At 38.8% G+C, this 72,089-nt stretch overlaps 1 protein-coding gene and 1 pseudogene across 1 annotated transcript; one reads left to right on the top strand and one right to left on the bottom strand.

The window, feature by feature from the left end:
- Positions 1-11,991: 11,991 nt before the first annotated feature.
- On the top strand, positions 11,992-12,997 carry LOC143388830 (protein max pseudogene; annotated as a pseudogene).
- A 22,623-nt stretch (positions 12,998-35,620) lies between these two features.
- Positions 35,621-54,673, bottom strand: LOC143388841 (leucine-rich repeats and immunoglobulin-like domains protein 1). The gene is given in 11 exon segments (XM_077108328.1): positions 35,621-35,947; positions 36,039-36,141; positions 36,143-36,305; positions 36,929-37,085; positions 38,011-38,138; positions 38,748-39,167; positions 39,821-39,886; positions 39,889-40,101; positions 41,547-41,867; positions 50,016-50,179; positions 54,654-54,673. Coding segments are annotated over 11 exon segments (2,082 nt in total).
- Positions 54,674-72,089: the final 17,416 nt, after the last annotated feature.

Raw genomic sequence — 72,089 nt, forward strand, 5'->3', positions numbered from 1 at the left:
CTGAACTCAGGGGCACTCCACCAATGAACCACATCCCCAGTCTATTTTGCATTATATTTAGATACTGGGTCTCACTGAATTGCTTATTCCCTTGCTGTTGCTGAGGCTGCCTTTGAACTCACGATCCTCCTGCCCCAGCCTCCGGAGCCACTGGGATTACAAGCATGCACCACCACACTTGGCTTTAGCTTTTAATAATTTTTTTAAAAGTTTGAATATTTCATATTGCTGAATATAATTTGTTTGGTTAAATTATTAGAAAAATTTGAACAAGATAGTGGTCATTTATAATAAGGTACTGTCTCTAAATAGGAGAACAGGGCAGGAATTGTTCTAACACTTTGAGGAAAATGTAGGCTCATATGATATGGCCTTTAAAGAAAACTGTCTGTGATCCTTAAAAGAAAAGAAGAAGGGGGCTGGGAATATAGATCAGTTGGTAGAGTGCTTGTGAAGCCAATATGGAAAGCAGTATGGAGATTTCTTGGAAAATTGGGATTGTAACCACCATTTGACCCAGCTATCCCTCTCCTTGGTCTATGTCCAAAGGACTTAAAAACAACATATTACAGGGACACAGCCACATCAATGTTTATAGCAGCACAATTCACAATAACTAAACTAGAGAACCAACCTAGATGCCCTTCAATAGATAAATGGATAAAAAATGTGGCATATATTAACAAGGGAATATTACTCAGCAACAAAAGAAAATAAAATCATGGCATTTTCAGCTAAATTGATGGAAATGGAGAAGATAATACTAAGTGAAGTTAGTCAGTCCCCTTCCCCCACAAAATGCCAAATGTTTTCTCTGATATAAAGAGGCTGATTCCTAGTGGGGTAGGGAGAGGGAGCATTGGAGAAATAGATAGCTCTAGATAGGACAGAGGGGTGGGAGTGGAAGGGAGGGGACAGGGGATTAGCAATGAGGTGGAATGTGATGGATATCATTATCGAAAGTACATGTATGAAGACACAAATTGGTGTGAATATACATCGTATATAAGCAGAGATACAAAAAATTATGCTCTATATATGTACTAAGAATTGTAATGCATTCCACTGTCATATATAAATAAAAAATTAATTAAAAAAAGAGGAACTTAGAAGACAAACATCAAGAAGAAAAATCATTTGTTGAAATAAGTTCTAAATACAAGGAGCATGTCTAGGTGAGATATATATGATAAAAGACTAAATATTTAAACCATTGAATTCCTATGGTATAACTTTTTTTACAAGTAGTATACTTCTTCATGCACTAGCCAGATAAAGGGAGAAATTAGAATAAAATTATATAAATTTTAGTAACATATTTTTTCTGACTCTAATTCATTATCTAATAACTGAGAAACTATCCATGGTTTATTTTACCTAATCTTCACAAAACTCATTAAGTATTTTTATTACTCCCATTTTTCTGATGTCTGATATCTGCAGGAAGAAAGTTACTATCCTCAAGTCACAGATTAGAAGCAGTAATTAAATATGAAACAAGGGTTATGTATCTACAAATAAAGCTCATGCTCTTATTAATTTTAACACTCTGCTATTTAGTGTTTCTACAAAATTAATTTTGTAAGATAATTAATATTAATTTTGTTTTACTGTATTAATATTACTCTACATTAAAGTTCTAAAACACACAGTCCTTTCTAAATTTCAGTAATTAAAAAGTAAACATGACAGAACTTATAAGAAGAAAAACTGTTAAACCAGTAAACTCTTAGAAATTGTTGAAAAGATGAATTTTTAAAAAAATTGTTATATTTCCACAAGTTTTCATTCTAATACAAGAAAACTCATCCTAAATTAACACAAGGGTTTAAATACTCTTTTTGTCCCAAGAAACCAAAAAATTGAAAAACACATTAAAATTGTGAGAATTAATTTATCTCCACTAGAACATTGTCATCTCTTTCCTTTTGTACTCCTTAGTATTCTGCTATTTAAAAGACTTAGAGTGATTAAAAAAACCTGCATTAACTATTGCTAAGGATATTTCTCTCTGAAATAATAGAATATAAGACATTTGAAAACAAACTCATATTTTCACTCCAAAAGAAATTCACACATAACACCAGTTTAGACATTTGGAATTTTTAAAATGTGTTAATAAAATATATATTAAAAGATTTGAATTAGTTTATGACAAAAGCTACTGTTTCTCAGATGATGAAAATAACTGGCAAGTTTTGTGGCCACTCTTGCATATATAATGCATATTCAAGTATTCAACTTCAATAATTTTAACATTTCCATTCAGAGATGATGAGAAAGTTGTCAATGATACTGTCAGATATAAAATCTAAACAAATGCCTATAATCTATACAATCACTTTAAACAATTCAGTAAGATCCATATAATATCTTTAATAACTATTGAATTTGATGTTAATTTGCAAATAATTGCTGACCTAATTACACTTCCTTTGTACATTTTCAACCAGGAAAAAATTTAATAAAACTAGGACTTTGCACCATTTCAAATGTCTCTTCCATTAAAATTCAGATTTTTCTAAATTATATGAAAATCATAAACGTAGCTAAACAAATCATCTTGAAATACAACATCACCTTTTTACTAAATATGTAAAAAGGGAAAGTTTATTTCAAAAGAAACAAAACCCTAACAATATTTGACACTGCTTTTTTAATTTGGTTGATATTTGCTTATACAGTGTATTAATGTAGAACCATCATAATTGTGCTACTTCAAATATGTGCATATGTATCAATATAATTGGAAAGTGAATATCAATATATATTATAATATCAATATAATTTATCAATATAATTGGAAAACATATATCAATATATTATAATACCAATATAATTTTAAAGCTTAAATATTTTCAACATATTTATGAATTTATTTAAACAGAAGCATATAAACATAGAGTACAAATTTCTAATTTTTTTGTTTTTGTATCTCCTCCTCTTATTCCTTCCCCAACTTCTACTTTTTTCATATAGACACATGGATAGGCACAAAACATTTTTCTTTTCTCCTAGAAATTATACATTTATAAGAAGAAAATTAAAGACAGTAGAGTAATTTGCTCTGCACCAAAACCAAATCACATAAATGTCTACCTTTGTTTAAATATCCATGTTAAAAAATGAGATGGAGTACTTTGTACTTACTTATTAAATATTTTGGCAGGCAAATACATTTATAGCTTCACCTGCTTTCTCTCCAACTCTTTAACTATATCCTAAGAAACATAAATTTTTACTGTCAGTAGGCAATTGCACAAAGTTAAAGGAACTTTTTTGTTCTTCTGCTTGTATCTACCTGAAATGTAGGTGGATTAGGAAATATCAATTTATTTGAAAGAAAACATTTTTGCATAAAATCTAGCATCTTTTTTTTTCAATATTCCTGTTAGACATGAAAAAAAAGAAAAAAAAAGTAATAGCACTTTCTGGGAATATTCAACTTCCAATATTAATAACATTTCAGAGAATGCTATCAGTATAACATTTTTCATTTGGAGTATGAGAGTCATAAGTTGTTACTAGTGTATCAAAAGTAATTACTTGTAGCTTAGATGTTAAAACTAGCAGAGAAAGGAATAAGGCTGGACTTGGGTCTTAGAATTTTAGCCCACTGCTTTGACCACAGGCCACAAAGATCACATCACATGGTGGCCCAGCAGCTTTGTCAAAATACTCAATGAAAATTAGCATAAACATGATAAAGCACATTATCATTGCTATGAGTCAATATGTAACTTATTCAAATTGATAAACATATATTAAAATAAGCAACTCTACTAACTACAAATATATTACAAACAGCTATCTCACAAATAAAGAAATTTTCACCTTCTATACAGTTAAGATGAAGCGACATTGGCAAGAGTTTGTTTATGGGTTTAGGTTTTATTTGTAAATTATTGATTTAATTCTGAACATTAATCTACTTTTACCATTGGAAAACAAACTTACATGGAAAAAAAGCACAATATTTCTTATTAAACTTCATAAAAGTAAATCATGTAATACAATGAGCTATTATATTTATTTAAAGGGCAATCTCTACCTCCAAACATTAGTTATATTTGCAAATGTTCTGATTCTCTATTGACAAGAAACAGAATTAAAGAATGAATAGGATGGAACATGAAAACATTGCCAAGCAGAAATCCATCTACAAGGCTATGAGGAGGGAAGCTGAGTCACATGTAAGAAAAGCACAGTAAACATGCTAAGATTTTAATATGATCTGATGATAAAATCGAATCAGAAAGAAAAAAAAATTCTCAGGTTTATGCTAGAATCATTTATATCTTTTATAACTCCTCTACTACAAGCAAATGATCTTGTAAAAATATATCAGCAAGAGGGATAAAAATGTGATATAAACTGCATTATTGAAAGTTTGTTAGCAAGACTTCATTGTTTCCAGGACAGCTTTGGAAGAGCTTGGTTAGCTCAGAAACCTCTATTTTATGATCTTTTGTTAAAAAAATAGACTTTCTAATATCCTCCTCACTTCCAGTACATTATATCTAACAAAAATTTTCACTGAATATAAATACTAGGTTAGGGTTCCTGAATGCTCTACAGATCCCCTGCAATGGAATCTACAGAAAGGGAGGAGGACATTCCTGTAGAAAAAATGTAGATTGATGGGCTGTATCCAAATATAATGAACCAAAAAAAATGGGGGCAGGGAGCACTGGACAATGTACTTAAATGAGCTGCCCAGATGATTTGTAAGGAAACCAAATCTTAAAAATCACCTTCCTGGAGTCAAAACTTCCATGTTTGTTTAAATTTGAACTCCCATAAACATAATGATAGTTACTCTGGAGGTGAGAGTTAGACATTTAAGAAATTAATAAGTCTGTGAATGGATGAATGAGTGAGTGAATGAATGAATAGAACAATTGAGAGCTGTCAGAAAAGTACAACTTATTTGGGTCTCAATGGGAAAAACATCCCCACTCTTCACCCTCTTCTCAAACCCCAAAGAGGTCGTGGTTATTAGAAAATGTAAGATGCAGTATTACTAGTATTATATGTTAGTATGAACTAGTGCAATTTACTGAGAAGGTGCATGATACTTGCTGAATGAATGTGTTTGAATGGATTTTCTCAAATGTTATCATTGGATTATGGCAAGGCAAGCACGGGGCCATGTTCAGCTCCTCAAAGGCCACACTTCAACCTTCACTCACTTGGCATTTGTGCAGGCAGAGATGACACCAAAAACAGCTGAAATTAGGATTCAGAAACATAAGTGAAAACTCTGTAGTGAGGAACATTTCACAGGACTGCTACTGTAAAACACAGACTTACCAGGAGAAAACACTATTTAGCATGTGAAAGATATTTTCATACATCTTTATAAAGTCCTATTTTTTTTTCAAAAATGCAGATTGATTTAGAGAAAAGTAAAAAAATAAATAAATACATGTGTAGATTTTCAATAATCTGGTTAATTGTGATCATCAACAGTCACAATAATTACTGAAAATTTTTAGAATATCATATATTTCAAGGTGAGACCTACTCAGATTGAGGTAATTTGGAAGTTATTTTATCAGTATTCAAGATTTAGAGCACTAACTTCAGTGGTTCTTAAAAATTTGTTATATCTTAAAACAACACATGTTGGGCTATGTTATTCTCCAATATGTACTAATTCTATATTAAATCATTTTTGTATTGTATTGAATAACTTTATATGTAGTATTTTAAGCAGTCTTATGGACAATATTGAAGGATACACAGATTTAATTTTTCAAAATCTTCAGACTTTTGTCAAGAATCTTTTAATCCTCATTTTAAAGTGACAACTCTTTTTGTCATCCTGATAGTTCCATTCATCAATACTCAAAAGAAAAAAAAAATTGACAAAAGTGCATTTGTATGGTACTCTGTATTTCAGGCTGTTCTATATACCTTAAATTATAGACAGACATATAGATAGATAGATAGATAGATAGATAGATAGATAGATAGATAGATAGATAATTTTTAAGAAAATATTTAGGGTCCCCTCCCTTTTTGTATTTTGACATCATTGAGAAAAAACATTCATTTTTCACTAAGTGAAATGTGTGTTCTTAATTTGCAAAGATGGGGAGATTTTTGTTTTAAGGGGTCTTTGATTAAAAAAAAAAACAACAGTGAATATTCTTTACTAAAAGATTGATCAGGATGTAAAACAACTTGCCAAAAGAATGCCTTAAGGTAATGAGTCCCTCTAACAAATTAAGTTTTATTTTAAAAATTTTGGCATGATATTTAGGTTACAGAAATTCAATGACTACATGCAGCAAAATAATCAGTATAATTATAAACTGTTCATTATTACTCATTTTAAAAAAAGTGATATCTGTTTGTAATAACTTTATTTGGGTTAAAAATATAATTTTAATTTTATATAATTATGAGCTAAGGATGGAAAACATAAAGCATGACTAATGTTTTTATTTTTAAGCATCTATGGAATGTGACTTTTAGATATATGCCTCAGCATCAATTCTAAGAAAGCCTAAAAATTTTTACAAGTAATATTTCATACTAAAATCTGTAGAATGCTAGTTATATCTGTCAAATATAATTCTGATGATTTAAAAAATGAATACAAATCAGAATAAATCACATGGAAAAAATTCAAACACATAATAGCTATTTGAGTTTCAACTAGAATAAGATGATAAATTTGTTCAATGTAATAAAAATTGGCTCATATTTACAAACTGAAAAAATTTTTTAAACTAACAAAGCCCCTCAAAATTTTCTTTGAGAAGAATGGAATAAATATAATTTTTATAAATTACATTTTTTTCTATCATGACTCCTTGTCACCATATTAAAAAAAAACTGATTTCAATACATCTTTTTTAAAAAAATTTGGTACCAGGCATTGAATCCAGAGGCACTTAACCACTGAGCCACATCCCCAGCCCATTCTATTTTTTTTTTTATATTTTGAGATAAGGTCTCACTAAGTTGTTTAGGGTCTTTCTAAGTTGCTGAGGATGTCTTTGAACTTGTGATTGTCCTACCTCAGCCTCCTGAATCACTGGGATTATGGGCATGCACCACCATGCCTGTCTAGATTTTAATAATTTTTAAGAAAAATTCTTAGTAAAATATTTTATTCATTGTGGCCATTAATTTCCAACATAAATATTTAAAAATGATTTGCATTTGTGGTTGAGAACTACATGGTTTGAGGTTATATGGCAGATATATTATTCAATGTCTCATAATTACAGAATCAATTTCCAAGGTGTTTAAAACTGTTGTGTTTTAAAATTCTACAAATTTGGCTATTTTACCACCTGATAGGTAGCATTAATATTATATTAATCTACTTTTGTAATATGGATCTATAGACAGTATTTAAAACAATCTTACAGAGAACACTTATTCTATTTTAAAAATTATAGATGCCATGTATAATATTTTCATATACCTAAAACAGTTAAATAAGAAATTCACATATATATAATTAAACAACTGAGTAATTAACTATTAATCAATAATATATTAACAATGCTAGATATTTTCATGACTGAAACACGAATTACCAGTTTTGCTAATATCTACTAGTACAACTAAAAATGTTTCCCTTTATATCAACCAATTTTATTGAGAAATAATCATTGTTTATATTAATATTAGGTAATAATTATACCTTTGACTTATGCATTACCTCATAAGGTTTACAGAGTGCTTCCCATGCATGATAAATAAAATTTTAGCCAGTTATATCCTGATATATATAAGGATATAAACCCTTGAAAACACATAAGTTTTAGCATACTCATTCTACAACATATCATAGATTCAAAAAGATATTTGAAATACCAAATGTCTCTATTGCATCTTACAATAGTCCTATGTCCTAAAATTTGATATCACATAAATTTTCAAGCACTTAACATTTGTATTTTGCATGTTACTCTACAAACAGTTTCAAAACTAAGAAAATGTACATGGTACTATTTGAAGAATAGTCCAGTGGAGTTAGAACATTCCATGTTATCACAGGGAAACTTTATAACTTAGAAATGAACATTATTCTTCCACCAGTAACCTGTGCTGAGATGTGTGGGATTACAAAGAGAAAGTCCAAACTTAAATATTAAACTTGCTCAGTATACAGACTAAAATGTCTAAATGAAAAAAAAAAGAATTAACAAAGGACAATTATGAATTGCTTATCATTAAAACCCAATCCTCTAGTTGGAAAACAAGAAACATCATAACAGAGCAGCTGAGATGTAGGGGATACCAGCTCTGAGAAGAAACCTGTGTCTCCTTCAAGAATCCCTTTATCTCATACCCTTCACTGTTACTGACCAACACAGAGGACCAGTCACAGAAGAGCCCATATCTCTGTGAACATACCTTCAGGAGTAATGACAATACTACACCCATTAATCTTATTCCTACTTGTCCTTCAGGACTAACCAGGGGAATCAGCATGTCTAAGACACATTCTCTGATCACTGTCCCTCAATTCTGCATTAAATGTCACGTTTATATGCGATTATTGCAGGTAGAAAACACCACCAGAGTGATGTATTTACATTTTTATTTTGAGTACTTTGAGTGCAAAGTTCCTGCAAACAGACAATTATTATTTTACTTTTATATCCCCAGGAACAAGCCCAGACTAGCACATAAGTGCTCAATAAATGTTTATTGAATGTTGAATGGAAGTTAAATGCAGATACTGTGACTACATCTGGCACATGTACCATACTAATGATTTAGAGGTGAGGAGAAAGACTTAGTTGCTTTAAAAAATGCAAAAAAGACAGATTATTCATTGCAAATGTAGTAAAAATGCCACTGTACAATCTCCCTAATGGTGGAAAAATGCAGTTATTATACCAGGAACCATTTTGAACCTGCCATTATTGACTGTGTAAAAACACCTCTGAAGTCTAAATATGGAGACATGCATAATTTATTATAATGAAAGTACTTTACAACCAATGACACTTTAAATCAAGAAATGTGATTTAGAAAAGAATATTTTTAGAACATTTCTTTTTCCCCCTGGGCCTCCATATTTTATATGTAAAACTTATGTGAATCTTTCAAAGTATTACCTTATTTTTTCTCTTTCCAATCATATATAGTAGTATCTTGTCACAAAAAAATTCAGAAATTGTTTTAAATATTTATATGGACAAATTGATATCACTGAATTAAAAACACATTGTGTTACAGATGGCTAACTCTCTAAAATAAAATTTCATTTTCTTCTTTTGAAAAAATAATTTTCAAAAGTGAGGCTCATGTGTGGGGGAGTTAGGGGTGTATTTCAGTGGTACAGCATTTGCCTAGCATGCACAAGGCCCTGGATTCAATCCCTTGTGCCACAATAAATGAAAAAATAAGAGAAATGTGTACAGGAGCAAAACATACATATGCTTCACTAATACATATAAAAAGATATTCTATATATACAAGATTAATAGTTTTCATGAAAGTAATGACCCTGAAGAGACTTAAAAATCTTTGCAAATGTTCCTGTCATTTATGGAACACATAAAACACTAATTTACTAACCGCCTCTTTCAACTTTATTCTATTTTTTCTAAAGCATCCTTAAAATAACAGAGGGACATCTTGAGATGAGGACTGAAATGTGTACTTTGCATGTATATTAAGGATAATAGGTGTGATCAAGGGAATTATAATCAGAGAATAAAGCACACAGACTTGAATTGTTATCACAGTTGCACACACAACAAAGCTTGATTAAGAATCGGAAGGCAAAGTGCTGCATACACAAAGCACAAAAAACAGTCTAATAAATATTTCACATGCTTAGCTGATTTTAATTTGTTTCTTACATTTAACATTTGTTTCTTACATTTAGTCTAATCTAAAGTATATGTTTAAATGTTCTCTTTTTCCTAAGACAAAATGATTCAAAACTTTGTCAAAAACCACTTAACCACTGCATACTTTACCATACAAGATAAAAAAAGAAAGAGATAAATGATTAATTTTTAAAGTTACCCAGCAACTCCATTGCATCATTTTCATTGTCAATGCCTTCTTCTGTTACAGATAGAGTAGGGCTGTGGATGGACTCAAAGGAATCCTGAGAAAGCATGGCTGCCAGAAGTTTCTTATGCTGCTGTTGCTGTTGTTTTAATCCTTTAATCTTGGGCTCCATCTTCAAGCTGAAGAAATATTTAACATTGTTTGTGGTGAGTAAAGAGAATTTACAATTTTTTTCATTCATGTATTCTGTTATGCAAATCAATGGACAGATCAACTAATATTTTCCCCAAAGATAACAGAGTCATAGAATCTCTCTGAAACAACCTGTGGTAATTCACTAACAAATTTCCAAGTGAGTGTGGGAAACCTGAAAACTCCAACACTCACTTTAAAGAGGAGGCACTATGTTCTACACCTACCAACTGTTGCCATGTGAGAATTAATAGATTTTCTGATATTTTAAAAGAAATAGAAAGTGCAGGTAATTATTTGCTGATTTATAAAACACATATTGTCAAGCAAAATATAAGCCATGGGATAAGTATTTTAACCTGCTACACTAAGATTCAAAAATTAAAAATAACAGCTTTAATTTCTTTTGAGTGTGTGTATTCAGTTGTCCCAGCACCATTTATTTGAAAACACTACCCCCTCCTCCAATCATCTTGCAATAATTATAGTGATTTCAAGTCCACCTCTTTGCATAATTTCCTAGTTGACTGTTCTTTCTATTAATATATACATGTGTTTCCTCGAAGCCAGGAGACTGTTGTATAAGTATCAACATTTACCACTTTGAGTGAAGTGTGGACACCTTACTTCTGCTTCAATTCCTTTATCATTCTTACTTTTAAATATTATTATTTTGAGTGTCCAGTAGCAATATAATTTTTGTTTCAAAAACCACTATAAAAAATCCCTTGTATATACTCATATTTCTCCTTTTTATTCTTTCTTCCCAATTTCCAAGATTCTCTTGTTCATCATTTCCTGTTTGTAAAACTTCCTTCCTTCTCTCATATCCTGAACCTTCTTTCTCCACCACCCATTTCCACCTTGATGTTCTACTTTATCTAGGGCCAAGAACTTTGGAGTCAGCTAACAATGGACTGAACCTCTGAAACCATGAGACACAATAGTTTTTTCCTCCTCTAAGTTGTTCTTGTCAGATCTTTTGGTCATAGTGATGCAAAATCTCTTTAACATTTGTTGTACTTGGAATCAATCTCAGGACCTCATGAATGCTATAAAAGTGCCCTACCAATGAGTTGTAACTCTGATTACTTAACTAAAGTAGACACCACTTTAACCAATCAAACTGAGTGTCACCAATTATGGAGCAAGGTGACATTATATACCTCCTGATATGATACCATGAAGAAATATATAATAAAACTATATAATTGTTTGCAAAAATGTTTAATCAAGAAATAATTTGAGAAATATAGATATGGGAACTTTTTTCAAAATAACTAACATGTAGGTAGTCTTCAAAATCCCAATGTCACAAAGGAAAACAATGCCAGAGGACTGTTCTAGATTTCAGAAGACTAAAGAGACCTGACAATTAAATTCTATACACAATCTTTATCGAACACTAGCTGAAAAATAATAAATAAATATGCAAACAAAAGCCCATAAAAGATCTTACTGGGAAAATTTGAATATGTTATAAAATTATAATTAATATAAAAAACTTATGGCATCATTGTTAAATGTTTTGATATAATCATTATATTTTAGCTATACAAGAATATATCCTTATTCTTAGGAAGTGCATTCCAAAGACTTAGGGAATTGATTAGTGATAATATCTACAACTTGTTTTTAAATGCCTCAGAAAACAAAGATTGCAAAATGCTAATGAATATGAGTGGAATGTATGTGAATATTAATAATCACTACTATTAAGTTTTCTATGGTTAGAAATTTTTCAATGTAAAAAATTGAGGAGAGGCGGCGAGCTCGGTCACGTGGCGGGGGGCAGATCGGGCATGCGTGCCGCCGTTGATCCGGTGCTGCAGTGAGGAGGTGGTTCTCGCCCGTGTTGTGTGTGTGTGTGTGTGTGTGTGTGTGTGTGAGTGAGAGAGCGAGTGAGTGAGTGAGTGAGTGAGAGTGTGTGTGGGGGCATTCGGCTTGTTGTTGTCGGTGACTTCCCCCTCCCCTCCGCCCCTCCCCCTCCCCATCGCCGCTGCAGTGGCCGCTCCCTGGGCCGTAGGAAATGAGCGATAAGGATGACATCGAGGTGGAGAGCAACGCTGACAAACGGGCTCATCATAATGCACTGGAACGAAAACGCAGGGACCACATCAAAGACAGCTTTCACAGTTTGCGGGACTCAATCCCGTCACTCCAAGGAGAGAAGGCATCCCGGGCCCAAATCCTAGACAAAGCCACAGAGTATATCCAGTATATGCGAAGGAAAAACCACACGCACCAGCAAGATATCGATGACCTCAAGCGGCAGAATGCTCTTCTGGAGCAGCAAGTCCGTGCACTGGAGAAGGCGAGGTCGAGTGCCCAACTGCAGACCAACTACCCCTCCTCAGACAACAGCCTCTACACCAACGCCAAGGGCAGCACCATCTCTGCCTTCGATGGGGGCTCTGACTCCAGCTCAGAGTCAGAGCCTGAAGAGCCCCAAAGCAGGAAGAAACTCCGGATGGAGGCCAGCTAAGCCACACAGGGCAGGCCAGCAATAAAAACTGTCTGTCTCCTCCGTCGTCTCATCCTCCTCTCAGTTCATCATTAGAACCCTCAGAACCATTTAAAAGACTCTTTATTTTTCTTTTTTTTAATTTTTATTTTTACGTAGAAGCTCTTGGACAACAGCTCTCGTTCTCCTTCCCTATTTCCACTATTTTTTTTTTTAAATGTATTCCCTTCAGGGATTCCCTGTCCCCACTAGACGTTTTTAAACCAAAACACCCCAACTTGGCAGCTTTTTCTGTGGAGGACAGACGGCCGGCTGGACCTCTGAGCACATGGTGTCCTGCCCACCCCACCAGCTCCTCCAGCCCCTCGGGGCACATGCCTGGAGGACGCCTGCCCTGCCGGGCCTCTTCCCCGGGTCCCCCTCGCCTTTGTTTGATAGACTTTGTGAATCTGTGAACTGCTCTACTTTGAGAAGATGACCAGTTTGGAGTAATCAGAATTACCCCCTCTCCTTCGTAAGGATTTTTTTTTCCTAAAAAGCTATTTATCACTCGTTGAAAGACCAGACCTTGAAGAAGTTTGTGGTATAAAAGGAAAGTGGGGACAGATTTGCAGAGTTCTTGGCACGTTTCACTCCCGCTTCTCTCAGCCAGCTGTTTAAGCCTGCAGTGCCAGCCTTAAGGAGGGCCGAGTGACACTTGTGGTATGTATGGGAGATGGCAGCAGTGAAGCGGCAGCCACCAGAGAGTGGTAGGGGGTGGTTATTTGGGGGTGGGACAGGGAGGGATCATTGGGTGGGGTAGAGATTTTTGTATTGAGGGCCAGTGATGATGTTTTGATATTTATTTCCTGCTACTGAAATTTGAATCTGAGTGAATTGTCCCTATTTCTGATGATGTTGGTTATTGCAAAGCGACAGATTCATAAAGTAATGATCAACTCTTCCTTTCTTTTCGTGTGTATTTCTAAGAAATAGAGCCAACTGATTTTGTAATATAAATTCCAAGAGCAATTTACCTGGTACTAAACCCGCACCCCAGTGCGGCCCCTTCCCCACCCTCACCCCACTTCCTCCTGTTCCAGAACTTGTCTCCATTGTGTGATCCAGCCCTGGTTCTGGCTGTGGTCAACAGATCACAGTGAAGGGTTTTGTGTGTTTAGGCCTCATTTCTTTGTCTTTTTCCCACACTGTTCCTGGCATTTGCTGATCTCTGGTGTATACTCTGTAGTCTCAGTCTGTGTTTGATTCCATTCCATGGAAATAAAAAGTATGTTGTACATACTGCCGATGAATTGTCTTGCAAGTTAAGGCTTCCCCCTTTACTATAAGACTATAAATAAAAACTTATTTTATCCTTAAAAAAAATTGAGGAGAAAAATATATGAAAGCACACACATGAATATGTATTTCATATCTGTCTTCTATTCCAATTAGGTTCCCCAACAAATAAAGGATTATTGCTGAGATATAAAAATGTACCCCTTTTAAAATAATTTTTAAAATATATTAATTACTACCCATGTAACTTTAAATAATTAAAGAAAATTAGTTTTACTCAATAGTAGTATGGTTAAAACATAACTGTACATTTGTCAATTGATGGAAGAAGTTTCTTTAGTCCCAATTTATTGTCATGGCATGTCATTGTCATGCATCATTTCTGTATGTCTTTTAACTGAGAAGTAATGTAATGATTTGAAAGTCTACCATGACCAGGTTTATTCACTGAGAAGTAATACAAAAAAATATCACACAATTTTAGTTTTGATTTCACAGTTGATAGATCTAACATGCAAATTGTAATTTATATCTAAAATTATTTTAAATTAAATTATTTTAAAATAACAGTATTCGTGGGTTACTGTGGCACCATTAGCTTTGGATTAGGACAATGGACATACATATTATTTTGAACCAAATCTATTTTCAACATGAATAACATTGGACAAGTTATTTACCTTTTTTTTCTTGCTTTCATTGTCTGTAATGTAGATTATCGTATTGCCAATTATAAAGACAATGTGACAATTTAAAAGAGCTAATATTTGTAGCACTATGGAAAGTAGCTAGATTAATATGCCTGCTGAATAGAGCAATTGAAGTTCTCATTTAAGATTTTGCATTTTATACTGTAAACTTAAATGACAACAAAATATTTTATTGAATAATATCATATGCTTAACAAAATTACTTTGTTTTTATGCAAAAATACAATTATAGTTCTATAAAGATTTTCCCCTTTAGTAATAAATAATAATTCTCCAAGTATTACTATTTGAAGCAGGTGTTTTATGAAGATTCTGACAAGTTTATTTATTATTATCTGCCTAAATTATATACAATAACTAAAAATTACATGTTTCATGCAAAATTAAGATATATACTATCTTAAAGATGTTATTTGATATAAATAAACATAACACCAATGTTTATTTTCATTCCCATAAAATAACATTGTTTTGTAAAGCTAATATATGATCAAAACATGCCTAGTTACAAATAAGTTTATCTTCCTGAATTTAATCCTAGATTTCTACTCCAGGTCCATAACTGTTTTTCTAGATTCCTTGGGGCTGGATGTGCTCAGCTGCATAAACTGTATATTATGTAACACCTCCAAGGAGGGTCTGAAGCTTGACTTTGGTATTAATTACAGCAGTTTTCTATGTTGTTATGTAGCAGCATCACCACTGAGTAGGTTAAATAAAGAATCTACAGTGTTCAGATCTGGTTTTGCTGTCAGGAGTTACAAAACCATTTCAGTTTTCTGAGCAGCTTAAATTTCATAATTGCAGATAAGGACTGTGAGAATCACATCCGAACACACAATTGATAGTTTCCCAAAGGCTGCTGTTAGGTGAGGGCTGAGCCTTGATGATCCTTGATGAGCCTTGATGCTGGAATTTCAGAAGGCAGAAATTAAGTCATTGGAATGACAATGGGAGACATTAAAAGCCTTCTGGTTGACATTGATAAAGGTGGTTTCAACAGGTGAGGGAAAAAAAATTCTACTGGGAAAAGATTACAAGTGGAGGGGGATAGTGAACAGAAACTAATGGCAGTGAGGAGCCTGGCTGTAAGAACAATGAAAAACAGAGCATTGACAGCTGGGGCCAGGGAGGAGGCTTCCTTTTGTAGAGAGGCATCCCATAAAAGCTTTATGCTGATGGGAATGATCTAGCAGAGAGAATAGAGGCGGACACAGGGAATAAGCAGCTTGCACAATAGCTGAGACTAAGCATCTAGAACCAAGTGATGGGCTTGCTTTGGGTGGGAGTGTGAGCTGCACCCACTTGGGCACTGGTGAGCCAAGCCCACCCATGGTGCTAGGAGGGTGCTTGTGGAGGAAGAGTCTCTGAACCTATTTCCTCCATGAAACAGGAAGCAGCAGTATCAGTAGAGAAGAAGATGAGGAGAAGAGTTGGGGATTTGAGGAAAGAAGTGAAGACGTGAAATCATTCCTGAGGAAAGTGGATATGTGGATTGTTTAGCCACTGGCAGCAACTTCACCAGGCAGCTCCAGTGTGCACCTGCAGTTGGGAGGACATGAGTTCAGTGACACCAGCCAGTGGAGCCACAGGTTCTCCAGCCTTTGCTGGTTTTACCACAGAATGAAGAATTGGATGGTTAAAAGGAAACTAAGACAAAGGAAAAGAGAGTCGAGCAAGTTGAAGGTATCTTCAAGAGACTGACTACAATAGTGGGCCATGGACAAAAGCTGAATAAGGATAAAAACAAGGAACAAGGTGGTGGGTCAGGAGCAATGGAAATTTAACACAATCGAAAATTATCAGGATGGAAAGTTGGCACACCCAAAAGTTGTGTGCCAGAGGGAATGAACATGGACGAAGGCTGACAAAGGGTGAAAAGCCTAAAATTGACATTAGCAATGGCAGATAATGATAATGAGAGGGTCCAGGATATGACAGAGGGAATGAGTGGGTCAGGCAAGGTGGAATTCAAAACCAATAATGAAGAGCAGGTAAAGGAAAGGAGGGGCCAGATTTGGGGAAGAATCACTGATGTTTATATTGATTTCACCAGGAAGGTAAGGATTTAGGAAAAGTGCCTAAGTGGGAAAGGGGAAAGACCAGGGGATGGTCAAGCATGGCTTCAAGAACATGTGGATGATGATCAGGCTGAAAATATGGTAATCTGGAAGCCACAATTCTAGGGAGAATTTTTTTTTGGAGGGGGGGAGGGTGCAGCAGGTAAAGTGATAGAGCAAAATCTGTAAGCAGCAGAGAAGCAAAGACTGGTCCTGCCTCTTCTCTGGCCCCACAGACTGAGGATCAAAAAAGCAAAAATAGCACCATTAGGAGAAAATAGCCTCAAAATAAAAATCTTCTTCTTGGCAAAAGAAACGATCAATGTGTTGAAGAGGGAGCCTACATTTTGGGAGCAAATTTTTGCCACATGGAAGTCTGATAGAGCACTAATCTACAGGATCAGAACTCAAAAAAAGCAAGCAACCCAATCAATAAATGGGCTAAATAGCTGAACAGACACTTCTCAGAAGATGATGCATAATTGATCAATAAATATATAAAAAAAGTTCAACATCTCTAGCAACGAGAGAAATGCTAATTAAAACTACTCTTAAGATTTCATCTCGTGCCAGTCAGAATGGCAGTTGTCAAGAATACAAACAATAGTGTTGGTGAGGATGTGGAGAAAAAAGACACACTCATACATTGCTGGTGGGACTGCACATTGGTTCAACAAAACTGGAAAGCAGTTTGGAGATTCCTTAGAAAACTTGGAATGGAACCACCATTTCACCAGGTATCCCACTCTTGGTTTATACCTAAAGGACTTACAAACGGCATACTATGGTAATGTGGCCACATTAATGTTTACAGCAGCTCAATTCACAATAGCTGAACTATGTAACTAACCTAGATGCCCTTCAATAGATGGATGGATAAAGAAACTGTGGTATATATACACAACGGAATATTACTCAGAATTAATAAAATTATGGCATTTGCAGGTAAATGGATGGAGTTGGAGAGTATCATGCTAAGAAAAGTAAGCCAATCCCAAAAGACCAAAGGCTGAGTGTTCTCTCTGATAAGAGGATACTGATGCATAATGGGGGGGAGAGCATGGGAAAAATGGAGAAACTTTGGACAAAGGGGAAGGTGGGGTAGGGTGGGGGTATGGGGGAAGGAAAGATGGTGGAATGAGATGGACATCACTACCCTAAGTGCATGTATGACTGCATATAAGGTGCAATGCTATATTGCATACAACCAGAGAAATGAAAAGTTGTGATGCAATTATATACAATGAATCAAAATGTGTTCTGCTATCATATATACCTAATTAAGCTTGAATTAAGTAATTAATAATTTAGAGGGAGAGAGACAGAGAACAATGTTGTGGGCAGCCAGAATGCAGAGAGCAATGCTGAGTGAAATAAAAGGAAGAGAGGACTGGTGTCTTTCTAAGAGCATCTAAGGGTTCTCCAAGCCTTCATCTGGCCCTCCCTTTTCCAGGTCTCAATCCTGGAACTCTTGTGCAGAGACAGGCTGTAAATCATTTAAGGGCACAGAAATTGGAGCAAGAGAGTCCGGTAACCAACCTTGGAATAGAGAAACAAACACTCTGGGACTTGGTTTCCTCATTGCTGCAATAAGGATAATAATAATGCTTTCATAAAGATAAAGCAAATCTTAGATTTCATCTCACTCCAGTCAGAATGACAGCTATTATGAAGACAAACAACAATAAGTGCTGGTGAGGATGTGGGAAAAATGATACACTCATACACTGCTGGTGGGACTGTAAACTAGTGCAGCCAATATGGAAATTAGTATGGAGATTTCTTGCAAAATTGGGAATGGAACCACAATTTGACCCAGCTATCCCCCTCCTCAGTCTATTCACAAAGGACTTAAAAACAGCATACTAAAGGGACACAGCCACATCAATGTTACAGCCACATAATTCACAATAGCTAAACTGTGGAACCAAATTAAATACCCTTCAGTAGATGAATGGATTAAAAAAATGTGGCATACATACACAATGGAATATTACTCAGCAATAAAAGATAATAAAATTATGGCATTTTCAGGTAAATGGATGGAGTTAGAGAAGATTATGCTAAGTGAAGTTAGCCAATCCCAAGAAACCAAATGTTGAATGTTTTCTCTGATATAAGGAGGCTGATCATAGTGGGATAGGGAGAGAAAGCATGGGAGAAATAGATGAATTCTAGGTAGGGCAGAGGGGTGGGAGGGGAAGGGAGGCAGTAGGAAGTTAGAAACAATGGTGGAATGTGATGGATGTTATTATGCAAAGTACATGTATGAAGACACAAATTGCTGTGAATACGTTTTGTATACAAACCGAGAAATGAAAAACTGTGCTCTATATGTGTAATAAGAATTGTAATGCATTCCGCTGTCATATATAAATTTAAAAAATTGATTATAAAAAAAGATAAAGCGAAACAAGATAGAAAACACAGAGCAGTCTCTAAGTGGTAATTTAATGGATCATGTGTTCAAAGAACACCAGGTGGCATCCTGAAGATTTGCATGGCTTCCAACGTAACAAGAAAGGGAATATTTTGGGAAGCCTTATGAAAAAAAGCAGCAGTCAATATTTCTGTTCGGTGTTAATATATTCAAAGAATAATTTTGCTTTGGTTTAGAAGGGTAAATGGAAACATAAAAGTTTAAATTTAGTGGCCAAACTCCCCTACCTTAGCCCCCATGGGCCTATCTGTCCTGGTGAAACCCCTCCCAGCCCCCCACCCATCCCACCTCCTGTCTCCAGTCTCCCCCGTGTTTCCCACCTTGCTCCACTCTGCTTCATGCTCTGTCCCTGAGCACAGAATGGTAAAATTTGTTTGATCTGGCCCAGTGTCTCTGGGTGGTAGAAAACTGGATAATGTCTCTCAAGAACTAGATCCTGAGCTTGTAGAGTGCACCTTCATGGCATTTTAGAAACAATCTATCTCTTTTCTTAACTCCAAATAGAAATTAAGTGGTTCCCTTCATATTAAAGCCCAGGGAGTTGAAGAGATCATAAAGTTTCATGCTTGGCTGTTGTACTTAGGTTTTTATGTAGAAGAGCTTAAACAAAGCTAAATACAATGTTTTATAATCAATTTAGTGAATTTTCACTTATTAAATGCTTATTATGTGCCTAGCAGTGTGGGAGCTGAATTGCAGAAGCAAGACTCTTCTTTTTCTTTACCTTCCTTTTTTCACCTCTTTCTTTCTCATTTCCTGAATGACATTTTGAATACAGTATTCAAATAAGAATGAATATTTTGAATACAGTAATTTTTTCTTTTACATTACTCTTACCCAGTATCTAGCACATTCTGCTATTAATGTTCAATAAATATTCAGCAAGTTGACTTTTTTTCTTTTTGAACTACTTTTTTTCTCTCTTATGTCTTCAACATGAAAGATAAGAAAATCCAGGTAAATAGGAAGATTGATAGTAAAAAGAAGAAAAAAAAGATGAAGAATAAAAGTTAGATTATAAATGCATAACTTCTATGCATCAGCCTGCAATGATCAAGATGATTTCAGGAGGGTTGAAGCAAGTATATTTTTAATCTCATTAAAACACAGGGTTTTGACATTAATATGGCACAGGTCTGGAAGAACTAGATATGGAGTAAGCCTCAAATGTTGCTTAACACACATGAGGTCTATGGATAACTAGTACTGTGTTTTACAAAATAATTATTAGAACTGAGACATGTTTTTCTACACAAATAAATTAATGTATTTCTAAACACCTTAAAATAAATTTTAAGCCCTATAAAAATAACTTCATTGATATTCTGGAGTAAGTGTGTGCTTTATATTTCTAGTTTTAAAAGAAATTTGTTAGTCATGAGGTACAAATTTTGTATATTTTGGATATTAAGGCTTCTCTATTGGATTTCTTTGGCAGATTTACCACTATTAATCAATATTTTATACACTTAAAATTTTCATGTTAGAGTATTTCTAAATTACTTAAGTTTGACTTTTCTTTGTCATATTTTACATTTTTTTGTATTATGTCCACAATAATAAAAATATGACAATATTAGGGCAATTTCTTTGCTCTTGGTCTTTGCATGTAAAGGAGTACCCTTTCTTTGATCTGCTTTGTTCTTCTTATCCTGCTTCATTTCCTATCATATGACCTAATACCTCTTAAATTTATGTCACACATTTGTAATTTGCCTGGTCTGTTTCTCTGGAAAGGAAGCATTTCCTAGCTTTATTCACTGGCATATCAGAAGTCATTTTGAACTTTAAAGAAAGGGAAACTTCTTAACAGGAAGTAAATTTAGTTTCAATAGGGACATTTAACCTACATTTTTAAATAATAAGTTTTCTATTAATTATATGGCATGTTTAAAATCAAATAGCAGTGCTAAGTTACAAAGCCAGTTCACCAGATCTATAATATTTATGGATATTATTCTTGTTTTAATAAGGTGGTTCAGCTTCAAAGGAGCCTCAAAAGGTTTTCAAGAATGATGAGCCTATTTGCAAACTCACATTAAGATTTAACAAGTCATTTTAGGAAATTCATTACATGGCTATTGCAATGTCTAATTAAGATTGTTTAAAATAAGATTACATAGGATTATAAAAAATTTTGTTTATGTTTATTTTGTAAACATGTGATCATTTTTTATAACTCTTCATGTGCAGTAGGTATATATGCTTTCCCACTAACTGGCCAGACAACCTACAGCTTGTCTGTAATAGGTGGTATCTGACAAACACAGGAAGTCTTGAAGCATTCCCCAACACATCCCCCTCACTTTTATAAACACCCTTTCTTCTCTTGTTCAGGTGTTTTAATTTCTTTTTTTAAAGCTCTCTCAATTATTAATTTGATTGTCAAAGAAAGATTAAGTGGAAAAATGTCCATCAACACAAAATACAACATTTTCCATGGAATTTAAGAGATTCACAGAGCTCTTGAGTCCCATCCAGAGAATGGCTAGGGGTCATGGATGTCATATTAGTTTCTCCTGTTCTTTTCTGTTAGTTTCTCCATAGTACCCTTGCAACTGCCTTCACTTTAACTAGCACTGAACCATTAGAGGTGTCAGTTACACGTTCCAAAATTGTTGAACCTTTTTGTACAATGCCATACTTGGAGGAGGGAGGATAAGGAAAAAAGTTTAATTGACATACATTATTTTAAAAATATTCTCTAAGAAAATATTTCAGGTAAGTTTCTACCCATAAGACTCACAAGGTTTAGTATAACATCTATTTAATTATCTATAAGAGTAACAATTCAGCCCGTCATGTTTCATCATTCTGCATGAAAGGGAAATTTGGCTACTTGCCAAAGATGGAGTATTGTAATAACAATAATTCAGAGAAAAATATGAACAATAGATGGCAGGAAAAAATGTGTAAGGGATGCGGGCAACAACTAAAGATAGAAAATAAGTTAATAAGCTGGTGAATAAGCTTTACCTTGCAGATGTCTAGTAACAGTCCTTACCTCCATCACTCCTTTAACAGATGCCTATTGACAACAACCATATGCCCCAGTGGGAGAAAGAAAAATGGAAGAAGTCAGGCTTGAAAATCAAATTTTCTTTGAGGAGTCTAGAATATCATTCAGCCTGCTAATGTTTAAAACTGCTCAATTATTGTACATGTTCAGTACTATTTAAGGGGAAAGACCAATATTATAGGTACAGACTCTACAGCCATTAAAAATTTATCTACAACACTTTCTTATTCATCCAATTCAAGCCGAATTCTGTGTGAGCTATTAGCAAAAACACAGGAATCCTGTCTTGAATTAGAAAAGGGAGAAATGTAGTTTCTAACAGAATTTACCACTGTTCTGTACATGTAATTCAGATGTGCACATATTTTTTTTTTCTGCTCTAATGGAACATCAAGGTAAAACTTCACCACTTTCTTATATTCATAGGTATGTCTGAACCCATAACTTAAACACAAAGAAAAATAAAAGTGAAAGAAACTTTCCAAGACAAATATTTGAAAGCTCTTCATAGACTGCATGCCTGTAATCTAAATGACTCAGGAGGCTGATACAGGAGGGTTTCAAGTTCAAAGCCAGCCTCAGTAACTTAATAAGTCCCTGAGCCACTTCAGGAGACCCTGTCTCAAAATTTAAAAAATAAATAAATTAATAAAAGAAGAATGGGGATGAGCCTCAGTGGATAAGCACCCCTGGTTTCAATCCCTAATACTACTACTAATAATAATGCGTTTTCTGAGGAAGGGATTCAATTAGGATTGCAGAAAATGATTCAATTAGGATTCCCCTTTATTCAGCATTCCAAAGAGAATAAGAGCCTCCTCACTGAAGCTAGGAAGAACATAGAAGCAGTAAGATAGCCCTGATTATTATTATTATGATTAAATAAAAACAAAATGAAAGCTGACATTTCTCTATTTTATATTTAAGAACTAAATATCTACCAATGAATAAAGATAAAGGTCTAGTGGATGTTACAAGTCTTATATTAAAAATAAAATTACCCTCATTGATAGGTGAAATTGATCTGGCATTTCTCAGAAGAAGATAAATGGATTTTTAAAAATGTTTTTCTCCTCCTTATATAGGACACTTCAAGTATTTATATAATTTAAAAGTTATTTCTCATGGAAATAGAATCAATTTTCTATATGCCTGAAGCACATTAATGAGTATTTTGAACTTCTTTCCCTCCAACCAAGTGATAAGTCAAAGCAAAGAACTTCTGAAAGTTATTACATTGTAGAAAATGGTTTTCTCTTTGAGAAAAAAGTATTATTTATCGGCTGCTGCCAAATTTAACAGAGGCAATAGCAAGTTAGTGTGGCTGATCTATGCATAGGAGCAAGGTTTTTGTGGTGGTCAGCTAATGACATAGAAAGTTCCTATTACAAGTTTCTGGTACATTTTAATTATGAATATTTAATCTGTTTTCTCAATTTGGTGTCAGCCAGGCCTCCCATAATGCTTTCCACCTCAACTTCCTTGAAGTTTTCATTTTGCTTTGAGTAGCACTCTCAAAATGGTATTACAAAACAACAACAACAAAACCAAGATAATCTTGAATATGCTGTGCCTAGTAAATATGATCTGGACATCTCAACATTACTTCACTTGTACCAGAATAAAGATGCTTAAGGCAAATTTGCCACCATTTGGGCATCAGGGCTCTGAATAAGAGTTATATGTGCTTTCAAGTTTATAATAGTCTTAAACATTAAATATATTATGGATAATTATATTCAATCATAGTTTTCAATTATAAACCTAAATAGTTCTAAAGCAAGATTTTTATTTTCTTATATTTAACATTTACTCTACTTCTTACAGTATATTATGCATTTAAGGTTTTTTTCTTCCTGATGATTAACTACATCATTCTAATACCTCAGGATTCCCCTCTACAAGTCTTAACAGCCAGCCACTTGCTGCCCAGTGTTATAGTTGGTCTTGACTAACAGCTTATAACCTTGAAATTATTTTCCCTTTTGGTTTTAGTAGCAAAGAGATGGTAACCACCTAGATGTGAAGAAAAACACCCAAACCAAGAGCAAGCCTAATGACACTCTAAACTGACATGTAAAACTATGTATTCATTATGTGTGATGTGATGTTTTGAAGTACACACACACACACACACACACACACACACACACACATCATGGGAAAGTTAAATCTAACTAAATGTTTTATCCCACACAAAGCTTACCAGTTTTTCTATATAAAATTACTATGAGGTATCTCATCAAAATCCTGCACTTGGGTTTATTTTCCATTCATCTTGTAGTGACCAGTCATAGAATCCTGGAAGGCATCTCTGCATATCTTCCTGCAGAGCTAGAGCCACTGTCTTCGCTTTCCCATTGGTCATTTTTACTTCTTGAAACTGGGGGCTGCAGCATTTCAGCAGCTAGTGGGTCAGCATCATTTTCTTTTTTTATTATTAGTTGTTCAAAACATTACAAAGCTCTTTACATATCATATTTCATACATTTGATTCACATGGATTATGAATTCCCATTTTTTACCCCATATACAAATTGTGGGGGGATGTAGCTCAGTGGTAGAGCACATGCTCAGCATCCTTTTTTTCTCTACCAATCCATTCTCCTATCACTTGGGGCCTCAGAAGAGAAGAATTGAATTCCACTGTTTCCTGAAGAGAAGAAAAGAATGTGCTGCTTTAGATGGCTTTTTCTTGTTCACGGACAACAGGAAAATAACCCTGTCTAGAGGGTTGGCTGCTCACTCAAACCAAAATGTTCTTTTCTTTCTTCTGAATTGACATAAAACTTCAGTTCTCCTCATCTCTACTCAACTTCTTGTTCTGTGTGGTTTATGCTGATTCCTGAAGACCACTGTGATACAGGATTTAGTAATAAAATCTTGGATTTGGATTTGGAAGGATACACATGTGTTCTCAGATGAGGAGTAGGACTAGCATTCCTGGTGGAATGAGGAGGGTGCGTTAGGGCCCACAAAATGAGAGCATGGTGTCACTCCTGGGAAATGGTACATAATCTCTCTGGAAGAAATTAGGTTGGTGTCAACAGAAAAAGTCAAGAGGCAATAGGGCCAGATGGGCACATCATCTCCAGTTGTGGAGGATCCTGGACTTTTAAAGATCCAGTAGAGGTTTGAAGCAGGGCAATGTCAGGGAGAGGTATGTCATACTAATTCAAAAAAATGTTAACCTCTTTTCATAGATTTAAAATGAGGTAACTCACTCAATTGAATGACTTGAACATGATTCAGCTATAAAAATTGTATTGCATGAAGATACTGAATATATGTAATTGCTAGGGATATTTTAAGTGAAAAAAGGACAAGTTAAAAAGAAATACATATACATTGATCTAATTTGTGTTTAGAATTCCTATGGATTGACATCCATCATTCATTCATTTTCTAATGTCCATTGAGTCTTAGTATGTGCAAAAAAATGCTCTTTACTAGGCAAAACATTGAGTAAAACCAAAGTTTTATAAAGGTTTTATTTGAAGGGAAGAATTAAGGGTGATCTTAAACTTTTGATTTGGTATTTCCATGTCTTTTCAACGTTTTATGATAAATATAATCTGGTGATTTTGAAAATATTTTGATCTAAGAAACACATGCTTTGTTTAAATTATGTCTAATGATAAGTTTTAGTATTAGAAGAGTCTTAAACAATTTTGAAAATTTAGATCTTGTGTTCTGATTCTTTATAATTCACAAATATATAAATCCAATACATGATACAACAAAATAATAATATCATATATGTAATACAATGTGTAGATAACAAATATAATTTTAAAAGCAGCATATAAAAAATGATGTAGATAATATTTGATAATAATTTCTCCAAGTGCAAATAAGTAGTAAAAGGTAGTTGGATACCTAAATATTATTTTAGCCTATAAAACATAGTAGATGTACTTTAATAAGAGTGTGAAACTTAACAAGTAATTTGAACTCTCTCTGCACTTATGTTCCCTGAGTTAGGAAAACAAAGAACTCCAATAGATTTCAGTTGTGAAATCATGCAATTAAATTAATGTCATATTTATCTGCCAAAATTGAATGTCATTTGAAGTAAAGTAATTAAAATTGAGTATTTGGTAAAAGTTAAGTCTGCATTTGCTTTTCAAAGCAGACTAGGGAAAATACATGTTTCAGAACTTAAAAAATGAATGTATTTACAGAGGCAGAATCTAGTTTGGGCAATTTGAAATGTTATTCTCTGAATTTTATTTCATCCAACTATAAAATGTTGGTAATGGGAATTATTAAATCTACTATAGCAAATGAATTCATAAGTAAGGGTGGAATCATAAAATTCTGTTTATATGCTAAATATAATTATTAATGGACATGAACTCTATTCAAACCATTTTTCTGCATATATCTGGAAAAGCAGAATTGCTACAAGGCTTGAGTTGGGTAAGAAGAGATGTTTGGTAATCAGTATGGCCAGAGGATCAGAACAGGAAATTGATGGTGTGATTGAGCAACCTACAAAGTTTTATTTTATAGGTGATGTATCAAAAAGGTGATACATCGTTTTATTTACATAATGGGGAAGGATTTGGTTTGAAGATTTGTCCTGCTATTTGCTCATAGTAGTCTAAGGACTGGTACAAAGAAAGTAACAGTCAGAACAACAGAATGAATAAACTTATGATCCATAAAACAAAGAAAAAAAAGAAAGAAAGAGGATTTAAAGTTGGGTATGATCAAAAATTTGTGAACTGCAGAGAATCAGAAAAATCTCTGCAGTGCCTTGCTGGGAAATGAAATAAAATTATAGACTCCACTTCTGGTGGAAAGTATAGTGCAGAGAGAAGGATAAATGGTTTGGTATCCAGGATATTTAACTCCTCTTGCAACAGAAATTTAATGAGAAATAGCTGACAAGCAAGGCAATAAAAAGTCACAGAATCTTGGAGTGAATTTTTAGCTGGTAGTTAAGTGAGATATGGTGTTTTTAAATAAAAGACTAAATTAATGCCTTTGGCTTTGCAATATCGTGGTTGGCGAAGGCTGTTAAATGGTAAGGAAATTATCATGGGAGGATTTTTTATTTTTTATTTTTTGTACCAGGGATTGAACCCAGAAGTAATTAACCACTGAACCACATCCCCATCTTCCTTATCTTTTTTTTTCTAACCTTGATACAGAGTCTCACTAAGTTGTCTAAGGCCTTGTAAAGCTGCTGAGGCTGGCCTTGCACTTGTGATCCTTCTGCCTTAGCCTCCAAAAATTCTGGGATTGCAGGTGTGCACCACTGCACCCAGCAAGTGGCTGAATTTTGATTCTGACAATTTTCACCAAAAACATAGGTGCAGAAACAGAACCTTCAATATAGAAATATAAAAGAAGAAGGAATTCAGGAGAACCTCTGGAATAGCCTGGCCCACACTCCCCCAAATAAACAAGAGGAAGCATCCCTGCTATAAACAATGGAGCCAAATCTGAAGTTTTCTCCACTCTGCTCTGAAGCATCAGAAGGTAAAATTAAACCATGCCTAGTTCTGCTATGGCCAACATTTTTCAAATTATTCAGAAGGTCTTATGTAAAATAGTGTTCAGAAAGCATTTTAAATGAAGGGACCTGGGCTTTGTCATGCTAGAAACTAACGTCTCTTGAAAGCACAGTTCATCCCAGACCATCCTTGGGAAGGAATAAAGGAGACTAACAGACTGTTGTTCAAGTCATAGCTTTAGGATGCTCCAGCTAAGTTCCATTAGAGAAGAATTCAGTCTCTTCTCTGAGACAGGTGGCTATTTGCTCATGACCATGAGAAATCATAGTTCAATACAAAGTGATTTCTACTAAGAAGTCTTTATTTGGGCATTTCTTTTGCTCTCGTTTTTCCATTCGGCCAGGAAACAAAATATTCTACAGTTCAAAAAGTCAAATAAAGTAGGCAGAATCAGGTGATGCCTTTTGTGAATGGATGAATTTGTAAAGTGGCCTCTTAGAAACCCTGTGGTTGTACTTCCTCACAGTGCAAACCTAAAAGGCCCAAATCTCACTTTCCAACTAGTTTCAGAGGTCTGGCAGTATTGTTTCAAGAAACAGAAAATAATGTCTTGTCCATTCCAAAATGAATAGAATAAAAATGAAGCTCACTCATGGTTTAGTGCCCATGACATTTACAACAACACAGTGTATACACAACCTTCAAGGCACCATCTATCAATGGCATGGCCATCCAACAGAAGAGCCAAAACAACTGCAGGGAACTACCTGAGATCCACTGCCATGATCCCAGTGCTGGGGGACAGCCAGCTCCTTAAATTACCCCCCTCCCCAAGGAACCTGGTATTTACATTTCACTTCACTAGGAAACAGGAACTGTTTTTAATTGATTTAAATGAGCATTCCAAGTCCCAAACCAAATGATGTTTGATAAATTTTTGTAGATAAGGGCAACATTGTCCTGTCTGAGTGTAGGAAAAGAATACATACATGAGGAAGAATTGGGAATGGAGGTGATGGGGCAGAAAACTCTTTGGGATTTTAAATGGGAGCAAAAGTCTCAAGAAATGGTAATGGTGGGCTGGCGATGGCATGCGTGTGGCCCGGGTTTGATCCTCAGCACCACATACAAACAAAGATGCTGTGTCTTCCAAAAACTAAAAAATAAATATTAAAAAGAAAATTCTCTCTCTCTCACTCTCAAAAAATGATAATGGAAGTGAGTCTATGCTTATAGAGATAGGGTAGGGGGAAGGCAGCAATGGTGAGAAAAGGGAATTAAGATCTATTTGCTCACATCAGAAATTAGCAAAGGTGTGATGTGTTAAGTTTGAACAGCTATTGCTGAGATCAGTGAGAAACTGCAGAGCTCTGAAGACCAGAGCCTGTATACCACAGGCAGGTGTCAAGAATGTTGGACAATCTGAAGGGAAAGCTGGGTCTTGTCTCCAGGTATTCCAATAGATGTCACAAAGAATCACAAACCAAATACGTAGCAGCAGGGGAAAGAAGAAACAAAGGAAATACTATATACATACTTGGCTGAGCTAATAATGCACATTTTGTTGATTATTATTCTTTGAAAATCTCTACATTTTTAGTGTTTGATTGATGCTTGTGCATGAGGCATACTCATCTTCTGGCGAGTTCAAAGTCATTAAATTGACGTTGGACTCCAGGTAGGAAATTCAGCAGTTAGGATAAAAAGTGTTCTATAGTATATTTCATAATTATTGAATGTATCTCTAAGAATTACCAAAGAATTAATTAACTAATCAGAAACCCCTTATTTCTAACAAGCTACTAATGTATTCCAATTCTTCTTCCAAGATCAATTTATTTTTTCATTTCTATACTTACTTATTCAATTTATTCTAGTCAGGCTTTCACTCCTTCTCTTTTGAATATTGCCTTTAACTGTTCAAAGTTGGCCTGAAGTTGAGCCTATGCCTTATTGCCAGATAAAGAGTCCTGAAATTTTCATCTTATTTCTCATGCTCAAACACTGTTTTCTGTGTACACTCCAATATTAACAGAAAAATACTCAAAATGTTTGGTGTCTAATTTTTAAAATAGACCAACATGCCAACATATCATGCAGTACAGTAAGAGTCTACATTAAAGGAAAATGAAAAGCCAAGGTGCCTTCCACTCTGCTTATAGCACATGAACTTGCTGGATTCAGATGGACTTTGCTCATTATCACATTCCTGGTGCTCAGGAGCTAATCCTTTCTAGACTTTACATCTCCTTTAGCTTATATCCCACCCTTTGGGTTTCATTGCTGATTCTGCTTTTTTCAATTTTCCCTTAATATTCCCTTGTGGAACTCCACAAAGATTAATATGGGACTGTAGGAAAATTTTGTATGAGCCAGCAATGGTGTTCTTTCTTTACAACTTCTACAGTTTTCTCTTTCCTTTTTTTTAACGTTTTTTTTCAGTTGTAGTTGGACACAATGCCTTTTTTTTTAATTTATTTTATCTTGTGCTGAGGATCAAACCCAGGGCTTTATCATGCTAGGTGAATGCTCTATCCCTGAGCCACAACCCCAGCCCTCTACAATTTTCTTTTGATATCTTAAATCCAGATGGTGGAAGGAAGCTTCTATTAGGCTTCCTTCTATTTATAATTTGTGTAGACTTGACTCGCTCATGTCCTACGTGGGCGAGAGGGTGGGTACCCCTAGGAGTGATAGGCTGGCTGTGAAATAAAAGTTATGAAACTAATATATCAAGAAATTAAAGTCAAACAGGCAAGAATATATGTAAATCAGGGGCATGGCCAGTTGAGCCTACAAGAGGGGTCAAGCTTCTAACAAAGAAGCCTGTGCCTGCTTTATTTATAGTGGTACAGATCAAAGGGGATCTGTATGTATAAGGTTTCCATGTGGGAGAAGTCTTTTCTTGGTGCTTGCTTCTCCGGGTGGCAGGGGTGTCACAATAAACAGGTTATTTGGCCTTTGGCAGGCGATGCCCATCTCCAGGAGGCTCTTTGATCCTAAGGCTGTGAGTTAGGACAGCATGATCCAGGCATTCTTGTGGTGAGGGTGAGGGTGGGGGTATTCCACCCAGGAGTTTCTGAAAGAGTGTCCTCTCTGCCTTAATGACTAGAACAAATATATAAATATATATAATTATATATATGGCCTCCAACAGATTTGGTCAAAGATGATTCTTTATCTCAATAGTCTAGGAAATTTAGAATGTTACAATATTTGTGTTATGAGTTGGAATTTTTAAGGGAGTCATTTGATTGATAAGAAACAACTTGAAAATAAATTCAGTACTAATATATAGCTACAGAAAATTAAATAAAATCCACAATTATAAATAAATAATAAAATACATACCTTCATTAATGCAATTAGGTGTGTGCTGTTTAACAATGGAGATATGTTCTGAGAAATAGAAGTATATCCCCAAAAGGGAAAATATAATAAACTTGGAAGTGTACAATTCATTTCACTTTTGCTTAAAGTATTAGTTGAAAAACACTGGTACCTGAATAGAGCATCAGGTTACGTTAACTAATTTGGGAGCAAAATCTACTATTGAGAAACAAAATTATGAGCTTATCTCACATCATTAAAAGCAAAGAGAAAATCACTCCACACAAAGAAAAGCTGACCTATGTTCCCAGCTTGTTAGTATATTATTAATGTCATGATGCCATTGTCCTCTGGAAGGTAACATTTGGTTGCTTTTTGCATTGTTATTACTGAGTCTTTATATAGCACATTCATCTTTTATTGGGTTTAAAAGGTCACTTGTGATCTAAGCATTTTCCAGGTTACCCTTCTTTTCTTTTCTTGAACTTGGTGATGGTGTTTGTTTGGTTTGTTGTACTCTGAAAGATTCCATACTCTGAAAGATACTCTGGACACTGAGAATATATCCAGGATACCTATCTTTAGAGCCTGCCATTGTACCTGTGGGAAACATTTAAGATGCATGTGTCCTCATATGGTTAGAACAAGGCTCCCATCCTCAGCATTCATCATCAGTCTCTGCATATTTTTGTCCAAAGTAGAGAGGTGAAAGAGGTAAATTGTGTCTGAATCAAACTTCTGTCTCTATTGGAGAGAATACACTTGCTCTTCTTCAGTTGGTAAAATAGACTGTCTCTAAAATTATTAAGTGTTTTGCAACTATTTTGTAAGGACTTGCACCTAAATGACTTAGATTGTCAATGTGTTCATAGCCACAATTATATTGATCTGTGCCACTCTTTGACCTGCTGCCTCAATTGTATCTGGTCATGCAGATCAAGGGAGCTAGATTTTGAAAAATTTTATAAATTCTTGACAAAAGTGGTAGGGATCTGATTTCAGTATTGTGACTTCTCATGGTTATATAGAATTTTAGTTGCCTGTGTACAGGACAAACTGCAAGACAATTTATCTTTTCTTTCTACGTTCTCCCAACTCTCCATTTACCACTTCTGGTCAATTTGGAATTCACCTCAGATCCATGCTAAGTATGGGATTAACCCTGAATCCTAACACAAGTAAACCCATGGCTATCACTTGGATAAATGTCCACCAAAAGCCTATGTGTTAAAGAATTGGTTATCAGCCTTTAGTGTTACAGGGAGATGGTGGACCCTTTAGGAGTTGGGGCCTATTGGAGGGAAGTTAAGTCATTGGAGCAATGCCCTTGGAGGGGATATTGAGATCCCAGACCTTTCTTGTCTCTCTTGGCTCTCTGGCAAACATGCAGGTGTGCTGGATATTTCCACCATGATGTACTGCCTCACCTCAGGCCCAAAGGCCATGGGGTCATGCAACCATCTGAAACTGTGAGCCAAATGAACCTTTCCTTATTAATGAAGACTGTCTCAGTTATTTGGTCACAGCATTGGAAAGCTGACTAACACCTATTTATGTCAACTGATCCAGTTAATGCCCAAGATGATTCCACCTGGCAGTCCCTACATAAGATGGCACTCCTTTGTGTGCAAACCTGTTTGTATGAAAACAGAAGAACTCTAAATGTGTCACCATGACTCTTACCTGGCTATGCCTACTTCCCAACTAGGAGGCCTCATATTTTAAGGCAGAAAGTCAGCCACCAGGCAGATATTATTGTCTGGCTTATAGAGCTGAGTACTCCTGACTGTATCAATAGGGAAACACTTTAACATTCAAGCTCTAGAAAGAGTTTGAAAATCAACTACAATCAAGACTTTTATTCCTGGCTTTAATCACCATTTTCATTAGCCCAAGCCTGTGCAGTTCCTTTTCCATTTCTATTATTCTCAACCAAGGCCTTGGGTTTCCAAATCTTTGTTCTTTTGAGCCCCTAGCTATTTCTTCCCATTTTATTCCACTGAACTCCACCTCATACTCAATCTGTCCACCCCAGGCTCACAAGTCCTTGCCTGAAGTATGGCCACTTCTTTTTGATGCAGCCAGAGCTGCATCCTGTCTGCATTCCATCACTTCTAAGCAATTCCTTGTTCCTCCTTCTATAGGGGATTGTAGGATGATTATTACATTGATTTTTGCATATACCCTATTACTGAGATTTACTTCCCATTTGATCCCCAACTGGGGTAATTTTCAGATTTTGAAAATATACACACATGACTTAAAGCTTTGACAGCACCCCTAAACCTCACCATCTTCCACCCATGTCAAGATACAATCAACATTATGGCCTCACAGTTACTTGCTTTTCTCCATTTCTTTCAACCATCTACTCCCATGGCTACACCCTAAAACTTGCCATCCCCAAAACTATCCCTTTTCTGATGCTTTATATTTCAGTATCTCATTCCTTACCCACTTTCTTTGGTGATGTTTGTCACTCACTCTCTGCAGTTCCTGGGCATCTCCCTTTTTGCACACTCTATCAGCAATTCTCTGATCTTTCATTTTTTTTTTCTATTAGCCTAGACCTCTTCATCAATTCTACTTTTCCTGTAAATTCATTAGCCTTATCTCATTATATATTTCATTATATACTCCAGTTGGTAAATCTTGCTAAAGAAACCCACAACTTAAAATATATAGCATCCTACCTCTGGTCTCTCATCAGATACTGAACATATAATTGGATGCTATTTTACCATCCAAGTGACATAAATTATGTTTAAAAAATGAACTTACTCTATAAAAATTTAGTTAAGCTTGAGTGAAGAATTTGTTGTTGACTTTCACAAATTGCTGTTTGTGATATGTTTAAAATCATTTTTTTGTATTTAAAAATGAAGAAATGTCATGCTATATTTAGCATGGTATCTTCTAGACCAGGAATGGAAAATATACTTCTTTTTCATGCCAATTTCAATTGCTTAGAGTACTAGTAACTCATTTGTATTGACTGCTTAACACATAATGCATAATTTGGTTAACAAGATTTGGACATTAGAGGATTAGAGAAGGTAGACAGTTTTCCAAGCAGTGCTTAGCTGATATGTATTCAATCATCAGGATTCAGCTTAAACAGAATTTCCTCAAAGACAATTTATCTTGAAACTTGATCTAGATCTTGCCATGTGGTCCTTATCATAGCTCTTAACTAATATCCCTGCCCTAATAGACTAACAGGTTCTGTAAGAGAACTTTCCTATCATGCTTACCATGGTATCCTATGCTTAAGTGTCTAGCAAATGCTTAATAAATATTAGCTGAATAAGCTGCATGGTTCTAACCTGCAAACCTGCTTTGTACATATTTTATCTGGCTAAAGAGGCTATTTATTGGATTCCTAAGGATACCATATATCCCAATTTTCATTCCTGCCATATGCTCAACATTTATAAATGAACCTTTATTAAAGACACTTCAATGCCATTTGTTAGACACTTCAATATTTTATATGTTTTCAATGTACATTGTACCAAAATTTCTATAAATAATTTTGTACATAAAAGTAATACTTCCTCTTTCACATTGCCTCTCAGAAGCAGCAAATTCACATATTTGGTGGAAGTAACATTTATCAGTTAACTGTTGAAAAAACAATGGAACAATGATGACCTCTGGAACAATGATGACCTCTGACAGGAACATCTGACACAGGTAGCCATTTGGCTAATATCTCCCTTAAGCTTTTTGGCTAAAGAAATGTACTTTGAGATTTTTTTAAGGACCTTATTTGTTTCAATGTAATTTTCAGTGAATTACACATTGGCACTCACAAGACATTAGCTACAGGTCTCAAAAGTGCAAACACACCCAGGTCTAGGTCTTACATAGTCCATGCCCATTCCCGTCTGTGTGAGGGGAGGGTGTGGAAGGGCCTGCTCTGGCTCCTCAGTAGAAATAGCTCTGAAGGGTGAGAACTTGATCTTTTTATCCCCTAATGTAATATTAATTTGACAGAATTAAAACATCACTATTGAAAAATCAACAGGTACCAACACCAGCAGCCTTTGCCTTAATAAAAAGCCTCAGCTAACAATCCAGCGACATGGACAAGACCACATTTGCTTTTAACAAAAAGTGAACTTCAGAGAAGGGAGAAAGGCCTACCATTCTAACCTATGGCTTGTGGTGGATTAGCAACCTTCACTCTACCCCTCAAAGAAGCAGCCTCCAGGGAAAAGCCCCTCACGGCAAAGGCACATTGCAGGAGCCACCAACACAGGCCAAACGTGACTGCGAAGGGCACACAACACCAAGGATGCCCTGTCCTTCCAAACCCACCAGAAACCACGGGAAAAAAATGTGGTTTTTGTCTCTAAATTCCCACCATGCACTAAGGCACCAGAACTATTTCTGACCCCCCCTCCAAGGAAACAGCAACCTGAAAGGAAAATAATATTGTCAAAATTGTAAAATTCTGTTGTTAACCATGCACCAAAGATTAAAATAGCCTCTGTCAAAGATATATAATATATAGGAAATCTATGGAAACTCTTATGTACAACCTTATCAAATACTTTTTCTGGCTTTTGTACACAAATAGCCTCTTGCATTTCTGTGCTTCAGATGCGAGTCCTCTGCCAGGCTCATGCTCCACATGGAAATGCCAACTATGTACAGTTCAGTGATGCTGACCCCAGGCCGCCTCCCAAGCTCTCCTTCCTGTGGACACTGGTGTGACAAGAGCTGAGGTAGACAGATCATAGCTTGTGGGCGCCGACAGCAGTGGTCCCCTCCGTTTCCCAGGGAGCTGTCCTGTCAGTGGTGTGGACTCGGGACTGAAGTCACACGCCAGGGGGAGGTGGCCATTGGAAAGGAGCAAGTGCTGGGCTTCGCTGGAGACAGCAGGAAAGGCCAAGGAGGCCTCTGGGAGCTCCTTGATGCCTGAAGGGAACGCAGGGCAGGGCTGCAGGTCTGCGGGGCCCACATCGCACAGCCTCCCTATAGAGTTCAGGCGGAGCCCCCTGGGGAAAGAGAAGGCCGTCAGAGCCAAGCCCCAGCATGACCAGCTGTGGCAGCCATTGCAGCTGCCAGGGAGGCCAGGAGGACAGTAAGAGATCACCTTTTCCATCTAGGGACACCGCCAGCTTCCTCAAGGATGTCAGCATTCTGTCGTGGTTGCTGGGGTAGAGGGACCCATCTACAAGGATGATGTGGAGAGACTCCTCGGTTGCCCTGGTTGGGATCCTGGCCACGCAGTGCACTTGGCTGTGTGCTGTCCCTGCATGTGGGCTGAGAGTGGGGGGCCTGCTCCTTGGTGTAACTGTCCATGTCAGCATTGCAGTCACTGCATATGAGAGGGCCACCTGGGTTCTGAAGGAGAGATGAGCCAGGTCAGGCCAACTCCCACAGAACAGGCCACCCACCCACACCCAAGTGGGGTCCTGCCCCCCGACCCTGCAAATGTGCAAATGCCCCCTCCCCAAAGACCTTCACAGGAAAGACTGGGCACACACCACACCATTAGTGGAGATAGGGTCCTTCTTGCTCACATGCCCCAGATTAAACTAAACTTGTACTTAGAGAATGTAGTCACACTACTGTGATCAGAGGCAAAAGGAAAAAAAAAATAGAAAAAGAAAAAACCTAACAATTGAATTAGGTACTATGCAGGGTTAAGAGTTTTCTGAACAATTAGAAATTTAGCCTCAAAACAGCCCTGGTGAACACATACTAAAACCCCCTATGTTGCTTATTATTCTGGAAAATTCTTCTTAGGTTTACTGTACCATAAATAGGAACTAAGAGACACACTCTTCTAGAATTAAAAGGGCACCAGGCCAGAGCTTCCTGTTCATACACTAAATACCAAATTCAAAGAGTGCTGGACGGAAATGTAGGTGTCTCCCCACTCTTCATTTAGTGAGTGGGTCAACCCAGATCTGGATTTCAAAATGGCATTGCTTTTCCTGGTGAAAGCATCACCTACCCATCTTAGGTGGACCAGGTGTCCCAGTGGTTTTTTCTATCAATTTCCAGGGCTCTTTACTGTACCCAACACAGAGCTTGGGCTGCCTCTGTGTGACACTGTGGACATCATCCTCTGGGAAGAGGCTCGCATCTCTCAGACACACAATTGCAACAGACTCCACTGTTTGAAAACTGTAGAGTGTCTCAGTGATCCTGAGGAGCAGGATAGGTGGGGCTGCTGCTTTAGTCTCTCTATCAGTGGTGAGTTACTACTGCGGCAATGGGCCTGTTTTCTAGTACCACTTTCCCAGCAAGCAGTCCTTGAGCATCTACAGCCATGTTAGAGGAGCAGCTCTCTCATGCCTGGCCTTTAGCTCAGCAAGTGCTCACAATCTCCCACCAACTGAAACAGCAACCCCTGCAGAGAGCTTTCCCTGCGAGTCTGGAATACAGAGCAGGTCTGAGCACTGCCCCTGCACTCACATCCCTTGGTACCTTCGTGGTGCCAGAGCCCCACACAGATCCCAAAATCCAGGGATGCTTAAGTCCCTTGTATATAACAACACAATATTTGCACATAACCTACATACACTGTCCCATGTAAGTCACCTCTAGATTAAGCATCGTGACTATTAAAATGTAACTTTGTGTGCACAGCTGTTGGACTATGTTTTGGGGGAATAATGACAAGGAAGAGAAGGCTGCATGTTCGTGCACCTTCTCCGCCCTTGATATTTCTAGTGTGTAGGGACTCAAACCCACAGATACCAAGGGCAAACTGTGGAAGCATGGCTTGGTTTCAGGGCCTGGGGTGTCCTTTGCAGCTCTTTCTGACAGTGGTCCTACCTTATGCCGACTGGGAGGCTTACTGCTAAGCCCAGATGGTGACCTTCCTGAGAGACAGGATGTCAAAACTTCTGCAGAGTTTGCACAGACCAGGACTAAGCTGAACAGCAGAGGGCTGGGCCAGCAGCCACCTTGTTCACCTGACACTCCCTCCCACCTAATGTCAGACAACTGAATATGGAGCTAGAGGCCATCTCCACCTACGGAGGACAGTCACTTAGATAGAGCTCCACCTCACTGTGTCAGAGGCCTTACCGTTGCTCTCTCAATGTGCCCGTTGCTCCAATGACCACCCTCAGTCCTGACCATGCTTTCTTGCTGGTCAGAAAGGGTTCTGTGAGAAGAGAGGTAGCTTGAAACATCTGGTGGCACAATGGTTTCATCTGCAAGGAGATAAGACAATGAAATATCAGGGTTGCCATGATAACAGATGCAGATGCGAATTCACCATCAGGCCCCGAACAGGATCCCCTGGCAGCAGCCATCGAGGCTGTGCAGAGACTAGGAGTCGGTGCAGGTAGGAGACCCTCCCAGATCCGAGCTTTACCTGAGCCCAGGTCAAAAGCATGCGAGACCACAAAAGACGGGGAGAGTGACAGGAAGGGAGACAGAACTAAAAAAACCACAGCACTGTGACATTTCAGGGACAATCCACCTCCGCTTATGAGGAGGACATCAGCAGGAAGTTTTTTTTTTTTTTTTTTTTTAGTTGTCAATAGACCTTTAGTTTATTTATATGCTATGGTGAGGATCAAACACAGTGCTTCACTCATACCAGGCAAGTGTGCTACCACTGAGCCCCAGACCCAGCCCCAAGGCAGTTTTATTTCTGGTTCTGCCCTGAGTATGAACCCAGTGTCCACAGGACCAAGGCTTTAGTTCTCCATAACCACATTCCCAGAGGTCCTGGAGTTCCCAGAGCACAAGAGCTCTTGACAAAGAGTGTGGACCTGGCTTCTCCTGCCCTGGAAATGAACGACCACTGTGCCCACCTGTGTTAGTGACGCTGTGCTCCTCGCTCTTCTTCCTGGTTTGGTAGGTGATGCACACCCACACGAGTGATGTCAGAATGATGCTGCACACCACGTCGATGGTGAAGATGCCCATGGTGGTCCTGTCCTTCCTGCAGCCAGGTGTGGGCAAGATGCTCAGCTGGCTGTGAGTGCGATCCGTGCCCAGTGTGTTGGATATCTCGCAGGTGTACTGGCCTGCGTCCTCCACCACCACGTTCTGGACCACCAGCAGCTGGTTGCCGGGGGTGAAGTGGTGCCTGTCAATGAGGATCAGGGGGCGGTTCCCCTTGAGCCAGGTGATGCAGGGAGAGGGGCTGCCGGTCGCTTTGCTCTGGAGGGCCACTGTCTCCCGCACAGACACCATGCAGTCTTCCAAGGGTACCACCAAGGATGGGGTCTCTGCAAGAGATCAAGAGATGGCACACTCACTCTGGGGCCTCAGTGCTTTGGGTCTGCTTCGTGTTCTAAACATGGCACAATCCCACCTGAGGGCTTCCGTCAGAGTGACAAGATTTTCAGAAGATGGCTGATCTCTGGTCATAAAAGTTCCTCTTCCCAAACTGTCCTGTGTCCCTGTTCTTGACTAAGACCACACCCCTCCTCCATGCTCTTTGGTCACCAGTTGCTCAAGGCTCTGGCGTTGCACTGGCCTTTACTCTATTTAAAGAGATAGGAGCCAGAGTGGTGGGGCATGCCTGTAATCCCAGCAGCTCAGGAGGCTGGGGCAGGAGGATTGCAAGTTCAAAACCAGCCTCAGCAATTTAGCAAGGCCCTAAGCAACTCAGCGAGACCCTGTCTCTAAATACAAAATAGGGCTGGGGATGGGGCTCAGTGGTTCATTGCCCCTGGGTTTAATCCCCAGCACCCAAAATAATTTTTTTTAAAGAGGAAAAAATCCTAAAAGCAGCCCCAAATTTCAAACAGTAGCAACACTTTCCTGTAACCCCAAGGGTCCACAGAGCAACTCCGCAGGCTTTCCCCTCAGTATCAGTTCAGACCCCTACACACGCATGTGTGCATACACACCCCCCAGAGTACACCAAGGGTCGAACCTAAGACAGTCAGGATGGCATTCGCTGACACAGAACCTGCCGAGTTCTGGGCAGTATAGCTGTAATGCCCATGTCATCTATTTTCACATTAGTGATGAAAAACATGTCCTCGTCTGGCATGACATGTATGTGATGCTCCCAAGCCGCAGGGAAGTATGTGCCTCTGTCCTTCTGCCAGGCAATCTGTGGGTTGGGATGGCTGGTGGCCACACACGCAAGGGGAGACATGATGCCTGTCCTGATGGTGATGTCTCTTGGCATTTTGGTAAATGATGGCAGCACTGGAAAACACACACAAAGGGGGAGGTCAGGGGACAGCTGGCTTTAAATGCAGGGAACACCTCTGGGGTAGAGACTCCCAGTGTGCAAGGGCCACCACTCCATACCTCCATGCCCTGTGCCACCACTAGCCCAGGACTGCTGCAGCCATCTCAATCAGGAGCAGTAAGCTTCCCAGAGAAAGTGTCAGCCTCTCCCCACCACGGCCTGGCACTTCCTCCACCTGTCCACTCCAGCTGGGGATGGAGTCTCAGGCTGTGGCTGACCTTCTGCCTACTGCACCTCATAGGTAATGGGTCACACAGGTGGGACCCTGGGAGTCAAAGCCTGAGGCTCGCCTGCCTTCATAAGCCACCAGGACAGAGCCTGGGAAACAGAAATACCTGCTCACCAAGCTGCAATCACAGAGGGAAGGTCTATGCCTCCCCAGGCCACCTGAGGGCCATGCTGCTAAGCACACATAGGCAGAAGCATAGGGCTCACTGGCTCAGGCTCAGCAGGCAGTGGGATGCCAGAGTCAGTGTCCAGCTGCACAGCAGGCATCACCATGCTTCCTGTCCAAGCTGCTCTGGTCAGCCAGGCACAATGGAACTCTCCTGTCATCCCAGTGGCTCAGGAGCCTGAGGCAGGAGGATCATGTTCAAAGCCAGCCTCAGCAACTTAGCAAGGCCCTAAGCAACTCAGTGAGACCCCGTCTCTAAATAAAATATAGGAAAGGGCTGGGATATGGGTAGGCACCCTGGGACCTCTTTTACCTGGTGTAAATAACAAATGCCCTGGGAGAGAGTCATTTAGTTGCCTGAGTCTTGAGGTGGCAGTGAGGCCTTTCTCAGAATATGCCAAGACAACCTGAGTGTGGTCAAGTTTGTTCTGTGGTGTGCGGGGCTGACTGAGCGTAGCCCGCAGGCACTTCTGATGACCTGTGAACCAACTCTGTCACTGGCACTTTAATGATCAGAAAAATCTCCCCGGGTTCTCAGGGTGTGGGGATGTGCCCACTCACATTCCCCCCTTCCCCCTCCAAAAATAGCAGCGCTGAAGAGAGCAGCTCTGACAAGCTGGTTTCTGAGTACAGGACCTCGTCCCACCCACCCCCTACCTATCGTGTTCTCTACTGTCTTGAGAGGTGAGGACCTGCCCCTGCCCAGGCTGGCCTGTGCTTCCACAGCTGTGCCACCGACTCAAGGGCACAGCTTCCCAAAGGGTCTGGGATGTGGGACCTAGAAACTGGACCATGTGGTTCCAGAGAAGTTCAAGGCTCAGCTCTGCAACTCACCCCGCCTCCCAACAGTCACCCAAAGCTCAGGGACAGGGTGCTTTAACCTGCAGAACCTGCTCCCGGGAGCCCAGGGGACAGTGTGATCTGATCGCCGGTTTGCCTCGTTCCTCTCCGAGGTGGGCAGCCATCGGGGCGGAGTGCCTGGGAGAGAACAACGGGGGCATCTACCGTTCACAGTGAGATGGGCCTCGTTAGAGTAGGTGGAGCCAAAGTGGTTGGTGATGACACACTGGTAGCAGCCCTCATGGCCAAACGTGACCCTGCGGAAGTGCAGGATGGTGGTGTACTCCATCAATTCCCTGTCATGCGTGTGCACGTGGGAGAAGTTCTCCATGTCTGCCTTGGGCAGAACCTCGTTGTCCTTCTTCCAGGCAAAGGTCATGGGGGAGCTGCTGATGCTGGCTGCCAAGCATGTGAACCGGATTTCCTTGCCCACCATGGCTATTGTCATCTCTGGCTGGGTGATGATCTGTGGCTTTGGGAAGTCGTCTGGGGTGAGAAGGGCCACCGTGAGGAGACAGGGACCAGCTGCTGTCATGCTTGCACAAAACCAGGCAAGGGACAACAGGCCCCACCCAGGTGAGGTCATGAGCATGCCCCTGGACTAGAAATGGGCCACCAGCGCCCGGTCACCCAGCCCTCTGGAAGCTTCCTGGAGACCCATATCCATTGCACCTGTTGACATGGCCACACAAGAGGTGCCACTTGACCTGTCTGCACAAAGGACTCTGGCACAATGGCTTCCAGAATGTTGGAACTCCCAGAAATCTGAACTCCCTTCAAATGATAAAAGTACTTCAAAAATGGTCAAAATCAACAGTTCTGATTTCTGGAAAATCAAACACAATGATCCATGTGGTGTGGACTCAAGAAAATGGAGGCCTCTTAGAAAGAGACAGGAGCTCTCTGGTGTTGTGAGTTACCCACTTGCCTCCACCCCGCTCTGTAACAGCCTTGAGACTCAGCAGCTAGCAACCATTGAGGGGGCAGGTGGAGTTCCCCCAAAAGCCCCATAAGAGCAGCATCACTGTGTGACCGGTCAGGCCAAGACCTGGAAAGCCCCACTCATGAAGAAGGCTCACCACAGGAAGCCCTGTCCCCAGGCATCTGATGAAAATAGTGGCCACTGTGTAACCATGCCACTGTCCAATGTGAGTGTGCCCATCGGGGTGAAGAGGACAGTGGTCAAGAAACTGAAGGAAAGTCAGGTGGAGGAGATGCCAGCAGCAGGCCCTCTGATGTCCACAAGAGTCCTGGGAATCAGGAAGGGCACGCCCTCATGCAGGGTGGACAAACACCCTGGAAAGACCTCGGGGGAGCCCTCGTTTTTTGTCTGTGCTGAGATGGCAGACACACACAAGCAGGAAGTGAGAGCACATGCAAGCACATACATTCACGGCCTGGGTGAAGGACACAGGATTTGCTGATGGGGGTGACTTAAGGACTTCTGTGTCCACCTATTGGCTACTCACTAGCAAGCCAACCAGGAACTCAAGGGGTTGTACAGAACAGGCTTCACAACACTCATCTAGGAGAGGCCCTAAAGGAATGGTGATGGGCCAGCAAGACCTGGGGGTGGATGGGAAGATCTGAGTCTGGACTTGCCAAGTCTTTTTACTTTTTTGTTTTTTTGGTACTCGGGATTGAACCCAGGGTACTCGACCACGGAGCCCCATCCCCAGCCCTATTTTGTACTTTATTTAGAGACAAAGTCTCATTGAGTTTGCTGAGGATCTCCAGTAAGTTGCTGAGGCTGGCTTTGAACTCGAGATCCTCCTGCATCAGCCTCCTGAGCAGCTGGGATGGGGCCTGTGCTACTGCGCCCAGCATATTATTCTATCTTAAATGTCCAATTTTCAAAAACCAATTATGAAACAGGAAAAAAAAATGTCAATACAAACTGTCCCTGAGGAAATTGAGATCTTGGACTAATTAAACAACATTAGCTATTATAAAAATTCTTGAAAAACTAAAACTATGTCTAAGAGAATTAAAGCATGAGAACACTTTCTTACCCAAGAGAAATGATCAATGAACAGAAACTATAAAAATGAACCACATACAAACCATGGCATTTACTAGTAACTGAAATTAAAAATCCACCCTAGGGCAGATATAGCTCCATTGGTAGAGTGCTTGGCTTGAATGCACAAGGCCCTGGGTTCAATCCCCAGAATCAAACCAAAACAAAACAAAATCCACCCTAGGGCTAGGGCTGTAGCTCCCTGGTAGAGCACTTGCCTAGGATGGGTGAGGCCCTGGATTCAATCTCCAAAACTATATATATAAAAAAAAAAACCTAAGTAAAATAAAGGTATTGTGTCCATCTACAACTAAAAATATTTTTTAAAAATCCACCCTAGAGGGCTCAGTAGCAGAACTGAGCTTGCAGATGAGTCAGTGAACTTGAGACAGGTCAGCGGAGATATCCAGTCTGAGAATCAAAGAGAATGAAGAAAATACACAGAACTTCAGAGATCTGTGCAAGAGCATCCAGCATGACAACACACAGATCATGCGAGACCAAGCACAGGACACAAGGAGGAAGGAGAGTATGTTTGAAGCCCTGATGCACCCAAACTTATAAATTGGATGGAAAACATGCACCCACATATCTGAAAAGTTTAATTAATTCTAAGCAAAATTCATTCAAAAGGCCTAGGTTCATCATAGTCAAGCGTCAAGTGCCAAAGACAAAGCATCTTCAAAACAGCACAAGAAATATAACTTATCATGTACAGGAGATCCTCGAAAGTATTTGTAGCTGATTTCTTATTCAAACCAGGAAGGTCACGAGGGAGAAATATTCAAAGTATTCAAAAAGTCTGGAAATCTCAGGTGCAGCAAAATTACCTTTCAAAAATAAAGATGACATTAAAACATTCCCAAATTTTAAAAAATATTCAAACTGAGAGAATTTACTGCTACCAGACCCGACCTACAAGAAATACTTGTGGTGGTGCACGCCTGTAATCCCAGTGGCTCAGGAGGCTGAGGCAGGAGGATCGTGAGTTCAAAGCCAGCCTCAGCAAAAGTGAGGCCCTAAGCAATTCAGTGAGGCCCTGTCTCCAAATAAAATACAACTTAGGGCTGGGATGTGGCTAAGTGAGTGCCCCTGAATTCAATCCCTGGTACCCCCCCCCCCCGCTCCAACAAAACAAAACAGTAAACGAATTAATCACTCTGATCAAAAGGCAAGGAGAACCATAATGGATGAAAAAAAAACTATGACACAGTATACACTACCTACAAGAGGCAGTTTAGATCCCAAGACAATTAAACAGTCACCCAATATGAGACAAAATATTTTATCATGCAAATGGGTCAATCCATCAGGAAGACATAAAAATTATAAATATATGCACCTAACCGAGCTTTACAAAATGTAGAGCACAACCTGTCAGAACTGAAGAGAAGAACAGACAATGTAACAATAATACTCTTATTTCCAATGAAAAGCTAGGCAGAAAAACTAGGCAGATGCACAAGGAGAAAGAAGACTTGAACAATAGTATTAACCAACTAGTTCTAATATACACCCGTGGGACTCTCCACCGAACCACAGCAGAATATTCTTTTAAAATGTACACGGAACAGTCTCTAAGATAAGACTATGTTTTAGGTCAAAACATAGGTCCAATAAGTTTAAAAAGATGGAAATCACACAAAGTATCTTTTTGGATGACAATGCAATGACTTTTAAATCCACAGTGAAATGAGTATTTGGGAAACAACTTGTGGAAACTAAGCAGTGCACTTCCGCACAGCAGAGAAGAAGTCACAGGGACACTGGAAGATGCTCTGAGTTGAATGAAAACGATGTGTTTACTTTTCAAGTCTTGGAAGCTGCGCCTAAAATGGTGCTCGTGGACTTATTGCTGGAAATGCCTGTATTAAAGAAGTTTAGGACTAATAATCCAGTTTTTTAACCCAGTAAAAGAATAATAAACTACACCCACCACAAGCAGGAAAAAGAAATTAATCATGATTTGAGAAGAAATGAAAGAAGGAGGAAAGGAAAATGAGAAAATCACTTCAAAGCAAAAATTGGTTCTTTGAAAATATCAAGAAAATTGAAAAACCTTTAGCTCGACTAGTAGGCAGGAGGGAAAAACAGAAGGCACAAAAAAGGGCACTCCACTACTGACCTTCTTCCAGCCAAAGGAAAACAGGGAACACTCTAACAACTGTACCCAGCTAACTAGACCACCTGGCTGAAATGATAAACTCCTAAAACTGACTCAAGAAGAAACAAATTCTGGCTCAACACTAAGGAGACACTTTAGAATTTAAGAATTTTTAAATGTAGAATTTAAAAATTCCTATAAGGAAAAGCTCAGACTCAAGTGAATTCTACCAAACATTTAGAGAGAGAACCAATCCAAAACTTCCAAAGCATTTTTTTTCTATTTCTTTCTTTCTTTCTTTCTTTCTTTTTTCTTTTTTGGACAAGTAGATGTAAAGAGAGTATCTTCCAAATAATTTTATACAACTATTACTCTAACAACAAACACCTAAGAAAAACATGACACACACACACACACCAACAACAACCTAGAGAACAATGTCTTTTATAAGTATAGATGCAAAAACTTCAGCAAAAATCCCAGCAAACTAAAATGTACAGCACCTAAAAAGAATCACATACTATAATCAAGTTAAGTTGATCCCAGGAAAGCAAGGTTTACCATTCAAAAATCAATGTACTAGATCATTATCAATAAAATAAAGAGGGGGGGAAGAACCCTACACAATCATCTCAGAAACACACACACATAGAATACACACAAGACAGAATTCAATAGCTTTTCATAATAAAAATATTCAAAAAATTAGGGATAAGAAAGGAACTTATTCAACCTCATAAAGGTCATCTCTGAAAAATTCACAGTTAATATCACAATTAGGTGGGCTCAGTGGCGTGCACCTGTAATCCCAGCAGCTTGGGAGGCTGAGGCAGGATTAAAGCCAGCCTCAGCAATGGCAAGGCCCTAAGCAAGTCAGTGAAACCCTGTCTCTAAATAAAATACAAAATAGGGCTGGGGATATTGCTCAGTGGTTAAGCACCCCTGGGTTCAATCCCTGCTACCTGTCCCCCCCCAAAAAATATTGTAAATGCAATTCTTTTCTTGTTTGTTTCTTTAGTGTCTTGCAATTGCTAAGGGTGGCTATGAACTCGAAATCCTCCTGACTAAGCCTCCCAAGCTGCTGGAATTATAGGCATGCACCACTGCATCTGGCCCAAAAAAATATTTCTAAAAAAATTTTTGCACAACTCTCTAGAAACTGAAAAACCACCACCACAATTCACAGACTAGGAAATGCTATTTACAAATCATAGACCCGATGAGGTCTAATATTCTGAATATTCTAATATTCAGAATTGACAACACATAACAAATATAGAATTCTGAATGTGCTAATATTCAGAATTGATAACTCATAACAAAATAGAGAAATGAATAAATGACTTGAGTAGCTATTTTTCCAAAGAAGCTATGCACGATTCAATAAGCATCTAGAAAATTGTTCAACATCATGAGTCCTTGTGGAAATGTTTAGACTACCATGAGATTCTACTCTGTTCCCACTAGCAAAATCTAAAATAAAAAAGATAGCAAGTGTCCGCAAGCATGAGGAGAAACCAGAATCTCGTACATTGCCAGCAGGTGTGTAAAATCCTGAAGCCACTTTGAAAAAAACAGTTTGACAGTTCTTATGTCACACCTAGAGCTACCACAGGACCCAAAGATTCCATTCCCAGGTGCAATCCCAAGAGAATTCACAGAACTAGTGCCCGAATGTTCACACCAACATTAATCATAAAATCCCCAAAGTAAGCACCATCAAATATCTGCCATCTAATGCATGGATGAAACAAAATGTATATCCATACAGCAGGATGTCACTCAGTCACAGAAAAGGAAATGATGCTTTAAAACTATGCTCAGGGGCTGGGGCTGGGGCTGGGGTTCAGTGGTAGAGCACTCACCTAGCATGTGTGAAGTGCTGGGTTTGATCCTAAGCACCACATTAAAAATAAACAAATAAAATAAAGGTGTTGTTCCCAATTATACCTGAAAAAATATTAAAAATAAAACAAAACTATGCTCAGGGGTCGGGGTAGCTCAGCCCCAGATACAATCCCCCCACTGGGGGAGAAGACCTGGCAAAGTGAGAAAAGGAGAGTTCCTCAGTCCACATGCCGTCCACCGGCACTCATGTTAACTGTTCAGAGCAGGCAGGTCACACACAACTGTGGACTAGTGACCGCCACGGCTGGGGGCCAGGAGAAGAGGGAATGACTACTAAAGCATGGGGTTGTGGTTTTTTTCAGAAGTGATGAAAATGTTATAAATCAGTGATGACACAAATTTTGAAGACTCTAAATCCAAAGTTCACATTTTAAAGAGACACATTTTTATGACAGGTAAAAATTATATTTACAATACACACACACACACACACACACACACACACACAGCTTTACTGAGCAACAATTCACCTACACTGCAGCTTGCCCATTTCAAGTTCACAACTGAATGGTCTGTGGTGCATTCACGAGTAGGTATCTTAATGACCACATTCAACTTTATATCTTTGTCACCTCATGGAGAAGCACTTTGTAGCTACTCCCCTTCTCCCTCCATCTCTCTTCAGGCTGGAGCACCTCCTAGGGCACTTCCTACCTCTACAGATCTCCCTGTCCTGGGACTTCCCTGTGACTGGGTCATAGAATCTGCAGTCATTTGTCACTGACCACTTTCCCTTATCTTATCATTTTCAAAGTTCATCCAGGCTATGGGAGGGACGGGATGGGTGGCATTTTATGACCTGATAATCCTCCAATGTCTGGCTATGCCACCTTTCTCTATTCATCCATCAACTTGTGGTTACTTGGGTGCCCATTTTTCAGCTATTATAAATAATGCTGCTGTGAACACACGTGTGGAGAGGTTTCCATTAGATGTGCATTTGTCCCAGGAGAGGAACTGATCATAACTGTTTAAATGAGGAACTGTTAAGGCTGCCTTCCAAAGGAACTGTCCATTAGGTACTGTCACCCAGCAGTGGGGGGACAGGGGGGCAGGTTTCAGGTGTGTCCCCTCATTTGCCAGTGGTGGCTCCTACCTGGCTCTACCTGCCATGTTAGATGGTGTGAGCAGTTCATGCTTTCAATTTTTTTGAAAAAAAGAGCTGGAAACTCTGATCACCTGCCAAGTGTTTTTGTGATTCCCATTAATACCAGATGTTTGGGGGTTTGGGGGAGTGGGGGTGGGGGGAACCCTGAACTGAATCGAGAGGGTGGGCCTGAGAGAGGTGAAATCAACAACCCCTCTAATCCAGAGTCTGCCAGTGCCTGAGGTCAGAGGCTGCCACAGAAGTCCTCCCTAGAAGTCCTCCCTGGATTTTCCGAGGGAAAGGCTGCGCTGTGGCAGGAGTGGGAGGTAGTGACAGACAGCTTCGCTCTAGGGAGCTGTGGAAAGAGATTAATGGTCCAGGGCTCCTTGAGCAATGGGCGATGAACCACGAACTGCAAAGCCATTCCGTGCCTAGGGAGTCGGAACTGGGCACAGCCTGGGACCCCCCACAGAAGGCATCCAAGAAGGACCAGCACAGTCTGGAGATCTGCTTCCGTGTTCTCCATGCTTACTTCTCCCTGGTCTGAACCAGGCAGGAGGGTGGCCATCAGGCCACACTAAGCAGGGGTTTGTTCCAGGGGGGTGAAGGGTGAAGGCGTGGACAGAGGACATTCTTCTTTCACTCCCAGCAGGGAAATGGCTACTATCAGAGCCAAAAGTAGGTCACAGACGTGGATCAGCAGAACCCCTGTACTGCTAGGTGGGCTTTCGGTTAGGACTGTCCCAGCCAGGATCTGGCAGCAGGAGAGATGTGCAACTGCCCAGCAGGGCCTGACGGGTGTGTTATCCTGTCCTCTTTCCTGCTCCAAGCAAACGCCAGGAACAACTCAAAATCCATCTCAATCTTTGCCTCCGTGTTCGTGGCTGAGAGGCTGTGTCATTTCTGTCTGGGCTAGCCTGTGTGTGTGTGTGTGTGTGTGTGTGTGTGTGTGTGTGTTTACAGCTGTTCAGCATTTTCTGTACTCTCTGCAACCAAACTTGGATCCTGAGCACTCCTAGTAAAAAAAAAAAAAAGATGACATTCTAACAACCAGTAGGAAGAAGGCATCTCTAGCTACCCCTGCAGATTTCAGGAGTTTGAAGAAACTGCCAGAGTGCAGGTGAACCTGGAGGGGCTGTTTTTACTAGAGCGAATGTTCTCCCCAAACCCATCCTTTCTGCAGTGAAACATCATATGGTGCATCAATTCCTAGCAATACCAGGGCACCAGATCTCTCCTGAAACACTGGAAACATCTTCCTGTGACTGATTTTTCTGAGTGTCACTGAGCCCCTGCATGCTGCCCTCTGATTAAACACACATACTACAAGCGTCACAGGAGGCACCTCATGGTAAATGCCACGTGTGATTTCAGCAGGAAATAAACTGCATCCAGGGGCCCATCTGCAGCCATGGGCTGGGGTTTCCTGGGATCATGGCAATGACTCCTACAAGCAGGAGGCCCACCTGGCCTCTTTGCCCTTCATGGAAAAAAAAATCTCCCACGAGGTCTTACCACACACAAATCTCTCTGGTGGTACTGAGAAAATGCTCTGGCCCTTCAGTGACTCTGGTTGGGCACAAGTGGCTGTTACAAAGGCCTGCAGTGTTGTGCTTTCAAGCCATGGAGGCAGCCACTTGAGCTGGCAGTCACACAGGAAGCTGTCACTGCTAATGTGGCTGAAAGAAAGAAAAAGACACTGAGCTGGGACTGAGTCGGAACAATGCAGCTTTAACAGCTGAGGACATTCATTGCCACCCACAGAGCTGGCTGGGAGATGCCTTCCCCACAGTTTCCTCTCTGTTGGAGGAACAGTACCTAGAACCTACCTGATGATTTGCACCAAGTGCAGCTTCTGATGGAGTCTGTCAGGGTGGAACCCAACTCTGCCCTCATACTGAGCTTCAGGGGAGAGCTGAGACCCCTGGTCCAGAGGCTGCACTTGGCCCTTGTTCTCAGACTCTGCTTCTGTTACCTTGGGGACACCTTCTCACCTTTTCCTGACCTTGGATACACCTTACAGTGGCAAGAGCACTTTCCTGATAAATTCCAAACTCAGTCCCCAGCCCTGGGACTTTGATCTCAACTCTGCAACAAGTTCTAATATGTCTTCTTTTTTCTTTTATGGCTGATACTTTTTGACTGGCCAAGCTGGGTTCAAGGATTTAACCCAGAGGCACTTAACCACCGAGCACATCCCCAGCCCTTGTAATTTTTTTATTTAAAGACAGGGTCTCACTGAGTTGCTCAGGGCCTCACTAAGTTGCTGAGGCTGGCTTTGAACTCGTGATCCTCCTGCCTCAGCCTCCTGAGCCGCTGGGATTGCTGGCGAGCACCACAACACCTGGCAAAGCTGCATGTTTTCTTACTTCTGAATGTCAGCCTCTCAGCCAGATGTCCCACCTGCCTGGCCCTCTCTCTACAGGAGCATCACTCAGGAAGTTGGGAGAATGCAGTCCTGCTCCCTAAATAGTGCTCATTAGTTAACTGTCCCTGCCCAGGGAGCAGGAGAACGTTCAACTTGGGTTTTGTGAGCCTCCAACTAAAACAGAGAATATTTTCTTTTTCATTTCTCAGCAACTGAGGATAAGCTTTTCAAACAGAAATCAGAATGGCCATCAGAGCGGACATTCCTTCCTGAGGAGTCACACACCAAGATAAGTCACCCGGAGAGTCTAGCTGCCCTGGTCCTGGGAGAGCCCAGGCTTGAGCTGAAGAGCAGTGGCCAACCTATGAGAAGGGCAGACACAAAGACACGTGGCTTCCCTGTCATGTCCCTGACACTCAGTGACAGAAAGGGGCACAGTAAGCCTAGGAAATCCACACACATGGTTCTGGCCATTAGTTCAGACTGTTTTTCCAGCTGCTGCATCCCTCAGACCAACAAAGCAACCATGGGGACCAGCTTTCTGTTCTCTTTCACTCTGAATGTATTTTTGTTTGTTTGTTAGTTACTGGGGATTGAACTCAGGTACTCTCAACCACTGAGCAACATCGCCAAGCCCTAGTTTGTATTTTATTTAGAGACAAGGTCTCATTGAGTTGCTTAGCGTCTCACTAAGTTGTTGAGACTGGCTTTGAACTCATAATCCTCCTGTCTCAGCCTCCCAAGGACTTCCAATGAGCAAAGAAAGTGTCAAACTAGCAATCAGCAAGGAAGAGTGAACAACCCGTCTCCTAATCATTCCCAGAGGTAAGGTCAGAAGGTACTTCTCTGAAAACTGAAATGATTTATCTTAAAGCCATTATAATAGGGAGGCCTGGCCCAGGGCAGACCATAGAGTAGGACTGAGGCTTTGGATTGTATTTATCAGGCAGCTGACTTTCTGCGTCCTGCTAAGGAGTTACTCTAGGGGTGGGAGGGCAGCCGATGAACAGAAATGCCCGCCTCACTCCTGTGCAGGGAGGAGAGTGTCCCAGGCACAGCTCCTGTGACTGCCTCGCTGCACCAGGACCTCACCTTCCTGGTGAAGAGCAAGCAGGAACTCCCACTATCAGAATCTCCTCAGGCTCAACCTCCAGGGGCACTTCTGCAGTTCCCAAAGGCAGTGCATTGGAAAGCCTGCAGGCAGAGCCTGGGCCAGGGCCCAGGACAACGTGGCCACACCACCCAATAAGTTAGAGACAAAGGCCAGGCTGACTAGAAAGAGGGGACTGTGAGCTGCCCAGCCTCCACTGACTCCTGCCCATCTTCAGCACTCGGGCAAAGCTCAGCCTCCACAGCTACCAACAGAAATGCCCCCCCTCCTGCTCTCTTTTCCAGCCACCCCAATACTTCGCTGGCTAAGAGTGTGCATTTTCATGACTCAAACTCAAAGTGTGTTTCTAATCATCCCTTGTGGAAATTTGCACAGAGGGCCACAAAGTGCACAGCACAACCTGCCTTGTGCCATTGGGAAGAAAAAAATGGGAATTAACCCTCTGGGCCCTCCAGAGGACTGGGCCCAGGCCAGCCCCAGCTGGGTCCATGCAGCGACTGATGGGAACCCAGGTGGGGACCAAGCTCAGTGCCAGAGCCAGACAGTGTGGGTTTTTTTTTTGTGAGGTGAGGGTGGAGATGGGTTGCCCAAGCTTCTAAAGGGTTCAGTTCTTCTTCACTAGTCAACAGTCTCCTAAGAACCAAAAAGAAGAATCTTTCTCCTTTCTCCCTTCTTTCTCCCCAGATACCCTTTTCCAATTTAATCAGATCTTTTGGACTCCTGACTCATTTGGAAGTTTCATGGAGAGAAAAGTTGTTATGAACTTCACAGATCATGCTCACCCATCCCAGGAGATCTGGATTTTTTTTTCTGGTACTGGGGATTAAACTCAGGGGTGCTTAACCACTGAGCCTCATCCTTAGCCCTTTTTATTTTTTATTTAGAGACAGGATCTCGCTGAGTTGCTTATGGCCTCACTAAGTTGCTTAGGCTGGCTTTGAACTCACGATCCTCCTGCCTCAGCCTCCTGAGCCCAGGGATCTTTTATAACCAACATTCCCTTCTACTTGCTTTTTCAGTATCCAGCCCTACATCCAGTGCAGAATAATTTGTCAAGAAGAGGAACTGGGGAAATCTGTTCTTCAGAATCTGTCTCACCCAGATTAACAAGAGAAGAGTAGCCATGGTTGGAAGTAGGGAAGAAGCCCAGAATGCTCCCTCCCTGTGTGGCTCTCCACAAAGCCACATGGCCCCAGTGAGCCTGCCATGAGCTCCCATTTGGAGGTTCTTGACCCTCATTGGCAAGAGCACCCTTAAGTTCCTCAGCACAAGCTCTTCATGGGACAAGTGCTCGAGCACCCCCTCTTCTCAGAGGAATGTTGCCTGCCCTCTTGGCCTCTTAGTCACGGGGATTGGGCCTTTTCCCCCTTCCTACCCTCCCTGCCCCAATCAAGGGTCCACCTGGAGTGGCCTCAGGAATGGGATTAGGTCAGGGCACAAAGATGACCACCCTCTGGCATCTGGCATCTCGTAGGCACATCTCAGAACGCTCACTCAGTGAGACCTGCAGGGGACTGACATTACAGATGGAACTTACTGGCCACAAAATCAGTGGCATGTGGCAATGGGAAAGGAGGCGAGGCCATCGCTCTGCCTGGGCCATGATATTGGGGAGCTCCACTAGCCCCAGTCAGTCACGTGGCACCCCAACTCTGAGCATCCATCAGTGCCCCTGCTGCTCGAACCCACCCGGCTCCTTCAAGAAGCCCTTCTCCATGCGGGCTTTTCCTTTTAAGCAAACCCAAGTGAGGAGAACGTGTCCCTGGGGTAACTAAAGGGGTGATCACCCTCTTTTTAGAAAAGAATTTACTTGACATTATATAAAACAGCTGTTAGCACACCACAGCCTGCAGGCTGCTGCTGCTATGCGGTACAAATTCAATGGCACACAGCCACACCTGTTCCCTTATGTACTATTTATGGCTGCTTTATGCTTTAACAACCTTGCCAAGGAGTTTCTACACAGACCCTGTGGCCCAGGGTCCAAAATATTCACGACATCACCCTTTAAGAAAAAGATTGTCGCTGGGTGTGTGGTGTACACCTGGGATACCAGCAACTCTGGAGGCTGAGTCAGGAGGATCTCAAGTTTGAGGACAGAACTTGTTTTGTCTGCTTGGAGCGGGGGTTGCCCTAGCTTCTGAAAAGGTTCAGTTCTTCCTTAGTAATACCCTGTCTCAAAAAGGGCTGGTGATGTGGCTCAGTGGTGGTGCACCCCTGAGTTCCATCCTCAATTACCACCACACCAAAGGAAAAAAAAAAAGGTATTTTCTACCTATTGATCCCAAGTAAGCACCACTTCTTTTTTGGAAACTGGGGGTAACTGGGGATTGAAATTGAACCCAGATCACTTAAGCACTGAGCCACATCCACAGCCCTTTTATTTTTTTTATTTAGAGACAGGGTCTCACTGAGTTGCTTAGAGCCTCAATAAGTTGCTGAGGCTGACTTTGAACTTGCAATCCTCCCGCCTCAGCCTCCTGAGCTGCTGGGATGATAGGCATGCACCACCAAGCCAGCTTCCCCATAGTATATTTTTTAAACAGTTTAACTTGCATCTACCCATAAACAATCATAGCTATTAAAAACGTGAGCATAAAGCAATTACAAGGGTTTGTTACTCTGGAAGTTCTTCCTCATATTCACAAGGGCCCCAGGAAGCCTCTGTACTTACAGTTCCTTAAGATTCCTCATTGTGATAAAGGTGTCCAGCTGCACAGACCTGATGGCATTCTCTCCCAGGTCCCTGAAACACAACACAAGGACTTGTGCCAAGGAACCACAGGTGCCCTTCAAGCCAGCCCCGTGTCTGAGCCAGGAGACTCAGAGGTTTTCTGTGACAGCCTTGGTTTCATGTGACACAGAGGTGATAACTCCACAGGAGGTGGCTCTCACATGTGTTGACACAGCACGTGTGGTGACACGGGGACCCAACCTGTCTGAGGGGCAGTGCAGAGGCGGATGCAGGCCTGCTCAGCAAGTCAACTGCCACAGGCTCTCCCAGAAGAACCGGGGTTGAACTTGGTGCAAAGAGGAAACAGACTCAAGCCCACCCACTCGAAGGAGCTACCCCAGAAGGATGTGAAGGTCTCAGGGCTGGCTGGTCCCCTTACTCCCAGGGCCAGCCAGAGAAGCTCCCAGTGGGGTGGGGTATGTGTCACTCTGATGGCTGGACTTGTGGGGGTGGCGAGGAGACCAGGGCCCAGGGAGGAGAGGGGGAAGCAGCGACACAGGGCAGTGGAGGGAGGAAGGTATTGTCCACACACCAGCTGCAACTGGGATTTTATAGAAATGTAAGGTGAAATGTAAGTATGAAAATAGAAAACTAGGTAAGATCTGAAGCACACAAGTTTGTTGGGTCCTTGATTTGGATAAATAGTTTTGAATTATGTTCTACAGAGATGAAACCTCTAAATCCATAGACAATGGTCTAAGATCTTGTACCTGGGACTACTGAATGTAAAAGAGAACATGCAGTGAAATAGAGAGAGTAGGCCGGATTCCAGTGTTGGGTAAGGAAGAATGGTGAGTTTAGGATTTGGACCAAAGGCCCTTTTTGCAATCCAATGAATTTCTATTAGAGTGTAAATGGGAATGTCAGCACACATGAAGAGTCAGTCACAACAAGGCACTTGGGGATATAGATATCAATAAGGATGTTAGGAGATCAGGCAAAGAACAAAATGAGTGATAAGATCAGGGATAATTTCAACAGGGGGGTAGTTGAACACACTATCCTTGAAAGAATCAAGTGCATACTCACCATAAGATTAAAATTTGAAAACAATAGGCAATGCAGACCGAGATGATTTCAGTAATCCATGCACTCTTTAAAATGAGGCGTTGGGAGAAGAATAAGATAAGTGTGAGTTTTGCATTTTGTGTTCAGAACATGATGTGATGAAAGGAATACATGGAGCAGGTGACATGCGTATTTCTTCCACCATTTCTGGGAGCATGTTTTGAAACCCTATCATTTAGAGTTTGGGGATAAAAATAGGTGTACCCTGGGTTATGTATATAGAGATGATGCATGAATAGACCATATGGTGAATAAAAAATATAACAGGTTACTATTTTAAATAATGGATTGAATTGATATTTTAAAAAATACATGAAATCTGGTATTCACATACAAACATTCAATCCAAGTAGTTATACATGTAGTGGTAATATTAGGGTTACTAATTATAACGAACTGTGTTTGAGTTTTGCTTTGAAAATGATGATGGAATTCAAAAGTTATGTGATATAAAAGAAATCTCATGAAAAAGCAAGAAAAGCAACATGGAGAAATACATGGGATCTGATACAGGGAGTGAATGAAAGGGAATCATATGCATATCAATTTGTGAATTGTGGATGAAATGATACATCCTATGATGTATATATACTGAAGAAATAGGAATATTACAATTTTGAATAAAAATTTAATTAAAAATACACATCATGTCCTATATGAATATACTTTCATTGATGTTAAACTGGGTCACTTACTGTAGAAATATTGGGGTTAGTACTCAATATTCACTGAAGTTCATTTTGAGTATTCCGAAATGAATATTATGTCAATAAAATGAATATTTCTGAAAAACATCTCCTGAAAGTTGATTATAAATCAACACAGATGGACATGAAAGAATCAAGGTAGTATAAGTATATGACACATATAGTTCATGTTTGCAAATTCATACTCTCTCTCTCTCTCTCTCTCTCTCTCTCTCTATATATATATATATATATATATATATATATATATATATATATTTAATACATTAAAATGTAATAGTATGTATGCCAATCGAAATTCATAAGGGGATATACATATCCTTCACATATGTACCCAAAATATTCATTTTCCTCTACATTGTTTCATGTCTAAACTTGTTGAAGCATATAGCTCACCACAGCTTGAATTTTCAGTTACCTCAGTGTATTGGGGGGCAGTGATCTCTTCATGAATTTCGTATTTACCAAAGTGAGAGTACTCTCAAAAATATACCTGTGATGGCAGTAGGGTTATATATATGTATATAAAAATATACATTGTGACCCAGGCAACAGAGACAGGGAGTCAGGAAGTTTCATATTTGTTAATTTTGAAAATTCTTGGAGAAGTAAAATGAGAAAAATGTGTCACATGTTTTGTAATATGTATCTCTGATGAAGCAAAAGGCATGTCCAAGTATACACCATGCCTCCGATCAAATGCCTCTAATCTATTCCTTTAGGATTGTTTTTATCAATGTTAGGATAAGTAGTCAGAGCCTAGAAGGTTATGGATTAGTGTCAGAGATTCAATATTTCAAATGGCAAAACGAAAAATGAGTCTAATACATATGGGAACACGTGGCACATAAAAATCTTCCACTGTCATCCACCACAATGCCTGGACATTACTATCTCCCTAAAGTAGACACAATGAGAGGAGAAGAGGAGAAAAATCTGTGAATACATTTCTGAAATTGGAAATTCCGAGGAGCTCACAAACTTGGGTGTGGCAGAAGAGATCCCAAAAGTAGAGGACAGGGTAAACATTTCACAAACATGGAACTTTGCTGGCCTAATGACTTCTTGAGTATCTGCCTCTGACATTCGTCCACTAGAAATATAGCTTTGTGTTTTAGCTTCCTTAGTAGTGAGATCATGAAAGCTTGGTTTGAGTCTATGTGAACAGGAGGACATGGGTTCATATTATCCAATAGGAACAGGAGGCAGCAGAGCTGAATCCTCTCTATGCAGGTAACTGTGGCCGTTGGGGTATGAATGTCTCCCTGGGTGCATTGTGAAGCCTTTGGCTCACCGCCCAGTTTTAATGGCATTTCTTGCAGCTTTTCTGGAAAATTGGTGTTTGTTTTTGAAATACAAAAAGGTCAACCAGGACACAGTGCTGGAGGGAGATCTGCCACATGGGGTGAGTCAGGGTCTGAAGGCAAAAACACAAACTGGGCTGCTACCCCATATATCTTTCCCACTTGAGTGTAGCAACTTGTTTCTGAGCATCGCACCAAATCCTCTCCCCACAACAACATGCCTTTATATTTTCGGGTCTCATGGCTGCACCTTGTCAGTCACATGTCATTTGGAATCCAATGATATAACCACAGGGGCCCACCACAGACGTTGGATCACACACCTGCACTCCATTGCTCCAGGCCCAGTTCCCTGCTGGCTCCTACTCACTGGCATCTCTGTTCTTCACCATGGTCATGAATTCCATTCAGTCAAAAATGGCACTCGCTGGTTCAGTCATGATGAGCAACAGGAGATCTAAAGGTTCTCCAGGGATTTCTGGTCATGGGATTCTCAAAAAATTCATGGTATTGGCCTAGCCATATTTCAAGAATGAATAAGTTGACACTGTGGGTTTTGATTCATTCAGGAGGCATTAAGTGTTGAGCAATCTCCTGTCAGTCAGTAAAAGCTCTGGAAATCGCATGCAGGCAAGGTTCCCAAAGACTGGCGAAAGGTCACAGGAATCCAGGCCCATTGGGGTCTAACATATGAGGTTCCTGTGAGTTTTGGCTCTCAACTATAGCTGAGAAGGCTTTCACAGCAAAATCATGTGAAATCCTGGCTGAGATTCCCAGTGCTGTAGAGAAAGCCACCCTCGGCCTAGATCTTTGTTTACAAAGGCTCCTCTAATGCCTGGCCTTCTAAAATCCCATCACAATTCATGGCAATATTTCTCTGAGATCAGTTCCAGAACTCAGTCTCTAATGGCATCATATCAGAGTCCAAGCGGATGTGGACCCAGTCATCTTTTCCAACCACCACACAAAAGACCACTATTCTAACAAAAACACTCCCACATGGCCCTCATCTTCTTCCATACAGACACTCATCATAACATTCTGGCTGGGGGTTTCTATAGGGTGAGCAGTCTTAAAAGGTGTGCAAAGAAAGCTCTCATGCCCATCATATGCCAAATGTTATGGTGGCCTGGACACCCTTCCTGAGAAACAGGATAGATAAAATGGGCCTGTAGTTAATAGTACTCTGCTTCTCAAATTAGAGGTCTCCTGCCTGCCAGGGGTAGATTCTTTATGTGTACTGGACTCATGCAAAAACCCAAACACCTGTGTGCTAGTGACTGGAGAGCTTGCAACAACTCATTTGACCCAGAGGATCCCTGTTCTGACTTCATAGGAGTCAGGAGCCTGACCAGAGGAAGGCAAGAGACTTCATCCAATAGTACACTTCTTTTTCATCCTTTTAGATTGGGATGGACACATGGGATTTTTCTTGACTTTCCTGGGGTGCTGAGAATGTAATTCACAGCCACTCACAGGGCCAAGAGTCTGATTCAGACACAGCTTTTGCAAAGCACTTTACTTTAAAGGCACAGATTAGGCCTCTTCATTTCCATTTGAAACTGTTTTCTTGAAGAGTCCCAAAGGAGTGCCCTAAGGCAAACACCTCCCTGATATTCAGGGGAACAGAACAATAGGGAAGAAAGTAGCCTGAAGAAAAACTTTTCTTTAATTGAACACTGTGGCACTGACAGCTCCTAATCATGCTACTTGGGTTACTATCTATCCAAGCAGGGATTCTCCAGAGAGATCCTTACCAGTCATGCTAATATTTGAGTTTTCTGAGATGCTTGGCATGCCCTTCAGCAATCCAGTCCATGGCCATGTCACAGAGCTTGAATGTGGTACACATCTTGGACACAAAACCACGAATCCCTTCAGAGAGTGGCCAAAATTCAGGAAGAATTCAGGAACTTAGGATCTTGGTAGGTGTTGCCCATCTGCAAGGCAAGAAGCAGTTCATTCATAAATTGGCCATGAGGAGTCCTGCAAAGATTTCCACTAGACAGGACACATTCACGGCTGCATTCTTCTCTCTACACTCTTTAATCACAAACCCAGTGGGATCCACTGACATAAAAAGGCTCACTAGTTAACAGACCATTTCAAACCAACAACAACAAAAAAAAAAAACTTTTTTCCTTCATGTTCTCAGAACATGAGACAAAATGACAAATTGAAACACACACCCACTGAGACACACAAACCACCCCTGTATTTGGTCTGCATCTATCCACTCTGTCCTCTGACTGGTGGGTGAAAATATGTTCCTCAGGAGTGGCCTGTCCTGTCTCAGCTCTGGTCTCCTTGGCCATCTCTGAAAGGAATATATGGAGCAGGTGGCATGCATATTTCTTCCACCATTTCTGGTATCATGTTTTAAAACCCTATCATTTTAGAGTTTGGAGATAAAAATAGGTGTACCCTGGGTTTATGTATATAGAGATGATGTATGAATAGACCATATGGTGAATAAAAAGTATAACAGGTTACTATTTTAAATAATGGATTGAATTGATATTTTAAAAATTACATGAAATCTGGTATTCACAAAGAAACGTACAATCCAAGTAGTTATACATGTAGTGGTAATATCAGGGATTCTAATTATAACAAACTGTGTTTGAGTTTTGCTTTGAAAACAACATCTCTAGCAATTAAAGAATTGCAAATCAAAACTACTCCAAAATTTATTCTTACTCCAATCAGAATGAAATTTATTGAAAATACAAGCAAAAATATATGTTGGTGAGGATGTGAGAAAAATGGCCCACTGTTACACTGTGGGTAGGACTCTAAATTGGTGACACCAGTCTGGAAAAGAATAAGAAGATTCCTTAGAAAACTTGGAAAGAAACCAAAATTTACTCAGCTATCTCACTCCTCAATTTAGACCAACAAGAGCTAAAAACCGCATAATACAGAGGCACATCCACATCAATGCTCATAGCAAAACAATTCACAATAGGTAAACTATAGAACCAATTTATATGCTCTTCAATAGATGAATGGATAAGGAAAATATGGTCTATTTACACAGTGAAATGTTACTGAACATTAAAAGAGAATAAAATTATGGAATTGGGAAGTAAATGGATGGAGTTAAAGAATACCATGTTAAGGTAAGTAAGCCAATCCTCCTAAATCAAAGACCTAATGTTTTCTCTGCTAAGTGGATGGTGATCCACAATGAGGAAAGTGGGAGGTAGCATGGAAGAAATAAAGAAACTTTGAATAAGACAACAAGGAGGGAGGTGATGGGAGATGGTATAGAGGTAGGTAAGATGGTGTAAGGAGATGAAAATCTTGTTGTACACAAATTAGAATTTCATGGTTTTGTAACTATACTTTCTGTACAACAAGAGAAATAAAATTGTGTGCTAATAGTGCAGAATGCATTTCACTTCATAGCACACACATGTGTTAGAACAAATTAATAAATTAATTGATTTTTAAAAATTCAGGAAAGAGACTTGCCTTTCCTAGATCTATATATAACATATATGTGGATATGTATGTATATATTCTATATATAACATGCACATATTTAATGTATATAATTTATGAACTTTTTTATATTTCTATCATTTTTTTAAGGAAATGACAACAGAAGCATTACAATTCTTATTTCATGTATAGAACACAATTTTTCATCTCTGGTATATATATAAAGTATGGTGATACAAATTTTTGTCTTCATACATGTACTTTTGATGATGGTCTCTATCACATTCCACCATTCTTGCCTCCTTTATTTTCCTTTCATCCCTATTCTTTACTGAGAATCCATCTATTTCTCTCATGCTCCCCCTCCCTACCCCATTATGAGTCAGCCTCTTTATATATATATATATATATATATATATATATATATATATATATATATATATATGTATATTTTTTTTGAAATTGGCTAACATCACTTAGCATTATCTTCTCCAATGCTATCCATTTACCTGCAAATGGCAGATATGATTATATACCTAGAAGACTCAAAAAACTCCACCAGAATACTTCTAGAACTAGTAAATAAATTTAGCAAAGTAGCAGGATAAAAAATCAACACCCATAAATCAAAGGCATTTCTGTATATCAGTGAAAAACCTTCTGAAAAAGAAATGAAGATAGATAACTACCCCATTTATAATAACTTCAAAAAATAAGATACTTGGGAAGCAACTTAATAAAAAAGGTGAAAGATCTAAACAAGAAACACTACAGAACCCTAAAGAAAAAATTTAAAAAGACCTTAGAAGATGGAAAGATCAACCTTGATCATGAGTAGGCAGAATTAATATTTTCAAAAGGACAATGCTACCAAAGTACTATACAGATTTACTACAATCTGATCAAAATATTAATGGCATTCCTCACAGAAATAGAAAAAGCAACCATGAAATTTATCTGGAAAAATAAGAGACCAAGAATAGATAAAGTAATCCTCAGCAGAAAGAGTGAAACAGGTGGTATCACTACACCAGACCTTCAGTCATACTACAGAGCAATGGTAACAAAAACAGCATTGCATTTGCAAAAAAAAAAAAAAAAAAAAAAAAAAAAAAACTGCATATGAATGGTATAGAATAGAGGTCACAGAGACTCACCCCCAAAATTTAATTATTATATATTAGACAAAGGTGTCAAAACATGCACTGGAGAAAAGATAGCTTCTTCAACAAACCACTCTCTCTCACCATGCACAAAACTCAACTCCAAATATATCAAGAACCTAGGAATTAAACCCAAGACTCTGTGTCTAATAGAATAAAACACAGGCTCTAATCTTCATCATGTCGGATTAGGCCCCAATTTCTTTAATAAGACACCTATAGCATAAGAATTAAAACAAATAATCAATAAATGGGATAGAATCAAACTAAAAAGTTTATTCTCAGCAAAAGAAACAATCTGTGAGGTGAAGACAGAGCCTACCTTTTAGGAGGAATATTTTACCCCTCACATATCAGATAGAGCACTAATCTCTAGGGTACAAAAAGAACTCAAAAAACTAAGTAAATAATAATAATAGTGATGATGATGATGATGATAATAATAATAGTAATAATAATAATATTAATAACCCAATCAAGAAATGGGCCAAGAATCTGAACAGAGAGTTTTTAGAAGAGAATATACAATCAATCAACATTTTTTTATTTATCTGATTGATTATGATCCTCCCTTTTCAGGAACAGTTCTGAAAAGGTTCAGTTTCTAAGGAAGGGAAACATGAGCAAGAATTATTCTCAATTCCCCTTTATTAATTATCAAATACAATTATCTATGTCATTTTCTAAGCATAGCTGGACATGGGAAATATAGGTTTGGAACAGAGAACATTTTTATTAGAAACACAGTTTAAAAGAAAGAAAAAAACGTAATTATATGTACCACATTGAACCACAAGAGAAATGGAACCTGGAATTCAGAAAAGAAAGATTCAAACTTTTATACTTGGGAATGTGGATGACATGGATGCCTAAAGTGAAGAGGTAATTACAAGCTTTTGAAAGAAAATTCATATGAGTGGCAGATAACGGTTAACCAAATAGAATCTGCACAGTGTATTCCAGGGGCTTTTTCAGCTGTGCACTATAGAACATACAGGTATTCATAGCCTCCATGAAGAGCATTATTCATCTGTGCCCTCTGAAATTATTCCCATAGTACAGATGAAAAAACATGGGTATCTGGATACTAAGTGGCAATTCAGCAGCCCACAGAAAACTACCCAGAGACAGAACTGTATGAAATTTCTTCAAAGACCATCAATGTATTTTTAGCTCCTAACACAGGGATGTCAGTCTGGAAAAATATTATTTTATCTCCATTTTGAAGAGAGTGCATTGACAGTACATTTCAGGGGCAACATATATACATTTTTTTAATGTTAAGAAACTCTTCAGAAACAGAGCTCCCAAGACAGATTTCTTAGAAGGGTAAATGCCTGGAGATTACAAAATAAATAAATAAATAAATAAATAAACAAACATCAGTGGCCCTGAGTGACTCAGTAAGGAAATAAATCTAAAAGGCTTATTAGAAACTGAAAAGCCAAAAAGTAACTATGTCTAAAAATAAATATGTTCATTAGTTGCTATCTCCACAACATGTCATTAAGTAAACAACAAATTATGTATGAATACTTCTAGGATTGGCCTAATTTTATTCCATATGATTTTATATTAAATCCCAAAATCTAGATGATAGAATTCATGATTTACTGCCAAAAATATTACAGTAAAAAAATTTAAGGAGTGGATGTTTAGTAAGTATGTCATTTAACAATTTTATTACCATATGATTTTAAAGAAATTTATTCATTTTCCTGCAGCCATAGTGTAGAGGAATTCCTTATTTAATTTTCCTGTAGTAATTAACAAAGATAAGCCCTAGAATCCACTTTAAATAACCTACCCTTACAATCATACAAGAAATCTATAATAAATAATGAGTAAAGAAAAAAGTCAATTTTAGAAATTTAAACCTTTTTCTTTTTTTGAAATCAATGTCTAGCTGCATTTTTGGATCCTTTTCTCATTTTTTAAGCCAAAAATATATAAAAGACAGAAGTTTTAACTTCAAATTTATACATGAGATATGTTTATTAACTATAAGAATTCAAAATCTTAAAAATTTTAGAAATACAAAAAAAAACCCATCATGGAAAAAATTAGGTAATATTGATGATCATTTAAAATAAATTAATAATCATTAACTCAAAAGGAGTTTAAATTAGTATCTATTTGTGGAAACTATTTTGCTATTGAATATACATGATACTCCTCATCACAGAGATTTACTGAAATTAGAGCATATGTGATCATGATAGCATGCAAGTATGCAATGGTACTTACCCAAACACTTGAAGCCCAAGGGCATAGCTCAATACAATATACATCTTGGAAGAGATAAATAATAATCTGTAGGAAAAATGGTCACTGTATGGCAATATGTAAATCAATGGATGTGTAACTGATGTGATTCTACAATCTGTATACGGGGTAAAAATGGGAGTTCATATCCCACTTGAATCAAAGTGTGAAATATGATATATCAAGAACTATGTAATGTTTTGAACAACCAACATTAAAAATTTTAAAAAAAAGAAGAAAAATTGTCACTGGGGCCAGTCACATTTCATAATACATCCAGTTTAAAAAAGGGCAAAAAACACTATGTATAAATTTTACATAGGTGCCTTATGCAAGTGGTATTTCACATGTGTACATTTTTAGAAACAAAATATGTAGAACTTATGAGAAAATAGAAGTCACAAAAAGCACATAAAAGACTGAATTATACATCCCATGTAAATAATATAACTCATCATTACAAACGTGATCATTTTCCCCAAAATTAACTGACAATATATCTCACCAAAACTGCTATGTACAAATAGAAATATATCACAGTGAAGTCTACTTTTATGTGCACTCTATAAAGCAATAATTAAAAAAAACTATAAGTAAATATATGATAGAAGAAAGCATGAGAATAGGGAAAGGGGAATTACTGGATACTGAAGGGGAGCAAATTATATTTCATGTTTTATGATAATGTCAAAATAAACCTGACTATTAAATACAACAATAATGCAATAATAAAAAAATTCATCAAGCTTTACTTTAAATGAAGTAAGAAATCAAAGCATAAATTTTTAAAATTCATCTACAAAGTTATATGTAACTTTAGCCAAAAATCTTTTCAATTATAAGAGCAAAAAAAGAACTTACCATGGCCTACTATTCATATATATTGTGAAAATATAATATTATAATAATAAAGAATCACAATATAAATAAGATCCCCATATGAATATATATATATATATATATATATATATATATATATATATATATATATATATATATATATGTAAAAACAGTATGCTTTACTGCAATAGCAAATTCTACATAAATCAAACCTTAACAAAAATAATCTCAGCTACTTAGCTAGGGCCCTACTCAAAATAAATTTAAACCTGTTAGGGTGTTTATTGGTGAAGAGTCCTTGCTTCCCCAATGCTGAAGTATAACACCAGATAAGTTCTCCAAGGCAGGTTTCGAGCAGAAAGTAGAAGCTTTATTAAAGGACAGTAGAAAAGACTTCTCCCAAGAAGAAAAAGGGGACCAAAGTGGTAGAATCCATGAAAGAGATTTTTTTAAAAACTTTAAAAAAAATTAAGGTCTTATTACCTTTTTTAGAGCTAAGGTCTTCCTTCAGCTATCCTGCATTCCTGTCACATTGCTGTCCTTTGTTCTGTTATCTTGCAGTGTTGGAATGTAGGTGGGAAGACCCAAAGTATGGAGGACAGGTGGGCTGAAGGAGTAATCTGGGCAGGAAGGGCTTTTGGATTAGCATCTCCATGTTTGCTGTGAGCTGCTTCATTAAAATTTCCTTGGGGTGGGCTTAGGGCCTTAGGGACATTTTCAATTCCCCTTATCCTGGACTCCATCCTCAATATGGAGTTTTGATTGATTTTACTGGAAATTAGACCCAATTTCCCTAACTACACAAACTACCTATCCATAAATCTGGCTCCACTACCAAGGATATGGCTAAGTAGTAAAGTATCCCTGAGTTCACCTAATTTTAACAAAATAACAATAATGAAGAAAGTAAAAATAAAAGAATGTCAAAATGAAAATTAGATACCTAAAATGGAAATTAGGTACCCAAAAATGACAGCTCCTATACTGCAGGAAAATGGACATTGGAGATTTGATTTTGATAATTATTCCACAGGTCAATCTCCAGCATCTGGTAAGACACTGGGCTGCAGGAACACACCTGCCACATGGTATTTTATGCAGATTCTGAGGATGCCCTTTGAGCATAAGGAAGGCAGCAAACAGTCTCTGCCACTGAAATGTTTCCCACCTGGTTGGCCAGTAGGACTGAGAACATAGTGGCCCAGTGGAGGAGTTAAGCCTGATGACTCCAGAGACTGCCCAGAGTCCCAATCTGCTAGCTCCTGTTTTCAACAGAGCCAGTCATGTGGTTCCAATAGTCTTCCTCCCCCTGCCTCCCTTGCTAGGCCAATGCACACTCACCATTTCCTGGCTCTCAGGAGTAGGGCTACTTGGGATCTGCCACAGTCTGGTTAGGCACAAAATAACCAAGCCACAAAAAAACCTTGTAGATTCCAACAGCAACTCTTTTTTCCTGAACTCTCACCAGCACTCTACATGCACGTTCTGGGGAAAAATACACCTCCACTGGGCTCTGCATCCCAAATACTCTCTGAATCCCAGAGAACTAAACAGGAACTCAAGGAGCAGGCGCCTGAGGAAGCAGGATCCGCCCTAAACCCGGATCCACCCTAATCCCTGAGCAAGGTCACCTTTCATGCAATGTCACTGCAAATAACCTGGGTCCAAGGCAAGCCCATTTCCACAATGGAGAGTCCTCCCTCTAAGCAACATTGGGTAGGCTGACAAGAAAATTGCCATGCGTCATTCCTACTTGGCTATGGCTCTCATCATGGATCCTCAGATCCTGCATAGAAGAACAACCTGTGACTCTGAAGTGTGAGATTATAGATGGCATAAACGGAGAACTCAGGAGATAAGAAGTGAAAGTCCACCCTCTTCCTCCCTGATGACAGGATTGGACAGTTCCCACAAAATGCTCTTGATTGGAATGGGCTTCAGATCATGAATATTGAATCTGAGAGAAGTGAGCCCTGTTTTGGAGTGACAGGGAATATTATCAAATCCAGTCATGAATAAGGGCTAGAATCTCAGGTCGTTGAGTGCTGGTTTTTTTTTTTGTTTTGTTTTGTTTTGTTTTGTTTTTTGTTGTTTGTTTGTTTGTTTGTTTTTTAAATCTGAGAAATGTACCCCAGAGTCTCAGGCTGCTGTTATTTTAAGGCGATGTTTTTTTCCCATAAGTGGGAACTAAACCAACCAACAGAACATTTTCATTTAAACTTACATATAAAGTCATTTCAGTTTATGGATTATATATGCTTCTATATTATTCAGGATTTAATATAAAATAATGACAATAATTATCAAATTGTATTTATTTATTTATTGATCTCTGTTCTTTTTAGGTGACAGATTGAACTTTGAACTGGGAAGAAAACCCCTAAAGTAAAAATGCCCAATAAAAACAACACATAAGTTGATGGGATTTTGGCTGAGCAGTAGAGTGCTCACCTCACATGTGCAAGATCCTGAGATCAATCCTCAGTACCACATTAAAAAAAATAAGTGAAATAAAGGTATTGTGTCCAGCTATAGCTAAAAAATACATAAAAAAACATAAGGCACAAGGTGAGAAACCAGTCTCTACCTCAGAGCAAAGACTGTCCAAGGAAGGGGGCATGACTCTTATTCCTGGAAAAACACACAGAGCACTCCTAGGCTCATGCCTAACCTGCTGAGTTGTTTATCTACAAATAACAGGAAAGATCTGCTGTGCCTGGTGTCCCTGACTCAGTCAGGTTAGGTTGGGATCCATAGCAACTCCCTAGCAGCCACTAATCAGCATGAGACAGGGAAAATTCCTGGGATTCCAAATGACACTTCCAGTAGTTTATGGTGGTTAATAACATTTTGGGAAACCATATAGTTCAGCATATTCTCTCCTCATGGCCTAAGCCAATCTGTTCAAATGAATCCCCATCTTGTATTAACCAATCACGCTTACCCAACTTGTTTTCACTAGTGAATGTGCTAATCATGTTTTAGAGTTGTTTATGATATTCACAAGGTGTGTGATGATTTGCTAAGAGATGCTATTGAAGCCAGATTTAAAATTAGGTAGTCAGTGTAGTTAGGTAAATCAGATCTAAAATGGAGGCCATGTTGAGAATGAATTCTGGGAAATGCAGGACAACTCATGGAATGTTAATGAAGTTCTGACAAAAGCCCTAGGCCCAAAGTCCATCCCAAAGAAATGTTAATGAACAGCCCCAGAAGACTTAAAGATAGCCCATCCCAAAGAAATTTTAATGAAGTCCTTCAGGCCCAGATTACTTCTTTGGCCCACCAGTGTCCCACACCTTGGGCCTTGGAACCTACATTCTATCACTGAAAGAACTATAAAAAGGGGAAACAACTGCACTTCCATGGATTCCACCTGTTGGGTCCCCTTCTTCCCCTTTCTGCTGTCCTTTAATAAACTTCTATTTTCCACTCTGACCTTGCCTCCACGTGCTTCTCTGATGTTGTACTTCCACAGTGGGAAAGCAAGGACTCCTCACAATCGCCAGTCAACAGCAGTAACACTATGATGTATGTGGGGTTTCTGCCTTTCCCAAAGAGTTATAATACTGCTGCAAACCCCGGGCTCGGGGCCTCTAAGCCACCAGTTTCTGTGTGTGTGGAGGACTGAGCTTGCTTGCAATAAACACCTCTTTGATGCTTACATCAATCTTGGTCTCTGGTGGTCTTCTGGGGATCCCACATTTGAGCATAACAGTCTCTGCTGAAACCCATGGGAAAAGAATTCAGCACTCCAGTTCTCTAGGACTGTAGTTTTATAGCACAAAAAATTACAAAAGTGGCATGACTTTAGAACTTACACGAATAACAGGATTTTTACAATCATAATACAAAGACACATAGTAGGTTAATGGTCTAAATGGTTTAGCACATAGGGAGTAAATTTAGATCACAATATCAGAATTTATGATGCAAACACTAAAGTTTCAGAGTGAGTTGTTATTTGGTCAGGGAAAGACAGAATTTATGAGTCATCACTCAAGTTTCAGGGAGGGTGGTTATCTCATCAGGGAAAACCAGACATGGGTAAGTTCAAGGCACTGGTAGGCATTTCAAGCAAATTTACAAATCACAGTAATTGTTAATGAAGCAGAAATTAACTTTTCATGCCTTTGTGATGAGATGGCTCCCAATCTTAAAAGGAAATTAGGCTGGATTTTTCACAGGCTATGGCCATTGCTTTTAAAGTATATGTTTCATACTTTAACAAGTATGAGAATTAAATTATTAATATTTATTACTAAATTTTTAAAAGACCGAATAAAATAGGAACTAAGATATTTGTCATATTAATTGCATTAAAATTTTTGATTAATATATTGATGATATAAACATGAAAAATTTTGACAATGATAAAAAGACATTTAATATAAGGGATTCAATATTATAAGTCCCTCATGTAAAGTGGGTCAGTCCTTCAATGATTTTTTTCATTTTATTTTTAGGTCATTTTGAATTACACTTCTGCAAATGTTTTTTAAGTATACAAATTTAAGATTTTGTATTTTGTAAAGTAGAAAAATGGCAGATTTGAGCTCCTGTCAGAATTTTAAAACTTATAAGCCATGTGGGACATTTTAGCACTTTTTAAAAAAAATATTTGCATACAGTCCAATTTTAGAGGGGAATGAGTTGGAGATATAGTCTATAGTCCTGAGTAAAAGAAAAATTGCCTTAGGCTATTTCTAAAGCTTTTAACTTTTCTAACTTCAAAATTTTTGGTGATATGAAAAAAAATATTTATTTTAAGAAATGAATTGGTTGAAATTAACTATTTATCTTTCCTGCATTATTTTTCACTTTCATTGATTTTTTTATAAGAACTAACAGAACAGAATTCCAAAAGTGTTCCATGTAAATTTAAGGGTATGTTTCTAATAATCAAGATAGAAAGCAGAAGCAAAACATCATCTAATTTGGTGGTTCTACCTGAAACTAGAGAGTTACTTATTTATTTCTGATATTATTCACTAGGTTCCTGAGGTTGCAGAAATCACCAACCAACAGAGAGAAAAGTCTTTTTAGTTTGTTTCTCACAACCAATTCAAGGTAAAAGACACTAGTATCACTGTAGTTTCAGACCAAAGTGTGTTTATAAATAATAAAAATATGTATACACAAATATATAAATAAATATAAAATAAAATATAATATTAGATAGATTTTTTCCTGGATAACCATTTTGTACATATTTCCCTTTAGACACAGTTCTGGGAACAAAGTGTCACAAAAAAGACATAAATCCTACATTGCTACACAGAGTAATTAAGGCACATACTAAGAGCTTGGTATAAAACTTGGCACAGAGACATGAATAACTAGAGAACATCATAGAGAATTATACCTAAGTGCTAAGTAGCAAATTCATAGTCTTTAAGTACATGAAGAGACAAGTTATCATAGCAAATTTTGTAACTTAGTTGCTGCTAATATAGAGAGTTAGAGATATTAGTTAAGAGATGGTTTTATGTAGATTTTTGGTTTAAAAAGGGAAAGATCAAATAATGGAAGTGATTTAAACCTGAGCAATAATATTTTTCTGCATTCAGTACCTTTTTTGCAGACATATGAATTATAATTAATTCCATCCAGTAAAATGCAGAAATAGTATAAAGATTTTTCACTAGAAGTAAAACTACTTAAAAAGAGAACAAAAACTTCCATTCCTGTCCAAATGTTTATTCCTGACAAAAAGACTGCTTCTTTTGAACCATTTCTGTAGATATAATTTTTTTGTAATAAATATTTTGGTGATTTTTGCATATTACTTAATATATTTATGCTTCACATTTTCTATTTTGTCCTATTTTACTAGCTATATTCTGAAAGAAAAAATTTCTAACTCCTAAACACCCTTGATATTTGAGCGATCTATTAATTTTTAAGCTTATATCATTTCTATAATGAATACTGTGCTTTCAGTAAAGAATGACTATTTTTTATGCACCTGGCTCATTTACAGGAGTTTTGTTGTGTTCTTTGGTTTTATTTACAGTGAAGTTAAAAAAAAAGGTTAATGTTAAACCAAAACACAAAAAAAGACGACCAACTCAAATTTTAAATCAAATTAAATCAAGATTCTATTGTGGGCTGGGGATGTGGCTCAATCGGTAGCGCACTCGCCTGGCATACGTGCAGCCCGGGCTCGATCCTCAGCACCACAGACAAAAAAAAGATGTTGTGTCTGCCGAAAACTAATATTTATATATAAATTCTCTCTCTCTCTCTCTCTCTCTCTCTCTCTCTCTCTCTCTCTCTCTTTAAAAAAAAAGATTGTATTGTGTACACAAAAGCTCTCCAGGACTGTCTCTTACATAATCCCATGCTAGAGATCATTACCCTGATCTTCAGGAAAAAGTTTTTACAGCACAAAAAGTTACTAAGGAGGTGCGTGTCTAAGGTACTTAAAGCTAACAAGATTTTGACAATCATAATACAATGACAAAGAGCAGATTAAGGATCTACATGGCTAACATTTCAAGGTAGAAAATAAATTCAGCTTCAGACATTAGAATTTATGAGCTGCCACTGAGATTTAGAGACAATTGTTATTTGGTCAGC

This window comes from Callospermophilus lateralis, unplaced genomic scaffold (assembly GCF_048772815.1).
Source record: "Callospermophilus lateralis isolate mCalLat2 unplaced genomic scaffold, mCalLat2.hap1 Scaffold_45, whole genome shotgun sequence".
Lineage (NCBI taxonomy): Eukaryota > Metazoa > Chordata > Mammalia > Rodentia > Sciuridae > Callospermophilus > Callospermophilus lateralis.